The 69,375-nt window shown below is 45.1% G+C and overlaps 1 protein-coding gene across 3 annotated transcripts; it reads right to left on the bottom strand.

Moving 5' to 3' along the window:
* Positions 1-13,948: 13,948 nt before the first annotated feature.
* GALNT15 (polypeptide N-acetylgalactosaminyltransferase 15) lies at positions 13,949-65,849 on the bottom strand. Of its 3 annotated transcripts, XM_012805179.1 has the most exons (11): positions 64,802-65,817; positions 45,248-45,414; positions 41,313-41,517; positions 34,215-34,382; positions 31,664-31,781; positions 30,146-30,340; positions 25,219-25,350; positions 24,704-24,808; positions 22,208-22,351; positions 20,531-20,536; positions 13,949-14,124 (listed from the first exon to the last, which is right to left on the bottom strand). In XM_012805179.1, exons 1-11 carry the CDS (start codon positions 65,344-65,346, stop codon positions 14,095-14,097), a joined length of 1,815 nt encoding a protein of 604 aa, XP_012660633.1. In that variant the 5' UTR covers positions 65,347-65,817; the 3' UTR covers positions 13,949-14,094. The 3 variants fall into 3 exon arrangements, with proteins under 3 accessions (XP_012660633.1, XP_023368545.1, XP_003781770.1); XM_023512777.1 differs by lacking the exon at positions 20,531-20,536 and having other exon boundaries at positions 14,095-14,119; positions 22,197-22,351; positions 64,802-65,346; XM_003781722.2 differs by lacking the exons at positions 13,949-14,124; positions 20,531-20,536 and adding an exon at positions 17,830-18,154 and having other exon boundaries at positions 64,802-65,849.
* Positions 65,850-69,375: the final 3,526 nt, after the last annotated feature.

Below are 69,375 nucleotides of genomic sequence, written 5' to 3'. Positions count from 1 at the left end.
AGGCACCCGCCACAACGCCCAGCTATTTTTTGGTTGTAGTTGTCATTGTTGTTTGGCAGGCCCAGGCTGGATTCAAACCTGCCAGCTCCTGTGTATGTGGCTGGCGCCCTAGCCGCTGAGCTACAGATGCTGAGCTATTCAATACATATTTATTGATTTAAACTTCTGTGCCTTGGCTGATGAGGACTTTGTCCTCAAGCATCCTACAATATAATGTAGCAGAGTATCTTACACACACACACACACACACACACTACTTACAGAATTTGCTGGAATATAAGACACATCTTCCATCCTTCAGTTCAAATCATCCAACGTTTACTCCAGTTCAAATACATTTTTGTATGAAAAGCCACATTCTGAAGAGATAAAATATGGTAGAGTATGTGGCAGCAACAAAAATAACAACAAAACTGTGAACATACCCATTTCACGCTGCTCTTCATGCTTTTAGAAAAATTATAAACCATGGGCCACACAACTTGTTATATACAATCTCAGTTTTTTCTTTTAATTTTTATTTATAACATTTTACTCCTATAGCCATTCATTTCCATTATTCATTGAGGGAAATACTTCTTTTTTTAGCTGTATAATATGATGCTTTTCCCTCCAGGGTTAGAAGAGTATTACTATATAATGCAGACCCTATTATTCCCCTCTATTTCTACTATAGAGTTATGTATGGACTGGATGTTTCCCTCATAAATCCAATTGAAAATCTCTTTCAAAACACCTATGATGTTTGTCCCAGAGGAGGGCACAGGGATACCATCTCAGGACGGCCCTGGGGTTGTAAGTCAGTGTGCCCTGAGGGGAAGGAGTGGGAAGCAGAAGTGATTAGAGGTGGCTTGGGGAGGCATTGCATGCAGTACTAAGGAGATCAGGTTTTTGGTCCACACTAAATGGGGAGCCACAGGATCCTTCTCAGCTGAGGAATGACTTGACGGCATAATATCACTGGCCATGATCTCTGGAAAGAGCAGGATTCCTCTAATGCTAGAGTCTAGATAACTTTATCCTCAGTCCTACCCCAAACTTGCTTCCCCTTCTCACCTTCTCTCTTCCCCCTTTTCTCCCTCTTCTATTCATTCATTCAGTGAACGCATATCTATTAACTTTATACCATATTGCAGGCACTACCTGAGGCACTTGGGTTAATCCCTGAAAAAATATTGACAATGCTTCTTCCTTTCTAGAAGACTCACAGAGACTCTTTGTCCTTATAATGTTTGCTTGTGTATTGCTTTCTTTCACATGGGCCTACTGAGCTGTTTGGGGCCACATCTCTCTCCACTTGGAAGGAGCTGGTGGTGTGGCTTGTCCCCTGAGGCCACACTGCTTCTCTGCCTTTCCCATGGTTTGGCTGTCCAGCCCTTCCGTCAATTCCATGAGGTGCTTCAGTATTCTACAAATCTCCCCTCAGTAGGACCAAACTGGTTCAATATGAGTTTCTGTCATGTGCTTCCAGAATAGTCCCACTGGAAAGGCCAACCCATCTGAGAAAACTGGAAGGAACTTTTTGAATACATTAGGGTGCAGGACAGGGCAGGAGAAAAAACCAACACAAGGACACGTTATCACGGCTGCTGCTTGATTCTGGTGACCCTCCTAAAACATACAAAATGATTCCTAGAATTTTCCACCCAAAAGACAGAGGCTGGGACATCTATCTACTGGTTTCTGTCCCCTTGGTGACTGAGGGTTTCCCTGGGAGTGTAAACTGTCCTAGCAAACCAGGGTGCTTGTTCCCTGGCTGTCTGAACCACCCTGCTTTAGAGAAGACCCAGGGGCAGAATGTAGAAGACCCTTAGCCCAGGGCTAAGAGACTCCCAGCCAGCACAGAACCTTTTAACCATTGTGGCTGGATGGCAGTGGAGGTCCAAGGGGTGCTGCAGGCACCATAGGCATCTCTGCAGTACCTTACTGAAATCTGCAGGTATATTGTAAATTATATGGCCCAGTTTGGGTGATACGCTCCAGCCCCAAATGAGGTGGTATCTGCCTCATATCCAGAATATTAATCTCTGCTCGGGTCTAGTCTTATGCATGGACCTGGGGAGAAAAAGTTGAGCATCCAAAGTTCTGATGAAACTCTTATTCAAGTTTGCACAGTCTAAGGACCAACATGAGGCTGATTTGGGGCTTAAGGAGTCTGTACCTCCTTTGGAACCTGTGTCTTTCTCTACTGTGTGCCTCAACTGTGCTGACTTCCTTTGACTTGCTCAGCAGCATTAGGATGCCTGGCCTGGCCTGGGCAAAGCTACTGGCATTGGTCGATGGAGGTTTGTGTACAAATTCCACTATGGAAATTGCTGTACAGGCTCTGAGTCCAATTTACAGTTCTGTGGGCCTGTCGCCAGCAGCAGAGTCGACAGCACAGGAATGCCTGTCACTCTCCTCCCTGACAAGCAGGCTCCTTTTGGTTTAAGGGCTTTGTGGCTAGGACTGTTACCTGAGCTGTCACAATCATGCTTTGTCACCCCCAAATGAATGACAGGAAGTGGATCAGCAAGCCCTGTCAGTTTCCTTGTTGCTGGCATCACTCCAAGTTTCAGCTGTGAGCATCTTGATGTGAGTCACGGAAGAGGGAGAGAGAAGCTACTCGGGTGTCTCAGCCAGACTGCGACAGCTCCTTGGAGACAGAAGAGCCCCATCGTCCAGTGCCATCTCCTCTCCCATGCTCCTTGAGTTGATTGTTTCTGAGAGCTATGCAGCTGGGCTAACGTGAGTGCGGGCCACCCAGGTGAGGCCACAGGGGCTGTGTTGTGTGAGAAAGCAAAAGGCACCAGCGGAGGCCTGGCACTCACACTAAGGTGGCAGAGCCCTCTCCCTAACGAACACACAATTTCACAGAATGCTGACTGTGATGGTGTGAGACCACAAAACCACACTGTCGTCATGTCTGAGCAGAGACAAAAACAAGAGCACTGGGCAAGCTACAATGTGACTAAACGACCCCCCCTTTCTGATGAACAGGAGTGGCGTTCACACTCCGTCACAGCTCCAGCCCTGCTCTGTTCTTCCCACAACCTCTCAACCTCTTAGATAAAAATGATTAAGATGGCTCAGCAGCCATACCTCAATGGTTAGGGCGCTGGCCACATACACCGAGGCTGGCAGGTTTGAACTCGGCTCGGGCCTGCTAAACAACAATGATGACAACTGCAATAAAAAATAGTCAGGCATTGTGGTGGGTGCCTACAGTCCCAGCTACTTGGGAGGCTGAGGCAAGAAGATCGCTTAAGCCCAAGAGTTTGAGGTTGCTGTGAGCTGTGACACTACAGCACTCTGCCGAGGGTGACATAATGAGACTCTGTCTCAAATAAATAAATAAATAAATAATTATTAAGACACTCTATCACAAAATTGTCCCACTTTCTGAGCTCTCGGTCCAGAGCTAGATCCCACTTCCTAACCCTTCTCCAACCAAGCCTGAACACTAAGCTGCTGAGAAGCCCCTTTTGACACCCTCTGTATGGTGTGTGTTCTCCCTTGTTGCAACAAGTGTCAACAAACACAACTTTGATCTCCCATAGGTGTGTCCCTGGTGGTGTTGGCTGGTGGGCATAGACCCAAGGGCAGCTAGCCAGCTCTGATCCACGGACAGGGAGGACGAGCTCCCCAGGTGTCCACACCAGCTGCAGGCGATTTGGGCTCTGACGGCAAGGGAGCCTTGTTGGCTGTCTCCTATTGCAGATGTTTTTGGTGCCAGGGTTGCATCCTTGGGCTTCTGTGGGTTTCATCCTCAGAGGCTCAGACTCCTCTTGCACAATGTACAAATCAGCCCCACTGCTCCAGCCTCAGATGAGGTGGTCTCTCCCCCTCCACACCTCTGCTTTGGGTTTCCCTAAAGCCTGGAGCTACTCTGCTCTTGCAAGTAAAGCCTGCAAGGTGTATTACGGGAAGTTAGTGGCCCCAGGCATGACCTTCAACCAATATGGGATGAAGGCTGGTGGAAAAATGTCCCAACATGCTTTCTTTCAGGTGGACGGTTCGGGAACATGTTCTGAGGGCGTCTCAGACTAGAAAGAATCAAACCCATTGCTCACAACACCCTTCCCTTGGCTTTTCCTCCCTCCCCACTCACTCCTGCTTCCTGAGCTCACCTCCCAAATAAATCATCTGCATTCAGCGCCTTGTTCAGGCTCTGCACTTAGATTATCCTAAACAAAGACATCTCCCAGAAATCCCCATCCCCATCTCCTTCCTACAGAATTTCTTAACCATAATGTTGGCTGGGATCGTTTCCGCCTCCAGCTCCAATCGATATTTCCCAAGCTGCTAGTCACAGATTGGTTCAGGGGCAGGCATATTTGCCAAGTCTGTTCAAGTGTACTTCAGAGCTTTTGTTGGGAATTCTGGGACACAGACTCAGTCCTTGAGCAATGGCATAAAGATGGCTATCCATTTTTGCTGTTCTTCCCTGTAATGGATGAGATCTGTTTCCCTTCAGCTGGGCTGGCCTGTGACTGTGTTGAGCAGTGGAGTATGGCAGAAAAGACACTAAACTGGCCCTGCCTTTAAGAGGACGGGAGGTTGGGTGGTACCTGTGGCTCAAAGGAATAGGGCGCTGGCCCTGTATACTGGAGGTGGCAGGTTCAAACCCAGCCCCAGCCAAAAATTGCAAAAAAAAAGAGGACTGGAGCCTTCCACATTGGTTTCTGTGTACACTGAGCCTGCCACCATTGAAGAATGCTGTTGCAGAGGCCACAGAGAGAAGTCCAGAGGTTATGTGGAGAGACCCCCTCTCATGTTAGAAGCTCTAAAACCCTCTTGACTAGCCCAGCCATGAGTTAACATCACCAAGTGACACCAGTTGAAACCCATGGAGCAGAGGAATTGTGCAGTTGAGCCATGCCTAAACTCCTAGCCTGAAAAATCATGAACTATAATAAAATAGTGGCTATTTTAAGCCACTGAGATTAGGGGCAATTTGCTATGCAGCAATAGATAACTGGAACAGTGTAGTGAGAGGATGTGAGGTATGGACTGTTACAGCCACACAGGTGGAGTCTAAAGCCATCAGAAAGTGATCAGGACAAAGTCCTTTTCAATTTGACCTCTAATAAGAGCTCTCAGGTCTAAATTTAGGTCTGAACTTAAGTTTTTTAATTTTTCTTTTCTACTTTAAATCTAATTGACTTTAGGAACAAAAGAAAGATGTTATCCCTTCAGTTGAAGTTTTTCTTTTTTTTTTTTTTTTTTTTGCAGTTTTTGGGCACGGCTGGGTTTGAACCTGCCACCTCTGGCATATGGGGCTGGCGCCCTACTCCTTTGAGCCACAGGCACTGCCCACTTAAGTTGAAGTTTAATAACAATTGTGTATCACGTACCTACCAAGAGTCAGATGCTGTGCTAGGATTCCAGGCAAAAAGATAAGCAAAATTTGTTTAAAGTCTAGTGAAAGAAATATCTGTGTGATAATTTTAACACAAAGTGGCTCATATCAAGACAGAGCTATGTATTCTGTGTTCCAGGAAGGGGCAATTAACTCAGCCTGGGAGTTTGAGGAAGACCCTCTGGAGAGATGATGTACAAACTGAGTCTTGTGTGAGATATAAGAACAAGCAGGTCAAAGGAAGGAAGGGAACCCTGGGCAAAGGGAACAGCATGGCAAAAGCAGAGACAAGAAAAAGAGTGTTGATTTGGGAACTACAAATAGTTTGGTATTCAGAGATGGTGCAGTCAGTGACAGGAGATAAGTCCCAGGGTTGAGGCGAGTTTAGAGAGGAGCTTATGAGACGGCTGTGTTGGGGAGCCAAGGGATCACTCTCAGAGTGATAGGGGTTGTGGGAGAGATGTCAACAGGCGAGGGCTTTAGAGAGATCACTTGGGCTCTAGTGTACATTAAGGGTCCTGGAGTGGGTGAATCTGAGATTCAAAGGAGGAATCAAAGCTGGAGAGATACCTGGAAATTATCAGAAGATAGATGGATTCTTACTTCACAAAAAAAATATTGTAAGGATCACTGTGTGCTGGTCTCATCCCCTGGCCAAACTGGGAAAAGATTGTTATTTACAAACCCAGGTCTATTTTGTGTCCCACTTGGCAACTGCATCAAAAGACTCATTCATTTTCTTTCTTAGAATTGTTTTTGAAATATCTCTGTCTTCCCAGAAACCAGAGAATACGTGTTCAGCTCTGTCTGAGTCCATGCTGACATAAAATGTGGTGAAGATAATATTTTGCAATTTTCTGATTCATGAGTGATTCATCACATTGTCCAAACCAGTGGTTCAGAAAACACATGGGACAAGGACCTAAAAATGTCCTTGGTACATAATAGATATTCAATAAATATTTATTGTTATTAAATCTGGGAAGTTGTCCTAAGAGCTAGAAACCACTCTGGAGAGTATTATAATCTGAGTTGTTGATGGTAAATTTATCCTCCAGAAATGTAACTTGGTGCTTTGCAGACCACTTAAAGCACAGCCATTGAAATCTGTTGAGGCACAAAACAGTTTTCACTTTGCCAACCCACCCCTCCTGGGCATTGGCCAGATGCACCTTTTGTGACTACTGAATGGAAGAAGAGGAGGATTAGAACTAAAGGCTCAGAGGATTCCGTCTTAAGCACCTGCCTTATGGGAAAGACTTGAGAAAATCCAGAGGCCCCTTGACACTATCATGTAATGGCTTTTCCCACTCGTGGGAAGCAGATGGGCTTAGCAGGCTGTCACTCTTGTTTTAAGCAAGATTCTCATACCACTTCTTATATCATATGCTTCCAAAGAAAAGCACCATAAATCCATGGGAAGCCTGCCCCTTGCCCCTCACTTTTACAAGCCATGCTTACTTGGTTTTTATGTTCCTTTTGGAAAGCAAGTAGAAATCTGACTCTCAGAGACAGGGATAAAATGAAAAGAGTTCTATCGGTTGTGATGCCTGGCCACAATTTTTCCTGGAAGATATGTAGTAAAAGTGAGCAGAAGATTATGCTTCTCAGAATAATGTCTGACAGACTATGGTGGCAGGAGCTGAGATCCAGATGACAGGCACTGTCCCATGCCCCAAACTGAGTATACTGAGCCGGTTCTGAGGCACTGAAGCTTCCTACCATGGGAAGATGGCGGGAGCTGAGTAGATAATGTCTAGGAATTGTGAGCACAGGATTTTATAGGTCTCTGTCTTAGTGTCCTACAATTTTCATTTCGTAATGATGAAAAAAGAAGCATAGCCCGATCTTCCCTTAAAGAAGAGGTACTGCCCAAATGCCACCACTGTTACCGGCCATCCATCAGCCAACCTCCCAGCTTCGTGGCTTGTGGGACCCCTGTCAGGTTCTAGATGGGAATGTACATACATATAGCCCTTCCTTCCTTATTTATTTATTAATTTATTTACTTACTTTGAGATAAGGTCTCTATCGCCCAGGTTAGAGTGCAGCGGCATCATCATAGCTCACTAGAACCTCAAATTCCTGGGCTCACATTGTCCTCTAGCCTCAGCCTTCCAAGTAGTTGAGACTACAGTGTCTGCCATCATGTCCCACTATTTTTTTTATTTTTTGTAGATACCAGATCTCAGTCTTGCTCAGGCTAGTCTCAAACTCCTAGCCTAAAGCAATCTTCCTCATCCCAGAGTGCTAAGATTACAAGCCACCACATCCAGCTGTGCCCAGCCCTTTCATCCTTCCCCAGGGTACTTTCGTAATCACCTTCCCAGCCTCTCTTGCTTCTAGAGTGACCATGTGACACGGTTCTTGCCATAAGACAGAAAGTAAAGTTTGCTGGGGGGCTGGGGGGCTGGGGGTAAGATGTTGTGTTCTCAATAGAGAGAGGAAGATGTTCGCAGAGAGCTTGGCTTCTGTTGCCCCTCTCCTTCCTATTTGAGATACTGGAACCAGGACATAAACTGTTTGGCATTGTGGTGGCCATCTTGTGCCCATGAATAGACAGATACCAAGATCAAAAGCCAACAGGGTTGGTGAATGGAAGGTTAAAAAGAGCTGGATCACAGATGTCTGTGAACTATCGCACCCAATACGGAATCACCTGCCTTTGGACTGAGCATATGAGATGACTAAAGATTTATATTTCATAACCCCTTGGAATTGGTTATTCTTTCCTTGGACCGAATTCATCCAAACTGATGAATTTGGCACTTAATTTTATCAGATCCTAAAACAACTTGTTTTGGATAGTAACTGTTGGAGTTTATTTGGACAGTAACTGTTTTCCTTTATTTTCTTTATTCACAAATACTGGGAGGCAATCAAATGTAGGGGTTAAAAGTGAAGGCCTTGGAATCAAATCAACTTGGGTTGGCTATCTAGCTCCCTTACTTTCCAGTTGTGTGATCTTGGGTAAATTGTCTGTGGAAGCCTCACTGTTCAATGATAGAATGAGATAATACAAACTGGGGATAACAGTGGCACCATCTTCATTGGCTTATTGTGATTATAGAAGAAATAATGTGGGTAAAGGGCTTAACGTAGACTTAGTACTTAGGGTTGTTATTATTACTGTTATTTCTGATGATGGGTATATACATTTGGTCACAGACATTGCTGGCTATTGCCAAATTGGTGTCCACATTTCTTTCTACTTAGTTTCCCCAGAACTCTTGAAATGTAATTCTTCCTAAATATCTGCTTTTTCTCTTCCATGGTGGAATCCGAGAAGTCAAGCATCTAGCCCCATGGTTAGTGCTAGGGGAAATAAGGAAGTATGGGATGTTGCTGTTTCCTAGATGAAGCCTATTTCTTAGTCTGGAAGATAAGTATAGGACCAGAGCCATCTTAACATGCATCATGCTTCCATCGGGATCCCACCATAAGGCTAGAGACACCTGGGTAGGCTAGGAGAGGAGATGGCAGGCAGATAGATTGGAGGAGTTTCCTGAAGACCAGACTAGTTGGGAGGGCCTTCACCTAAACCAATCTGCAAGGGGATGTTATTTTCAGGGGCACAGAGCTGTAACCTCAAGGAGACAGTGGTGGCGCCTCCATCAGGCAAACCGCCTAGAGCTGTGTACAAGAGTCTCCTATTGAGAGTAGTCAAGGATTTCCTGAAAGAGTAAACTGGTTATTTCCTTCCCCAGTTTATAGCAACAATAGGGATTTCTTGACCTTCCTTTAAGCATTTGACCAAGATGGGATAAAAACAGATTTCAGATCTCCCTGAGATAAAAGTTAATAGGCCACAACTATGGCTTCCCTTGAGAACTTGAGTCTATGGAGTTGCCTGTCCCTTATGCATGGTGCAGGCTTATTGGACAGTAACCACCAGCGTCAGCAGCAATGGGAGCAGAGTGATAGAACACAAAGTAGAAATGGTGCAGGAAAGTGTGGAATTGTCCTTGAATGTGAGAGGGAGAGATGCCTCAGGACATTTGTTTCATCTGGAGATGTCCATGAATGTGCTGATGCAGACACTTGAAAGGGCAAGATCAGCTGGGCTTCCCCAAATATGGAGGTAATGGGAGGAGGCACCCTGCTTGGCTGTCAAACCTGTTTTATGAGCCTGTGTCACTTTTGGAGTATAAGGAGTGAGGTTTGTGGGGCTGGTATAGCTCTGTCCCCAAGCCCTGCTACTGGAAGTCCCTTTCCTTGGCTTGACTCCTATTGTTTGTGTTTTGAAGTCTGGCTAAATTGGATGCTGAGACCAGACTTTGTATAAATATCCAGAGGCTATTGCTTGCCCCATGCATGAGCTTATATCTGATTGTCCTTACATCCCAAATGCTAGAGATTTTGATGAGGGGGATGTGCGTACCCTTCCATTTGTGAGCATCTTCACCACAGTAAGATAAATAGTAGAGTGTTCAGTTTTCCCTGTTAGTGCAATTTAATCACTTTGGCTTGGCTAAAATGTCACGAGTTACTCTTTGCTTCTGAGCAGCCCCCCTCCATGTTGAGGTTCTCAGGGCAGCTTGTGATCTTGTGAAGAAAGCTTGTTCTGCTCAACCCTGTTAACAGTAAAGGCCTCTGGCATCTGTGCCAAAAAAAGAAGGCCAACGGTGATGGTGTCAACATTTCATTATTTTGATTTCTAGAAGTGATTTATTTGTTTGCTTATTCCTCCTTCTTTCTAAAAAGAACTGGATTCTGCCTACAATGAAAACATGTGCTATATGCTGTTTCCCTTCTGTTTTCTTTGCTTTTTATTGTTTATAACAGAGAAATACTTTATTTTTATATTTTCCGAGTTCATTCACTATTTTTTTGGTAATAGTCTCTATTTATTTTTTGAGAATTTATCTCCTTCTACAGCTGAATCAGATACTACAGTCTAGGTTGGAGGTGGCAAACTATGGCTGTCTGGCTAGCCACCTGTTTTTGTAATTAAAGTTTTATTGGAACACAGCCAAGCTCATTTGTTGATTACTGGCCATAGCTCTTTTCATGCCATAATGACAGAGTTTTATAATTGTGACAGAAAGCTTTGTGTCCTTAAAATAAAAAAAAAAATTTTTTTTTTTTTTTTGAGACAGAGCCTCAAGCTGTCTCCCTGGGTAGAGTGCCATGGCATCATGCTCACAGCAACCTCCAACTCCTGGGCTCAAGCGAGTCTCCTGCCTCAGCCTCCCAAGTAGCTGGGACTACAGGCGTCCGCCACAACGCCTGGCCATTTTTTGGTTGCAGCCATCATTGTTGTTTGGTGAGCCCGGGCTGGGGACTCGAACCCACCACCTTAGGTGTATGTGGCTGGCGCCTTAGCCGCTTGAGCCACAGGCGCCGAGCCAAAATCAAAAATATTTACAGAAAAAGTTTGCAGATCCCACTCTAGTTCATATCTAACATAATTTTGAAATTTTACCTTAACTAAAGTGAATTTACCCTGATTGACACTATTTAGGGATGTGTATCAAGAATCTGTAATGATTCTTCTGCACTCCACTGTCATTCTGGACTTTGAGTTCCTGCTTCCACTAAATGCCTAGTCTCAGTGGTGTCTATCCAGCCTGCAAAGGTGTGGATAGACCAGTGTGTCTATCCAGTCCCTCTCTGTCCCATACAAGCTCAACCTATTCCTTGATTCAGTATGAAAGTCTTAGCTAAAATTTTGGGATAATGGAAATAAGGCAAAAAATCTCCACAAAACTTTATGCTGAGGACTAGATGCCTAATTCTGAAAATTCCTCTGGCAACAGCATCCTGCCCTCTTGGGAGGTACCTTCTTGGTCATCTTGATCTTTACATCTTTGTCATATTGTTTAACCTCATCTCTTCCTTATCACTCACCTCATGTCTGAATTTCCCTCCTTTTATCATGGAGAGCAATCATGCACTTCACTCCTAACGTACATCCTCTAACGCTGGCTGTACAAGCTATTGGGACATAACTGAAATACGACTGAGAACGTTTTTTGTGATGTAGAAGGAACCTTGCTTTCCCAGGCTTTAGGTTTTTCCAAGAAGGTACATCTGGTAGTGGGACACTCAAGGCATCTCTCCACTCCTCTTTACTTTTCCCTAGGGGGGAAGGAGATCTAATATTATTAGTAAGCTTGGATTAATGACTGAATATGTTGCCCCTTCCTCAGTCTCTTTTTCTTGGACACAGCTTCCTGGTAGCCCATACACTGGTCTTGCAGTTTGGTAGGATAAGTTCAACTCAAGGTAATAGAGATATCCGGTGCATGGAGTGGGCATATTAATAAATAAAAACTGAGATTTGATGAGCAAAATAACTTTTGTAGCTGGAAGCTTTCGGTGGGCTAGGCAATGTGTTCTGGGGTAGTGGAACACTCCCAACTGGGAGACACTGAGACAAGGATTTGAGTGGAAGTGGTTTACCTGGAAGATAAGCCCAGGAAGCACCAGTAGGAGAGTAGGGAAGGGGATGTAGCCAAGCCAACTTCTACTGTGGGTGACTAGAGCTTAACCCTGCAGTTAACTCTGGGAAATGGTGCAGAACATGCACCTCAGAGTTATCCTACAGGGAGAAGTGAGGGTGCTGAGTATTAATTTACATACAAACTCTTGTCAGTCATCAGCTGACCACTGCTCCTGGTGACTTCCAAGGCATTTCTGGCCAGCCCTACATCATAAAGCAGCTTCCTTTGGCTTTGGGAAAAACCCTCAGGCAAAGAAATGCAGATACTGACAGTTAGAAGCTCTTCAGAAGCAAGCTGAAGCTGTCAGACCAGACGGATGTGAGTAGGGCTAATATACTCTATGTCACTATTGTAGTTCCTGGAGTTGGAGGGTAAATTCAGTATCTCTTTCTTAGTTAAGTGTGCTTTAACTTTGCTGCAGGATTTAAGGATTGAGAGAACCAAATTTGGGGCTTTGGTAGGATTTGTTTTCTAATCATCTAATTTCTCATTTTGTCCTGACCCATCTCTGCTCCCTCTATGCAAATCCACTCTATGGGGCAATCTGCCTACCAGCACCTCAGCCACCACTTCAAGACATGAGCCCATTACCACCATCAGCAGCAGCACCTGCTATAGTCCTATTATCCCAAATCCATATTAATGACACTTCTGTGCCTTCATCCTATAGATTCCCTCAGGAAAGGAGCTGTAGCTGAGAAGAGCTAAAAAGCTGAGCTTTTAATTTATTTGTTCAGTGGTGCGTTCACTCCCTTGATAGTGGTCAATTGAAACTGGTGCTAGAAAGACAAAGAGGCCCAGAGAGAGGAAAAGTGAGAGTGAAATTAAAGTCACTGTAAGAACCTAGTGCTGGAAAAGTAGCTTTGATCGAAGATGAGAAATAGAGAGGGGGTGGGTGCAAGATAGGGAACTTGAGGATGGCACAACACAGCCACGGAAGAGCAGCAGAAACAAGAAAGACAAAGAATAATATGCTTTATTAAAGAATATGCCCCTGGTCAAAAGAGCAGGACTAGTAGGCAGAATGAGAAAGAGGAAGAATACTGAGGCAAGAGAGGAAAATGAATGAACCTTAGTTATGATTACCTTGAGCAATGCATTGTCCCACAAAATATAGGATCTAATCATCCTATCAAGTGGATTCAAAAAGAAATCTGTGAGAAGCAAAAGAGAAGGAGTCGTCCAGTGAGGACTCTCAGGTGCAAGTAACAGCAAAACTACTGGAATCGTTTAAATATTTGCTGCTGAGACAGTGGTTTACAGACCAGCAGCATGAGCATTACCTAGGAGCTTATAGCAGTGCAGAATCTCCGGCCTGACACAGACCTACCAAATCAAAATACAATTTTTAACACAGTCTCCGGGGGATTTGGGAGCACGGTAAAATTTGAAGAACACCAGACTGAACAGAAACAGTATGGGATGTTTCATGGACTCTGAGCATGGGAATCTAGCAAGGCCTAGGGAACAAACTGGAACCAACAACTTAAAGACTGTGAAGAAATTCTCTCTTTCCTCTGCTCCTGTTTGTACATGCACATCTGCTTCCCGCCCCTACCCCCACCTCCAGTTCTCTCTCCAGATTGGATTTATCTGCCTCCCAGAGCCATGTACAGAAAACAAGGCTTCTGAGAGCTCATAATTTTTCATATTATCTAAGTCATTTGTAGAGAAACTTATTTCATAGTCTCAGTAACAAAATTCCTGGGGAATGTGCGGAGTAATTTTGGGTCAGGTGTTCTCTCTGGAACCAATCTGCTTGGAGAAGTGCTGGAATCCTGCAGCAGTTTTCAACCTGTGGGTCGTGACCTATTTGGGGGTCAAACAACCCTTTCACAGGGGTCGCCTAAATACATCCTGCATATCAGATATTTACATTACGATTCCTAACAGTAGCAAAATTACAGTTTGAAGTTGCAACAAAAATAATTTTATGGTTGGGGGTCACCACAACATGAAGAATTGTATTAAAGGGTCACGGCATTAGGAAGGTTGAGAACCACTGTGCTATAGGAACGAGGTAGCTCCCACTGCACCCTGTTGTGCTGGCTGGGTAATCCGATTAGCTGCCACCTCCCACACCATCTGAACAGGGGCAGCATTGGTGCATCTGGGCAGATTAAGACTTTTAAGACAGTGGCTCAGGCTCCCCCATATCTTATTAAATAAGACATTAAGCAAAGCCACCCTTAACCTGTGCCTAAAGGAGAATGGTCAGCAGTGTCTTTGTGAGGCCCTCTGAATGGAGACAAGGATGTCCTATCCTCTGGTCACACTTCACTGAAAAGTTAAAAGCATTTTATAAGCTTAAGCTGCAGCAGCAGAGTTGGCCCTGCCCTGGGCCAGGTCAAGGGGTGGGGGTCGGGGCAGGGTGGAATTGGTCATAGGTTCTGGAATGTCAGTTGACTATGAGTTGGTTGAACAGTTGGGGAGCTGTTGGGATACTTTAATTTGCAAATATGAGTCCAGTCTGTTTGGGCTGAGTTTGCAAACCATCCCACTAGGGGTGAAGTGACCACGATGAGTCTGATGATTCTGTTTTTAAGTCAAATAGGCAGAATGTTTATATGTTGTGGTAACTTAGTGCATTGGTTCCATGTAGAGCCTTTGGAGATGAGAAAATATAAACACCTCACACTCTTGGAAAGGACTACACTCCAGCAAAGATCCTCATAATATTAAAATAATGTTTAGGACATACTTCCAAATCCAAAGAGCATATTTCATGGAAGAAGGACTTGAAACTGGAAAGAACATTGGCAATTGGTAATTAATAATAATTAATGTAGAAATAGAAGAGGGCTCTAGAATACTAGAAATATCACCTTTTTGTTATTGTGTTTGTCATATCACTGGAAACGTGCCCAAATTGAGGTGTTTGAATAATCAGGGGAGGATTTGTAGGTGTTTGAGGCTTTGGCCAAAAGTGGTTACAAACAAGTTACATTTCAAAAGAGCTTTTAAAGAGGAGCAAAAATAGTGTACATAATAACTAGAGCTGAGCCTGGAAAGATGGCTCACATCAACGTTTTTCACCATGTTTGCACAACTTTACAAGTCATGCACACAATTTATCCTTATTCTTTAAAAGTTTTTCTAAAAATACAACTTTTTTGCATTTTGTTTGTCCAGATTTGGTGACTGGAGATTACTTGGTGTCTAACTGACTTTTTTGGTGGTCTTTCAGTAGAAAATAGAATCCCCTTAAGATAAGCACAATAACATTACCTCTAGCATGTTAACTTATGGTGCAATGATGACGTCAGCATCATGGACTTGGAGGACTTTTCAATGCCTATGAGGGTTGGAATTCTCAGTTTGCCAGTGGAATCTACAGCATTGAGACCAAAGAGGAAACAGATCAGGGTCCTCCAGGGAGGACATCTGCTGGTATTGTTGTGAAATAGCATAAAGAGTGTGTGGCTTTAGACCCTTGACTAAACACTTCTCTCCATTCTCCCCAATGGAATACTTAATAATGATGGTGAACTTGGTGGGGCTGATGACAAAATTCAAGCTTAAAAAACAAATGATCATAAAATTCAAGTGGACAAGTGCAATCGATTGAACTCTTGGGAATCAGATGTCCTGATCGTTAAGATTCTCTTCTTTTAAACTGACCCTTATTGATAAAATAAATGCTGAATCCATAGAAAAGAGAGGAATTTGCACACTTGATTACACTATAAGGAAAAGGTTCTTTTAGAACTAAATGGAGGCATCTGTTTTGTTTAAATAAAGGGTCTGTAAGTACCAGCCAGGGACTGAGTTGACAGCCATTTCTGTAATAAAGTAATAAATCATGGGGCTGGTTAAGGAAGCAAGAAACACCACATTCTTGCTTTGTTCAACCAATTAAGCAATAAGCCATCTGGGTCCTTTTGTTAATTACCACCAAATATAACTTACACAATTGAATTTAGCCTTTTATTTAATTATATTAATTTATCTCAGCAACTCTGAACACCCACGATGCCAATAATAAAGTTCATTAAAAAAAAATAGAGGTCTTGTTTAATTTTTTTCTTTAACCATTAATACACTTCACAAGGTTGCCATCAGGGAATTTTTTTTTTTTTTTTTTTGCAGTCTTTGGCCAGGGCTGGGTTTGAACCCACCACCTCCAGCACATGGGGCTGGCGCCCTATTCCTTTGAGCCACAGGGACTGCCCCATCAGGGAATTTTTAGCTCCATCTTAGCCTTGGGATATAGGGAAATTTGTTTTAAATATAAAGAGGTAGGAAGCAAGAAGGCGGTGGGTAAAATCTCTTCTCTACATGGGATGATGACTCTAGATCAGCCTAACAGAATTGTTTGCGATGATGGAATGTTCTATCTTTGTGCTTTCCAGTACAGCAAGACCCCAGCCACATGTCACTATTGAGCACTTGAAATGTGGCCCTGAGGAAGTGAGTTTTAAATTTTAATGAATTTACGTTAAAATGACCACATTCAGTTAGTGGCTACCATATTAGCACAGGTCTAGCGTGTATTCTGAGGAAGCAGAAATGCAGTGGGTGCTTGACTTAGCAGGCAGAGAATAAATACATAATAATATTAGGAATTATTTGGAAAAATCACATTCCTACCTAGTTTTTCTTATTTTTTTTTTTATTTGAAACATGCTATGTTCTGATACAGCCCAAAAGAGATCAGCATCTATTTTTTTTTTTTTTTTGAGACAGGGTCTTGCTCTGTTACTTGGGTTACAGTGCAATGGTATCATCATAGCTCATTATAACCTCCAACTCCTGGGCTCAAGGGATCCTCCTCCTTAGCCTCCCAAGTAGCTGGGACTACAGGTACCCCATCACCACACCCAGTTAATTTTTCTATTTTTGCAGAGATGAGATCTCACCCTTGCTCAGTCTGGTCTCAAACTCCTGACCTCAAGTGATCCTGCCTCAGATTCCCAACGTGTTAGGATTACAGGTGTGAGCCACTGTGCCTTGCCAAGATCAGCATCTTTAAAAGGAAGTTTCTAAACTGACTGTGTGAGATGACTCTATCTGGGAGAGAAATGGGTATAAATGATGTTTTTATAATAGCAGAACCAACACCACTCAGCAAGTGTCCTGGCTGATTTAGGTAGGCCAGGTCACATTATGGAGAACCTTCGCTATGCTCTATTTGAGGCATAGTCTTCCCACACTTAAGCACATTCAACCCATGAACATATTTGGGGATCCCAGATAGTTACTTCAGCCTCATAGATGGTGCCATCATTCCTCAAGGATATTAATATCCGACTCCGTTTCCCAGCATTTTCCTCCCAGGGGAAGTTTAGCAACCTTTGCAAAGGTTGCTACTTTGGATCCAGTCAGTGCAAACCCTGTAACAGGGTATCAGGAGAGTTTCTCAACTGTGAACCCCTTTGTTAATGGGCATCCTTGGTCTTTGGTGATCCTTCCAACACCAACAACTAAAGAGAAAACTATTCCAAGGGAGTCTGGTTATGGTCAAAGAAGGGTTAGGGCGGGGTGAATGGAGGTAGATTCTCATTATGAAATTCTCCACAATGGAAGAAATTCTCATTAACATGAAAATGTCTTATCCAGTCTACTGACTCGTTTTAACTGTTAGGTTGAACTATAGAATTGGGCCAAAACTTTCTTCCATCTTCTCTGCAACCCTCTCCACCTTTTCTCTGTAGCTTCCTTTCCTTCTTCTGAGCTATGGTTCAATCAATGAACATGAAATTTGTGCTAAGAAAATGAATCCAAAATTTTTGGAATGTCAGCCCATCATACCGTCTTCACTCTTTCATTTTCATGGTTGGCCACACAGATGATCTAAGTTGAGCTAATTTGACAACAAAGAAATTGATCCATCGTATTTATGCATGACATCCTGTAGGTGCTAACAAAGAATGTCCAGGCCTCTTCCCCTAGTCAGAGAGAAAAGCAATTGTTAAGTGCTTAGTGGAAAAAAGTGAAGAATCTTCTGTGTTATGTAATAATTGTCTCCCAGTGATAAAGACAATGATACAATTAATCACGTTTTTCTTTTTCTTAAAAAAAAAAAAACCCAACAGTCATCTATCAGTGAAACAAGGTGTGAGAAGGAAAAACTTTCTATATTCTTTCATAGAGCGTTCTTCTCTCCTATTACCAGGAGCACAAACACAAAAAGTATGTTTCACGAAATATGCATGCTCTTTTAATTCCCTTGGGGTGGAACTGTGATGGTCAAAATTCTCTTTTCCTTCAACACTGGAATTCATCGTTCATCCGCACTGTTGACTTGGTCAAATTGCCATAGCTGGCTGGCTTTTCCATCACACTGACGCAAGTACAAATGTTTATTGTTTTCTTGTACCACAGCTTCCATGCATTTCCCAGAAAGAACGTGGACAATCATTCCATTCTGAAAAGAGAGGTAAATGAAGAAAATAAAACCAGTTTCCCACAATCATCCAGCAAAAAGGATATTTTTAAGATTTGTGCGAATCATTAAGAGAATAACAGAGGTTGTGTAACCTAGCCTGGAAATGAACTGTAATATTTTTATTAATAAGAAATATAATTTAGCCCTAAAACTTGGATATCACACAAAGCCTTGGGGGTCATTAATCCAATTATCTGTATTGTGGTTATGTAATTGTTCCATTTCCTAGAAAGTTAGTACAGTTCTAGAGAATAAAGCATGTTCAGTCTTTATGCTGTGCTTGTGACATTTGTTGTTATCATTGTACTCTTGAATTTCTGCCTTCAAAAGGATTTAATCCCTTCTATCTTCTGTTAATTCTGCAATTTAGTACTGCTGCCACTAGGTGGTAGGAGAAAGCAAGACTTAGTTCTAGGTGCTGTACTGAGAGCTCAAGCCAGCTGTATTTAGAAGACTATGGCTGCTCCCTGGTCAAAATTGAATCTAACCATCCCCTTTTAAGACAATTTTGATTTCTTTATGAAAAATTAAACACCTTAACCACCACTGCTGAAAATCCCTAGTTACTGATTTAGAGATATAACATAATAATACCCTTATAAAGTACACAAATTGGTGATTTTTAGTGTATTCACAAAGTTGTACAACCTTCACTAATTATCTAATTTTAGAGTATTTTCATCACTGTAAAAAGAAAGACACTACCCCTTACCCGTCACTCCCCTTTGCTCCCTTCTCCCAGCTAGGAATCACTAATATGTGTTTTGTATTTATGAATTTGCCTATTCTGGAAATTTTAGATAAATGGAATTATATCATATGTAGCCTTTTGTAATCATCTTCTTTCACTTGAATAAGATTTTCAAGGTTCATCTGTATTTAGCATAAATTAGTAGTTCATTCCTTTTTCTTTCTTTTTCTATTGTGGCAAAAACACATAACAACTTACCACAGTAGCCATTTTAAAGTCTAAAGTTTAGAAGTGTTAAGTATATTCACATTGCTGTTAAACGTTATCTCCATAACATTTACATCTTGTAAAACTGACACTCTATACCCTTTAAACAAAAATTTTACTTTTCTTCCCCCCACCCCACCCCCAGTAGCCACCACTCTACTTTTTGTTTCTATTCATGTGGCTACTTTAGATACTTCATGTAAGTGGAGCCACACAGCTCTTGTCTTTTGGTAACTAGCTTAGTCCCCCTAGCATGATGTCCTCAAGGTTTACCCATGTTGTAGCATGTGACAGGATTTCCTTCCTTCCTAAGACTGAACGATATTCTGCTGCATGTTAACACCCACACTTTGTTATCTAGTCCATCCATGAGTGGACAACTGCAGACTATGCAGCGGTGAACAGTCCCTCATTCTCTTTCTGCCTGAATGATAGTACCCCTTTAAACTCTTATTTCTTAATGCCTGAAATATAGTAGGTGTTTCTAATTATTCATCTTTTACTTACTAGTTTTAAATGTTGTTTCTAAAATGCATCTTATTTATAAGACTTACTTAGATTGATACTTTATGATCATTCATAAAAGACCTTAACTTGGGCTCGACGCCTGTAGCTCAGCGGCTAGGGTGCCAGCCACCAGAGCTGGCAGGTTCAAATCCAGCCCGAGCCTGCCAAACATCAATGACAACTACAACCAAAAAATAGCCGGGAATTGTGATGGGCACCTGTAGTCCTAGCTACTTGGGAGGCTGAGGCAAGAGAATCGCTTTAGCCCAAGAGTTTGAGGTTGCTGTGAGCTGTGATGCCATGGCACTCTACCAAGGGCAACATAATGAGACTCTGTCTCAAACAAACACACAAACAAGAATTAAAAACCCTTAACTTGATTTCTAAGATTTCTTTGAATATGTGTGGGCCCCCCAGGTTCCTGGGTTCACTTGTCACCCAAACCCCAAGAACTTTGTCTTCAAATGCTTATTGTGTGTTCAGTTTAAGTTTTCCACTGTGATTTTCTTCTTTCTGAGTCTGATTTTTTGTTTGGGGGGGTTCTTTTTTTTGAGACAGAGTTTTACTTTGTTGCCCAGGCTAGAATGCAGTGGCATCATTATTGCTCACTGCAACTTCTGACTCCTGGCTCAAGAGATACTCTTTTTTTTTTAAATTTCTTATAGCATAACTGTGTACATTAATGCAATCATGGGGTACAGTGTGCTGTTTTCATGTACATTTTGAAATACTCTCATCAAACTGGTCAAGATAACCTTCATGTCATTTTCTTAGTTATTGAGTTAAAACGTTCATACTCTGCTTTTAGAAAGATTCACTTGTACCCTTGTAAGATAAATCATAGAGGTGACCCCACCAATCTCCCCCCTTCCCCCATCTACCCCCCTCACCTCACCCTCCCACCCCCTTCCCATAATCTAAAGCTATAATTAGGTTATGACATTCCTGTAAAAGCTATGAATTAGTTTCGAAATAGGGCTGTGTACATTGGATACTTTTTCTTCCATTCTTGAGATACTTTGCTAAGAAGAGCATTTTCCAATTCCATCTATATAAACATGAAGGAGGTAAAGTCTCCGTCCTTCTTTAGGGCTGTATAGTATTCCATGGTGTACATGTGCCACAATTTGTTGATCCATTCATGGGTTGATGGGCATTTGGGTTTCTTCCATGACCTAGCAATTATGAATTGGGCTGCAATAAACATTCGGATACACATATCTTTGTTGTAATTCGATTTTTGGTCTTCTGGATATATACCTAATAAAGGAATTGCAGGATCAAATGGCAGGTCTAAGAGATACTCTTACCTCAGACTCTCAAGTAGCTGGGCCTACAATAGGTGCCTGCTACTGTGCCCAGCTCATATTTCTATTTTTTGTAGAGATAGGGTCTTACTATGTTGCTCAGGCTGGCCTCAAGCTCCTAGCTTCAAGCAATCCTCTGCCTTGGCCTTCTAAAGTGCTAGGATTACAGGTGTGAGGCATCTTGCCCGCCCTCAGAGCCTGCTTTAAGAGTACCAATGCACAGGGTTCTGCTTTGTTATTTTACCCTCTTTATGCCCAAGGAGAAGTTAAAGAAAATAAATTTTTAAAAAGTATTTATTTGTTTATAGATTAGTACCCTAACTCATTTCCAAAAGGATTTGAGCTGGAGGAAAAGCTATGCATGGACACATTTTGGATACTATCTCCTTCCAATCCCCAATCCTGTATCTGGAATCTGCCTACTCTCCCTAAGTACTTACATTCCTCATATTTCCTCCCTGACCACTGGAAAGGAGCTAGAGATTCTCTCTCCTTTGAATAATTTACTAAAATGATGAAAATCTCACAGTCTAATTTGAATTAAATGGGAGAAAGTTATGTGTGTGTATATATATATGTATGTATGTATGTATATACATCTAGATATTTTGGGGGGATGGAGGGACTTTGCATTGCTCCTAAAACCAGACCACTGAACCACTGTGACATGGCTCACCATTGTACTTGTGACCTGAGGTAATACACTTCAAAAACAGGCTGATCCCTCTCTTGCCATGATCAAGGTCAGAGCTACACAGAGCTGTGGCAAGTTAGTATATGTCAGGATGCTGGTGGCTCAACTTTTTTTTTTTTGAGGCAGAGCCTCACTATGCCACCCTTGGTAGAGTACTGTGGTGTCACAGCTCATAGTAACTTTAAACTCTTGGGCTTAAGTGATTCTCTTGCCTCAGCCTCCCAAGTAGCTGGGTCTACAGGTGCCCGCCACAACACCTGGCTATTTTTTTCCTGCAGTTGTCATTGCTGTTTAGCTAGCCCAGGCTGGGTTCGAACTTGCCAGCCTCTGTGTATGTGGCTGGCGCTGGGTAACCACTGAGCTATGAGCGCTGCCTGGTGGTCCAACTTTGCTTCTGGGTTGCCTTTACCTTCCTCCAGGCCTTTGTGCCACACCTTACTTTTAACAGCAGAGGCATAGCCAGCATGGTAACACCTGGCTTCTTGGCAGAGCCAAGGGTGCAGTGCCAACCAGAAATTCCTTCTAGTCATCATCACTGCCAAGCTCTTCTAGAACAGATTACTGACCTCTTGGAAGTCCCAATGCTGCTGGTGGATGATAGAAGCTTCCTCAGTACAGTTCTGAAGAATCACCTGCTCTTGCCTGACATCAAAGCACAGGTGCTGTTGGCTGCCAAAGTAGATCTCCTTCCTGCTGGTATGGTTCAGGTGCTGGGACAGGAGGAATGGTTGTTAGCACTGCTAGAAAGAGATCGTCTCTGAAACTGGAGGTGAGACAAGAGGACTTCTCGGTAGACCTGTGGTCTATTGAGGGGAAATCTTCAGATTCTGTTGGTTCAGCAGAATCTGGTGGTCAAGCCCACAAACATGCTGCTAGACTAGCCCTGACCTCTGAAGTCCCCACATTCTGGCTACTCGCACATTCATGTGTATACATTTTGGCATGTTTCTCTGCTATCCTACATGCTGTACCTTAAAGAATGCTGAGTGTTTTGTGAGTGTACTATTAAGGTACACTCTGAGGCCCAAGTTCATCTCTTTCTGGAGAGATCTGACCTGCCCCTGAAACTAATTGTCCTGCTGTTGTTGTATCTGCTGACTCTTGCCCAGGATTATTATTTCCACCAGTGTTTTGTAGTACTGGGGTATGTATACCATTGCAGAGGAGCTTGAACTGTGAGAAGCCCATGCAGACTAACAGGAAGGCATGTCCTGACAAAGCCATTTTCCATTTATTCATATCAGACGAAGCCTGAACTAACTTTGATGTTAATTTTGTGGCTTGGAAACAGGATCCATTTCATGGACATGCAGCCTGTACAGTCACATGAAGCCTCATACTTAGAAGGACTGAATGTTCTTGATTTAATATACTCGATTTAATGTTCTGTCACTATCAATAATTATCAAATTAGAGACCCCCCATTCTTGTTTTGCACTGGGCCCTGCTACTTAGGTTGTCTGTCTTGTTTGAGGATCACTAACCTCACAATTAGTATGAATTTTAGCCCTAAACCCCATATTAGATACAAGTTTGTGGTTGAAAATTCTCAGGGGAAAGTACTTTTTCCCTACTCATAGCTCTCATAGTGACAGGCCAGCTTTCTTGATATTTCCCTGTAAATATCAAGGGATATTTACAAATATCAAACTTTTCAAGGACAAGTTACCCTTAGAAGGTCAAAGCTGGCTTCATATGGGATTCTCATTTCCAGTTTCTCATCTCTCAAGGGTGGAAGGTGGGCTCTTGTCAAATATCCCTGTATGGAGCCAACACTCATAGCTTCCTGAAGTTGACAGTAATCTTCCCCTCACACCTGGGCAGGCAGCTTAGCCCATGCCCTGGGCCTCTGTTTTCAGCTGCCTCTTGATTTTTGGCCCCTGGAGGTTTCCACTTCTTTTCTATAGACTTGGTTACTTATGCATGAAAAAGACTATTTCATTTTTTTTTACCTGGCATATCACATCTAAGTATTTATGAAGAAGGAGTTTTACCTTATCTAGTTTGCAATATCGCTGGACTCCAGCCTAAAGTCCTTGCTAATTTCTCAAAACAAAAACAACCCGCAAAAGATGTAATATTTTGTTTCGCATGAAGGAAGATGCATTATCCTCAATTGTAGATGAGGGAAACCCTATTTGGTGAGGTTAAGAAGCCTGCTGAGATCACACAGCTTAACAGTGGGGGAACTTAGATTGGAACCCAGCTCTTTCTGACTGCCAAGCTCAGATAATTTGCATCTTCCCCATGTGTCTTCCGGGCCCAGAGCCTGCACTGCAAAGCACAGCCTGGGTCAGACTTCTTTTCAGGGCTGGACCCAGGCTCCGAGGGATGTCGTTCTTGTGCTGCCAGGATCTCTGGTCCTCACCCTCCTCATCTGTTGAGTATCTCTAGGAAATTGTACCTTGTTGTTCATTTTTAGCAGGGGCTTTTGGGACAGGATAAAATAAAGACCACTGTCACAGCCTGAAAGGAGGAATATTTAGGGACAGGGTAAACTTTCTAGGCAATCATCCAAGTTGTAAAAAGAAATGGACCCCACCAACCCTCAGCTATTATCTATCAATGGAGGCTTTCTACCACTGTGGGCAGTTATTCCCATGGTGAGAATTTTGAATAGAAGAAGAAATATACCAAGATGGAAGGAGACTTCCTAATTCAAAGGGGCCTGCATGGATGTTGCAGCTAGATTCTTACCCTAATCTGATTACCTTCAACTTCTCTTCAGGCACTCGAAACCTGTCTGACCCTGGAGACATCATAGTTTGCAACCTCAGTTTTCTTACCTGTCAAATGGAAGAGTTGGCTAAACAGTCTCTCCATTTCCCTCTAACTAAGATGCTCTTATTCTCTGATGATGGTCCATATCTGAGCTTATAGCTAGGGTGGGGTTGGCAGAGCTGTGATGGGCCATCAGAGTGGGGGATGTGGGCAGTAAAGGGGCATGGGACACACGGAGATACACGTACCTCAAAGGGAAGTACAGAGCATCCCAGGAAAATGTTACTCCCTTGCAAGTCTTCCTCAGGCTGTTATGTATCCTAAGAAGTCTGACCACCCACCTGTTCTTGCCGGCTGTCACTGCAAGGAGCCAGTGTCATGGGACATCCCAGGATATCTCCTTCTGCCTGGCAGTCTGCACAGAAGCCAAGTCCAGTGTTGTGGAGCTGAAAGTAGAAATCCACACAGAAGTGAACCCAAACCTCTGTTGTAAAGATGCGTTAGTCAGGCATTGTTTCTCTCCTTTACACTCTGGAGTGCAGCCCAAGGTGCACTGTTCAGGCCACAATAACTGGTGGGGTCAAGCTGAAACTACTGATCCTAAGGGACTACACATTCTGCCTCCTGAAGAAGACAGGCCACATCAGTCATGGTGAGGAGCTCTGGGATGGGTTGTGGAGCAACCCAACCACCTTCCGCTGGCTGACATGGATGCAGGAGATGACTTAAGGCCTTTGAGGCCCCACTGAAGTTATGACTAATGAGCCAGGGTCATGGAACATCTGAATCTATTTCTTATCTTGAGAAACTTCCCTTTTCCCTCCTTCCTCCCCATCTTCCCTGGGTCATGCCTTGCCTTTCCAGAGAACCTTGGCCTGTGCTCAGATGGATATAGCTCAGGGAAGATGTTGGCCAGAAACCAGTGGAACGTCCGACAACCCAGTCTCCTTTGCAACTGCAAGCGTTCCGTGCAGTCTGGCTTCTCAGCCTGGGGGAGGAGAGAGACACCAGTAAGATGGTGAAAGCTTATTTAGATAGAATTCAGGTGGTGGGGGAAATCAAGAGTGGCTGGGAAGAAGTTGAAGGATCCTAATGAAAGAAGGGTTCCCTAGGGCTGTAGATGGTGGTGGGGTGTGTTGTCAGAAGAAAATTTGGAAGGACAGACTAGGATGGGTCTTCCCTAGAGAGAGTTGTAGAACCCGCAAGATTGTAAGTGTTATCACCCCTTTCTCCCAGTCCTTCAAGTCTTCAGTCTACAAAGACTATGATGTCTGTGCTTTGATGACTTTTCTATGGAGATTAGCAAAATGGTGGGTCTTTGCACCTAGGTTGTGTGCTGTGGAACCATGATGGGCCTCAGGGACCCAGAGGCAACTGAAATAAAGTCAGTTGGGAAATTGTGGGCTGGGGCTTGGGGCACGGCCCCTCTAGGAGCCATTAATGAAACATTCTTTTGGATTACACTTTCCCTTCTCCTTGAGATCCTCCTTTATAATAGAATTGTCCTAGGATGAATATCAAAGTATATCCTTAAAACTAGTATAAATAAATGGTTTTGGTTGTATCGATGATATAAAGAAACTTACCCAGATGTTTAATACTAATATTGGATATTTTTAGGAAGAGAGGTTCTAAGGTGGGGTCGGAATGATTAAAGACAATAAAAGAGATAGCCCTTTCTTTCCTGGTGTGTGTGGGGGGAGAGAGACAGTAATGTCAAAGTTCCAACTTGAAGACCTCTGAGTGAGCAACAGGACACGGTCCAACAGGCTATGTGAAGTGAGTTTGGTTTAATTCTGCTTTTCCCCTCTTAGTCTCCTCACAGAAGTGTTGGGAAGAGTGTACCTTACTGAAATCTTCTCTGTACACTTCATGAAGGTTATTTATTCCATGAGTACGTGCTTCAGGAATTCCCAAAAAGCTTATTAAACCTGCAGATTTCTAGGCCATGCCCCAGAGACTATAATTCAATTGGTTGAGTTGGAGACCCTGAAATCTGCATTTTAACCATTTCTCCTGGTGAGTCTTATATAAAATTTTTAACGGTCTCTTGGCATTCTTAGAATTTATTCAAGACCTCCCCAGTCTGTCCCTACAGTTGGAATTTTCTACCAAAGTGAAATATGCCTTCATCCCAGTTTCATCACTTTCACTTTTCTTGGTGATGAGATAAATTGGTAAATCTACCCAATCCTTGTTTGATCTCAAATGAGGGGGATGGTGGCAATGGATTTTCCCTTCTGTACAACTATGCTTGAGAGAAGCGAAAACAAGGGAATTTCAACTTCCCCAACAGTGAAACTCTGGCCTTGTCTTTTGGGTACCCAGGATTTCTATATCTCAAAATCCATGTGAAGATTTGGGGGTGGTGGGGAGGAGTATGGAGGGATAGGAATATTTAGATCAAAATTATATTTTATCTGTTTAAATTTTATTTGTTTTTTGGGGGGGCGGTGTTGTTTGTTTATTAGGCCCAGGCGAGGCTCAAACTCACCACCCCTGGTGTGCGGGGCTAGTGTACTAACCACTGAGCTACCGCAGCCAGCTTGTTCAAATTTTAAAGTACATGTGTGCCACCAAACACCTTCAGGAAGGCAGAGATGTCATGAAATCTTGAAATCAAAATAAGTAATAGGCTATTTCCAAAATATATATTAATGGAAATGTTCAAAAGAGAACAAAAAAGGGATTCTCCTGCTAAAGGTCTTTTTAATGACCACTAGGGGTGCCATTCTCTTCGCAAAAGTCATCAGATGAAAAAGAGGGATATTTGAGGATCAGAAAATGGACAGCCAAATGGATAAAAGAGGATACAGATATCTTGCCCATAGACTTTATGAAAGTAAGCATTGCATTTATTTGGTAGTTCATATTCTCCAAAGCACTTTTTCACATTTTCTTTTATCCTCATAACAGTCCTTGAATTCTCAGAAGCTACTTTTTCAGAGTCAATAGTTTATCAAAGTCAAAGCTTGATCTCAAGTTTAATGATCTTTTTACCATCCATCTATTACATCAATGAATATTAATGGAGCACGTACTATGAGCAAGGGTTTTGACTATGCATTGGAAAATTCAAAGGAAAGCAGAAAAATACTGTTTCTGCCTTCGTCAAGCTTGTAAGTCTAAGAAATATTTATTGAGTACCTTCTCTGTACTGAACACATCCCTGTCTTCCCCCAAATTGAGACAACCATACAGGAAAGCATCATCATCTGGAAAAGTGTGGGGGTCTACATTAGAAGATTAGTATTTCCAGATGTTAGGGAGCTAAGAGGAAGAAAATAAACTATAAGGTTGAACTTCTGGCTCTCACCTAACTTTTCTTTAGCAACTCATTCTCTCATGGGGCCTCAGTTGTGTATTTCATAGAATGAAGGGCTTGGGTGAACACAAGCCCTAGGAAATCCTGCAATCACCAAACTGCAGAAGAAAATTGGATTTTTTTTTTTTTTTTTTTTTTTTTTTTTTTTTGAGACGGAGCCTCAAGCTATCCCCCTGGGTAGAGTGCCATGGCATCACAGCTCACAGCAACCTCCAACTCCTGGGCTCAAACGAGTCTCCTGCCTCAGCCTCCCAAGTAGCTGGGACCACAGGCACCCGCCACAATGCCTGGCTATTTTTTTTTTGGTTGCAGCCCTTATTGTTGTTTGGCGGGCCGGGCTGGATTGGAACCGGCCACCCTAGGTGTATGTGGCTGACACCTTAGCCACTTGAGCCACAGGCGCCGAGCCGAAAATTGGATTTTCTTAAAAGTAGACCAGTCAGACTCTAAAAAAGTGGCATCATGCCGGTTCCCAATTTCTATAATTGCCTGGAGCCAAGTGTATATTCACAGGCACTTCTAATTACACCAACAATTGTGGGGAGAAGATTGAAGTTCTGTGAATTATTTGCATGCTTTGGTATTAGACTAACCACAGCAAGCATACCATATTCTAGTTAGCCTGCCTGGCAGAAGGTTAGTCTGGTGTATAAGCAATTATGCTATAGTTAACATTTCTATAATAGTTTTGTATACATGCAGTCTGTACCAACATTAAAGCAAATGTCCTCTGAAAGCAAAGAGCAAATAAATACTGAATCAAATAAAGCAAATAAACACTGAATAAGTACTGAATCAAAGAGAGAAAAGGAGATGCTTTGCCCAAAAGATAGCCAAGAGATTAAAGACTAGAGAAGCTCTGTAGAACTCTGTAGAATAAAACTTACTCCCCATTGCCAATGGGATAAGTCTAAACTCTCTAGCCTGACCCTCAAGGGCTTCAGAATCTTCTCCAAGCCACTCCTCCATAAGAGCTGAGCTGAGCAGGAATTGACCAATTGATAATGCTCTGTTTGTTGACTTTTACTTATATGTTTAAAATTTTTATTTTTCTGTGTTTTTTTTTGGCTCTTCATATTTATTTTTTGAGGGTAGAAATACAAGTACTGAAGGGAAGAGTCATATCTTGATGTGCTTGCATTGCCAGAAATAATGATTTAATAAGCTTAAAACCAACATTCAATTGTTTATTATAAGTTAGAAATTGAATTAAGAACATAATAGCAGATGACGGGCAAAGGGAACAGAGACAGGATGGAAGTGTATCAGAGAAAAGCAGGTACACATTCAGACTATAGGACCTATGCTGAGAAATTCAAAGTCTATTCCAAGAGCTACAGCTTGAAGTCTGGCCCTTTAAGACAAGTAGACTGTCTTGCTGGAACTTAATCCCTCCCCCAACAAGACTGAGTCCCAAGGTCTTTGGGTACTGAGAAGCCAGACTTCCGAAGGTGGGACCACTCTCTCAGAGGGAGTTAGCTCAGTCGGTTGGGAAGATCTATGAGAGAAGGTATAAGGCACTGAAATCAGCACAAATGCTTTGATATCATGGGAAAGAAAAAGTGTCTCAGGAAGGTGAAGGGAAAGAGCCCCTTCCCTCCCATTTCTCAGTATGGCATGGCATCCGACTTCCCACAAGGTTTCCCAGGGGCATAATTGCTCAACTTGGGGTTTCTATGCAGGATGTAATTGGGGTTGGCCTTGATGTCCTGCACCTGGATTGTGTTCCTGTCCCAGACTTCAAAAGTAATGTAGGGTGATAAAATTAAGAAGTGAATCAATACAATTAAGGTAGTTGTTAAAGAAATAGTTTGGTTAGAAAAAGCAAGCCCAACAAGAACCATGACATAAGCGTTAAGCCTCTCCACCCTTACCCCCTTTAATGTCTGTAATAAAAATGGAGCTAGCCCAGAGCGAGGGGCTATTCCATGATCCTTACTCTTGCTTGGATGTGATCAGTCCCCTGACCAGCTCTTTAAAAAACTTTCTCTTTGTGTCTTGACTATTCATTTTTCCCTCATCATCTTGTCTACACCAGCCATTGGGAAGGGACTCACAGTATAGTTTTAGGGCTGGTACCCAACAATTTTTATACTTAATATTACTTCATGTCTTAATTTCAGAGCCTTGAGCACGTAGCTCAGCACGAAAGGGCCCTTGGAGACCTATTCACTGCTTATCAGTGCCAGTCTCTCCTCTGGCCCTGTGGTAAAGGATCACATCCCATTCATGTCATCCCATAGATATCAGGGAGTTTGAGGTCAAGGCCAGCTGTGATGTCCTATGGAGTGGCTGGGAGAGACAAAGGATAGCCCCACTGAGTGGCACAAGAGGAGCCACTTGAGTGGGACAACTCTAGGGAAGCTCAAGCCAAAATCTTTCATTTTCACCTCCAGACAGAGGAGAGGGCTCTCCCTGGCCAGCTGCGCATAGAGCCCCCACCTGTCTCTCCCCTTACCTTGCTCAAAGAGAAGGCTTCTGGGCTGTGCCTGTAGAAAGTTTCTTTGAATGACCCCAGCCAGGTCTCAGCAATGCGAACTTTGTTCCTCAGGGCAGCCTCTTGGTCAAGGGGGTCGGAGGCATCCTGATTTCGGTAGATGTGTCCCACCCGAGAGCAGGGGAGGATTTCCACAGAGCCTCCACAGAGCCAGGCCTGCCAGGAAGGGAGATGATAAACATGTCTGCCTTCCACTTCCATGAACAGTGGAAAATAAAGGACTCTACCTTTGAAGGACTGGAAAAATACACAGGAAATCATGATAAGATGGCCACGATAATAGTCCTCAGGGTGGTGTAGAGTTTCCAGTTCTGGGATTTGTGGACAGGGGAGTGAAAGGTGTGAAATAGGGGGCAGTTGTCCCAGGATGAACCTGAGGGATGAGGGGCCAAACCCATGGAACTGCCTGAACATGCTGCCCTTGGCCCACATGCACAGATCAGGCACCTAGAGACATGGCCTTGAGACCCAGAGCACCTACTCCCCAAAAGGTGCTTCCTTTGGTGAAGATGCCCTGAGTGGCCAGGGAGCTTGGAAAATCTTCTGAGGTCCTGTTACAAAAGCCCCAGTTTGTGGTGGAGATAAAAGCAAGCTTCTCTGAAACCTAGTCTTTCCTACTTCAAGAAGGTTCCCTCTACTCCCCAGTGACACCCCCTCCTACTCCCAAGTGCCTAAAGTTTATCTGGCAGGAAGCCTTTCCTTCCATACTTGGGGCTGATGGGCAAAGTGAAAGTGGTCCTAAGATAGCACTATCTGAGCTGAAGCACACAAAGGTCGGGGCTCCCACACTGTGTGGCCCAGCAAACTCTTAGGGCTAGGTGAGCTAGGGTACATTTTTGAGAGAAACACAGAGATATCTGTTAGACTTTACACAAACCACTTGTGTGCGCTCAAGGTAATTCATGCTTTCCACTTTAAATGGCTGCACTTTTGATGATGAATGTCTTTAGCAGATAAGTTTCTGGAGGTTGATTTGATGACAAGGCAAGTATTATGCTAAAATCAATGCAAACCAGGAAATGAGAGTGGTGGTGTCCAGTTGGATTCTGAGATTTGAGAAGCAATGCAGAGCCCAACAGGTGCTAAGTTGTTAGGACAAATACTAAGTTGTTTGGACTAAACTACTCAATACACAGAAGTGCTTGGTATTTGTTTTGGCCTATGGGTGCTGTGAAAAATTTAAGGAGACACTAAGGTTGCTCTGAAAGGGGACTATTCAAGAACCTCTGGAGTGCCTGCTTTGAGTTGTAAATGGTTGACATCATGCCTTTTCCTGATGGCAGGTTAAGGAAATTAAGCCTGGTGTGACAGATGGGAGAGGGGAAAAAAAGCGTTGTTTAGTATGCCATATGGGGGTGACTCTATAACTCGCCTGCAGCTTTATCCCATTTTAGGGACATTTCTAGTGGCCACATCCAAGACATGACCACACACACCACACCAGAGACCACCAGTGTCCTCCCTTGGTCTAGTGCATACCTTGAAAGACAGTTCGAGGTTTTCTCCACCCTGCAGTGACATAAGAGAGTCATACGCTCCAGTGTTTTGGAAGTAATGTCTGTCCATGGCCACCACCTCTCCTGGCACCACAGGGCTCCTGCACAGAGAAGATGGTTAAGAGACTGAAGACAGCAGGCAAGGGGGGATGGGACTTCCCAGGGGAGAGACTCTGGGTTCAGATAGATGGCAACCGTTTCAATTGCAAGACTGGAGTGAAGTGATAATGTCAGAAATCCCAGTGTTTTATGAAAAGAAAGCTATGGTTACCTGGGCTTTTTGTAACCCATCCTCCAGTACCCCTCCTATGAGGGACCTGGAACCATATATGAGACTCCCCTACCCTCTGGTTTGAGTCCCCCTGGACAGGTGTTTTAACCAAAATAAGATACCCGAGGGAGGAAGCATGAGGGCTGGACAAAGGGACATGGTCAGGCTATTTCCTCTTCTCTTTCCCCTCACCCTCTTCTGTTTCCTTAAGGACAACCCACCCTCTCCCAATTCTGAGATAAATCTGCCAGGGACTCTGTAAGTGGATAGGTCTCTACCTGCCCTGGGGAAAAGACACAGAAAGCTAGAAACCCTGAACAAGGAAATTAAGATGACAATAATATCTCTCAGAAGGGGATAAACAAGAAGAGAATGTTTTTGTTCAAAAAAAAATTTTAATGCAGCGAAACTCTGGGCGTCTCAAGATATAAATAACCCAGAGTTCAGATTTTTTTAATTACCAAGGAAATAGTATTGCACTAACAAAACTGTTGGCCTTTAGGTTATTAAAAATACTACACTGTACCAAAATACTAAAAACAGGTTATTGTAATGATTACTTGATACAATTTCTTCCAACCCTGCCATTCATTATTTATCCTGGGTGAGATATGTTAACCTTTCTGAACTCAGTTTTCTAACCTCTAAGTGGGGCTTTAAAGGGATTAAAAAAAAATACATATACAATATCGAAAGTGCATAGCACTCTCATGCCACATTTTTTGTTTGTTTGTTTGTTTGTTTTTGGCTGGGGCTGGGTTTGAACCCGTCACCTCTGGCATATAGGGCTGGTGCCTTACTCCTTTGAGCCACAAGCACCGCTGTTTTTTCTTTTTTTTTTTTTTGAGACATTCTCACTCTTTTGCCCTGGCTAGAATGTAGGAGCATCATCGTAGCTCACCGCAACCTCAAACTCATGGGCTCCAGTGATCCTCCTGCCTCACCCTCTTGAGTACCTGGGACTACAGACATCTACTACCACATCTAGCGAATTTAAAAAAAAATTTTTTTTCACAACATGATCTCACTATGTTGCCCAGGTTGGCATGCCACATTTTAAATGCTTACTAAATTTTGATATTATAGGTTCACTATTTCTTCTCTGACAGCTGTGGGGCCAGTATGTGTTTTGATGCAGAATCTTTTGGATTTTAAAAAGGGGCACACATCAGAGACGACATATGAGCCCTCAGAGGGTCTGGGCCAGCCCTCTTTAGCCAAACATACTAATATTTCTTCATTGAAACACTTGAACAACCACAATAAGGCCTATGATAAACAAGGACAATGCAGGTACCCAGGTCAGTTCAGGGCAGCCTAATGAATTAATAAAAAATGCTTGGTTCAACTAACTTCAAGAAGGGGAGGGGAGAGGGGTTTTGGTAAGTCCCCACCTACCAGGTACAATGTAGGGGTGTACGGCACACTTCCTGGTTGATGGACTCAATTACAACTCAGAATTTATCTTACCAGTGCAAACAATATATTACACCCTCATATTAATCCAAAATAAATTGAAAAAAAAAAAGCTTGTTTTCCAGAGCTCTTTGGAGTTTGCGGTTGTAAGTAATGTATCTAAAATATAGCCTAGCATAGTGATGAAACCAGTGGTGTCAGGGGCCTGGCTGTCCCGGTTTTAATTCTGGATTTACCTCTCATTAGCTTTATGATGTTGGGTGACTTTAAAAGTCTGTATGTTCCCTAGAAATCATGGCAGCAGACAACCAGCCCCACTGTGCTCTTCAGGAATTCATGTCCCACTGAATCCGTGAGCTTAATAAAACAGTTGTTGTTTTGTTTTACACCACTGAGTTTGAGGGAGGTGGTTTGTTAAGCAGAATATATCTAGTACATCTACTTCAATAGAAACCAAATATGGGAGAAGCAACCCATAAAATTGAATATATTTGAGATCTGTGATAGCATTTAGATGGTGGAATTCTTTCTTCTTGCTGAGAAGACCTGAGGCCATATACTTTACATACTAGGTCCCAGTTCAGTTCCTTTTACGTTCCCATCTGGGGCATCCACTGACGTGACCTGAATGAGCCTCACTGGACTCCATTAAGACAACATAGCAGAGCTAGCACACACCTGAGAGCCTGACTGCTTCTCATAATCTTCAAACAATGCTATTAAGTAAATACTATTATTCTCACACAGAACAAGTAACTTGCTTGGGAACTGTGGAGCCAGGATTAGACCTCAGGCAGTGTGGCTGCAGCATCTGTCCTAAGGAGGCAAAGGCAAGCAGGGGCCTCACCTGATGGGGCTGACAGGGGACAGGAGGGCCTTCCTTTCATGCTCCGGCAGAGGCTCCCGGTAGAAATCCAGCTTCCAGTTCAATACCCCCCGCTGCAGGTCCTTGGAGGGATAATACTGGAAAGTCTTCCAGTCAATCACATCTATGACTGGAGACACCACCCGGCTCCTGGAAATAATGAGGGAATCAAACAAGGGATACAAACCTTTCACTTGCTGGGGCCTGGAAACTTAGTCTGTGTGTATCTTGTCCAGTGTGGCAGCCAACAGCTACCTGTGCCTCTGGGCCTCCTGGCATGTGGTTTGTCCAAATTAGGATTTGGGGTAAGTGGAAAATACACACTGGATTTAGAATACTTAGTGGATAAAAAGGAGGTAAAAATCTCAATAACTTTATACATGTTGAAATGATAATAGTATTTTGGATATATTGGGTTTATTTAAATATATTACTAACATTAATTTCATATGTTTTTATTTTGTAATGTGACTATTAAAAATTTTTAAATTATACATGGGGCTCATATTTTATTTTATTTTATTTATTTAATTTTTTGTAATTTTTTTTGAGACTACGTCCCCTTCAATAGAGTGCCATGGCGTTTTTTTTTTTTTTTAGACTATATATAGCTCTTGGTAGAGTGGTGGCGTCACAACTCACAGCAACCTCAAACTCTTGGGCTTAAGTGATTCTCTTACCTCAGCCTCCCAAGTAGCTGGGACTACAGGTGCCCGCCACAACACCTGACTGTTTTTTTTGTTGCAGTTGTCATTGTTGTTTACCTGGTCTGTGTCGGGTTCGAACCACCAGCCTTGGTGCATGTGGCAGGTACAGTAACCACTGTGCTATGGGCGCTGAACCTCGTGTTTTATTTTTATTTTATAGTGCTATTCTAGAAAATATGTTTTCCATGAAGAATTGGGGCCCATTTTATTAAAACTCTTGTCTGTCGCTTTTTTTCTTTTCAAACCTCTTTTAAATTAGCCATACCTTTAGTCCCAGCTACTTGGGAAGCTGAGGAAGGAGAATTGCTTAAGGCCAAGAATTTGAGGTCACAGTGAGCTATGATTGCACCACTGCACCCCCTGATGACAAAGCAAGACTCTTTGTATAATAATAATAATAATAAATACCTCTTTTGACAGCACTGAGAGACAGAGGGTCAGGGTTCTAGGCTCAGTTCTCCCACTAATAATTGAGACTGTCTGAGCTTGAGATAGCTAATATGCCTCTCTGGGCTTCAGTTTCCTCATTTGTAAAAAGAAAGGTTGAACTACTTCCCATAAAAGTCTTTCTCAGCTGCAATGGTCTAGGACTGTGATTCTGAACTTTTTTAGGGGCCTTTGATCACTTTAGAGAATCAAGAGAAAACTATGTAACCCTTCTGGAAAAATTGACATCTGCCTGTATAGAAATATTTGTGCACAATGTCAGAGGGTTCATGGAGGGTCTAGTTCTTGATCCTCCCTGTATTATAAAACTTGATTGGCTTCAGGAATCAGGACTGCCAAGTCCTGGAAGTGTTTCTGGTGTTACATACTCATATGTGAGCACAGAGTGTCTGTAAGCCAACCAAAGTCCTAACTCCAGGTTTACCTGCCCATTTCCTGCTATTGTGGGTGATTGTATTTCATCCCAATTCCTTTGCACAGCCTGGAGAGATTACCACAGAGAGAGTGAGGTGGGAAGTTGATACAGGTTGGAAACTACACCTTTTAACTAAATAGGTGATCACTTAGGTGTACCAGGAGCTGCTATCTACCTAGCCAGTCTCTCAATCACATTTTTTGTTGGCCCTTCATGATAGTTACTTCTCAGATCTGTGCAATAGAATGAATCACTCCTGAACATAGAGTTGGCTGGAAGGTACTGCGGTTAGAGAATGGAGAGTCCTGGGAGGAGAGACACTAGCCACCTGTGCTTACACTCCCATGGAGTTCCATCCCTGCTCCATCCCTCCTGGAGATAGCCAGGGTTGGAGCAAGCATAGGCCATGCTGTAGAGAAGGCCAGGATATTCCTGGGATTCAATTATCTGCTTTATTTTATTTTATTTTTGAGACAGAGCCTCAAGCTGTCCCCCTGGGTAGAGTGTCGTGGCATTACAGCTCACAGCAACCTCCAACTCCTGGGCTCAAGCGAGTCTCCTGCCTCCGCCTCCCAAGTAGCTGGGACCACAGGTGCCCACCACAACGCCCGGCTATTTTTTGGTTGCAGCCGTCATTGTTGTTTGGCGGGTCCGGGCTGGGGATTCGAACCCGCCACCTTAGGTGTACGTGGCTGGCGCCTTAGCCGGTTGACCTATAGGCGCTGAGCCCAATTATCTGCTTTAATCTGAGGCCCTAAGTGGCTGCCTTTGGTGTGAGTAGTGGCCTCTGTATTTAGAGCAAGGATCGTGTATGCTTTTCCTGCCTTTTTTGCACTGTTCCTGCTACAAGACAAGAGACACTTAATCCATCTGGGTCTCTGCTATTTGGTGGTGCCCTGCATTGACATAAGAAAACTGAGGAGTAAGACTAGGGAGGAAAGCAGGGGACTCAGATCCCCTCCCAAGTCTCCACTCCCATGGAATGAATCAGGCAGGTGGGAGGGATTTGCCTACTGGCAAAGCATTTTGTGGAATTTTGGAATCAAAAGCCAGGGAAGCCGTGTGACCAAATGTGAAGAATCACGTGAAGTCTGCACCAACTGCAGCAATCACAACAGGACAGGAAAGGAAGTAGCATTCAAGGAGCCACTCAATCAATTCACCCTAGACCTCTGTCTTGTGTACTTCTGAACAAAGGGGTGCAATGCTTGCTATTAGAAATGAGGACGCTAAAATTCATGGGATTTCTCTTTTCACTTTGTCTTTCTGGGGTTATATGTAAAACTCACTTCTAATTACTGTATTACCCCTGATTCCCAGTACCCTCTTTTCCTTTCTCTTCTATTTACCTGTGTACATGAGTGATTCATCATAATCCTCTGTGAGAACGTCTTGGATACAGATGAAAAATAAAATGTCTACAAATGAAGTGCGAGATATTTTCTGTTTTGATGTTTATTCCCATGGACCCTAGTGGCTGCCTAGGCAAGGCTAAGCAAGGCTAAGCAAGGCTAAATTAGTGAGTAACTGCAGCCCAGGGACTCTGAAAGAGTGATTATTTAAAACAATAAAGTCCACTGTCTTCTATTTAGCTTTGTGTTTTTGTACCTACTGATGTGTCTGTGTTCCCAGAATTCACTTAAAGCAAAATAGCAAAGCTATCCCATTTGACTTGGAAGGGGCTGTAAGAGTCTGCTTCCTCCATCAATTTCTCACTTGTGAACTGAGCTTTAAGTCTCAGGCAGGAACATGGTCGATCTTCTGTTAAGCCTTTCTAAGTTCCAAGAGATCAAATGTTTGGGTTTCAAAGACAAACGGAGTGAAGCTGCCAACAAAGACTGCTTAACTGAAATAGGCAAAATCAACTAAAATACCACTGTCCAGCTATTTAAATGCCAACTGTAGTTTCAATTTTCCCAGCCAAACCTCTTACCACAATAAAGAAGAATCCCTAGTTTATCACATCCCTCTTTAGTTTTTCCTGGAATATTCTTCCAGGTTGGCAATGTGTAAGATATTTTGAAAATTCATGGATATCCTCAGTGTTTGAGGAAAATCTCTTACACAGAGAAGCAGAAGGCTCTGAATTCTCTCTTCCCAGAGCTCCTGCTGCTCAGGTGTGATCCCAGGACCAGTGCTGGCTCTTCGAGGGACAGATCTGAGGATCTGTCATGCCAAGGCATATGGAGTAGGATGGTGGCTAGATAGTTTCCTTGGGTATCAGACCCAAAGAAGGCTGCTCCCTCTGAGGAGCTGGGAGGCATCCTGACCACACTCCGCTGCTGCTTCACACACACACACACACACACACACACATACACACACACACCCCTATTCTCATACACTTACACAGGATTCCTTAGGCTGCCATCCATCATCCATCAGAGGAGTGGGAGGCACCCTAGTCCCTGCCCCACCTCACTACTACACAGTCCTGACCTTACGGACTTGGTGTCTGTTGCGTAGGTGCCAGACCAAACTTTAAATGGGAGAGAGCTTGGCCAGCTTCTTGAGACAGTTTGTCTTTCAGCCCCCAGGATTTCCCTTTCGCCTCAAGAACCTTGATTTTTCTAGGGGTATGACTTTCTACTCCTTGGGTTGAGTGCTGGAGCTGGCAGCCCGCACAAGGCTGCTAGGAGCTGGATACCACAACTACTTCTGATTTTCATTGTTGTTGCTTTATGTAGAAACTGACGCCAATCAACACCTCCCCAGGCTTCTGTAAAATCAGTTTCTCATAGAGACCTCATAGAGGGATGGGCACAGCTCAACCCTACAGAACACATCTAATATGATAGATACTATAAATTTGCATATTTATTTTGACAATTTTCTGGCAGACGGCATTAAAATGTCATATTCTAAAAATATCAGTAAGTTATGACAAATTTTTTCTGGAGTGGGAAGTATGAGGAAGGGATATCTATCAATTCAAACAACATTGGTGCATGGTTAGAGGTGGACCTGCTAGGCAGGGCCATGGGCAAGGCCAGGCTGGGTAAGGGAATAAGGGCTGCCAACCAGGCTCTGAATTCTTTGACCAGCGCATGTAGGGAGTTGTAGATGTGGCTTGCCACACTGTTCACTCACCACTCCCACTCCATCTTTTTTCTTTTTTTTAGGTTACACTAAATTTATCTGTTTATTTATTTAAATTAAGTCATTTGTACATAGATCCATCTTTTTAATGAAAGATCTTAAAGGACCTTTTCCTGCTTTATGGGCACTGAGTTCTCATCTGGTGACAAGATTCTCCTGACAGGAGTCTCAGAGGCAGTGGGTTTCCCTTTTCTATATTAACAGCAGCACCTGATGGCTTCTACAGCTTTGCTTCACACAAGGAACATGGCCTTGGGCAGCCCAGGAGAAACACTTGGGCAAGGTTCCTGCAGGAGTGAAGTACACCTTGAAAGGTGACATGTTCCCAGGTGATGGCTCACAGAGCACAGCCCTGGGGATGGGCAGAGATGAGGACGCAGATACCACAGAGGCGCTTTTCTTTCGCATTCCTGCCTGCCAAGGCCTACAAGCTGGACACTGGGCCCAGAGAAAATGAGTGGACAGGAAGCCATGAACAGGATGTAGGGATGACACAAAGATGGTAACGTCACACAGAAGAGGGGGGACATGAAGGGGAAGCCAGGCTGGGAGCACACCAGGATCAGAGGCTGTGTGTGTTTGTGTGAGAGAGAGAGACAGAGAGACAGACAGAGATAGGGGAGAATGGAAAAAGGTTTGGTATAGAGGAGAGGGGGAAAGCATAGGACATTCAGACCTCTACTTAATCACAGAAGGCTTCCCAAGGGGTCTGTTTTGTTTATAGCTGAGGTACGGCCATCTCAGCCTGGATCAGTGAAGTGGTCCCAGTGTGAGAAGTTAGACCCCAGGGACTCACAGTGGAAGTGTGTAACTTTGTAACATAAGTCTCACAATCAGCTGTGCAAGGGGAGGATGAATGTTTCTCCCTGATGAGTTTCTCTCTAATTCTTAAAAAGAAATGATGCCTGATAAAAACAGCCCTGGACCCAGAGTCAGAAAACCTGACTCAGCTACTAATCCCTGCGTGCCCTCACACATCATTTCACCTCCCTGAGACTAATTTTCTTCTATTAAAGTAGAAGCAAAAATACCTGCCTGAGCTACTTCACAGGCGGTGGGGTGGGGGAGAAGAGACATAGGCATAATAACATTCATTACTGGGCTTCTAAATGTCTGCATACCAGCAGCATGGAAAACAGCCCAGCTGAAAGCAGCTGTGTGACCCCAAGGGGGTCTCTGTGCCCTCCCTGGAACTTGGGGTTTTCAACAGTGAAGTAATGGTACAGAACAAGATGATCCCTCTGAGAGCCACCCATCTGTGGTCCCGTGGTGGGAATTAGATGGGCAGTGGGTGAGATCAGCTTCAGAGTCTGCCTCCGTGATACACAGTCACATGGATTTTGAGATGTGCCTTGTGTGGAACCAAATCAAAGATGGTGGCTGTGTGGGGTTTGTGAATTTTCTCATCCTAGTTCTGATGCTGCATGTCTGCCTGTCTCCTTTGCTTACGAGACGGGAGCCAGGAGTGGGCAGTAATCTGACCATGGAACTGGGTAAAATTATCCATCTGTGTTTTCACTAGAGTTCTGATTGTTCTTTGTTAAAATGGAATCCCTGAACTATTAACAATTTACTGTGTGTTGTTTGAAACCTCCTCCATTTGGCAGGATGCTGACTCCTGTCCCTCCAGGATCCATGCCTCTGTAGTCCAGGAAGTGTCACATATATGTGGTCATCTCTAACTTCAAACACGACAGCAAGCCTTTACGTGGGCAGGAGTGCAAGAACAGAGGTCCTAAGGCTTGGTTCTAGCATCAGCCCCGCCTGAGCACCATGAGGCAATCATTTATTGAGGTTCTGTGTGACAGGGCTTGAGCCCCAAGGGTGGTCCAGGAGGGCTAATGACCAGATTTTGTCCACTCTCCGACCCCCGCCATGGGATAATCAGATTGAGGATGATGGTTGAACAGGTGTACTGAGGAACTGTTTGAGTTGAGGAAGGAAGTGGAAAGAGTGACAGAAAGATGGGAGAAGGGCAACAGAAATAAACGGTTGAAAAATACTGTAAGACATTTATCTGTGAGGTGTGTAATGCAACTGGCTCCAACGTCACACCTCCAAGGACTGACCTTAGCTAGAAAATAAGAGGCCCCTGTACAAACCAGAGAAACAAAGAATGCTCGTTCTCAATGAAACTTAGTGATCACAGAATCTAAGGCTTTCTTTTCATGGATGAGTATGGGTGGCTGCTCTCTAGACCTGAGTTTCTTTAATCTATAAAGCAGGGTAGATGGAGAGGTTAGCAGGCTTCTAACCCCTCTTCCAACTCTAACTCCCTGTGCTTTTTCCAAGGCTCAAACATCTAGACTCAGGCACTGTTTCAAGTGCTAGGTACATGTTCTCTGAGTGATTGAGGTTGGAGACTATTTCTCCCAGTCCCGTTTCTCCCTGTGCAGCCCCTGGGAGGGTTACCTGTCACCAGCTATTCTGCTGAGGAGGGGCTCCAGCCAGCCTGGGTGGCACTCACAGTGGGCGTCCATGAAGACCAGCACGTCTCCCGTGGCCCTGGTGGCCCCCAGCATCCGTGCTCCGATGGCACCCAGCCTCTTGTTGCTCCTGAGCAGTTTCACACCCTCCAGCTTGGCCACATATTCGCTGAGAGCAGACTTGAGTTGTCCTGGAACCGACAGGGTTGTGGTCAGTGGTGTGACAGGTGCCATAGCCAATGAGATCACGATGACCATCATTATGACCATTGCCAGCAATTCTCTCTTAGAAGCTGTGATTAGTGCAAGAGTTCGGGATTAAATGTTATTGCAGTGCGGTTGCAGCTAAGGTGTGAGGGTGGGCCATGATTCTCTCCAGGAGAAATTAGGAGGGATGATGGCATATAACCAGGAGAGGAGACAACGTGCTAACACTTTCTAAACACAGCCGAGAGGTTGTAGCAGGGAGTGTTGGTGCCCTACCCAGATCCCCTGAGATCCTTTGAACTGGTTTGGTTTGGTTTGCATGTCCAGCTGCTGTGGGTGCTAACTGCGGTCTGCGCCCTTCCTGGGAGACTTACCTTGGGGTGTTAGAACTGCCTCTCCTGAAGGTGCCAGGCTGTCATATAGGATGCTGCCCCTGGCCCCAGGTGTCTGGGGACAATGACTGACTACTACAGACTGTGCAGTGCAATTTACACCCTAGACCTCCCTACTAGAACAGGCTGTGGCTGGACTTCACCTGGAACCACATCTCTGTCAACTCTTCCTGCTGTCCCTGCTGCTTCCCTCACTCCCCTGCACATCCCCCGCTGCAAGAACAATCTGAAAAAGATTAAATGCACACAAATCTCCTTCTCAGACTGTGCTTTTGGAGTGCCCAAACTGAGGCAGCAGCTATGGTAGTCAAAGGCAGAAGGGCCCATCAACCTTGGCAGCTGGCAGGTGCTTGCTGGTGCTGGCTGAAGGGGCCTCATTGCAGAGGGAGGGATGAGTCTACAACATAATGGACTGAAAGAGAAAGTAGAAGGTAAAAAATTGAGACCAAGAGTTCAGACAGCCCTGTGGAAAGGACGGCTCCATAGGCAAAGGGAGATAAAGAGGCCTAAGGGAAGGTGATAGAAAGGATGAGAGAGGCTTATTAAGTTTTGTGTTTAAGATAAGAAAAACTTCACTTTGTATGTGTTAAAGTGTGCACGCATGTGGAACAAACTAATGGAGATGGAAGGAATAATGTGCTCACGTAGAAGGAGTGGCCTCCATGCAGTCTCAGAAGTGCAGAACCTCTGGCCCACTGGACTAAGATGTTCCCAAGGGCAGGGATCGTACCTCTTGCTTCTCTTCTGCTCTGACCCCGAGTACAGGGAGGCGCTCAGTGCAAGTGAACAAAACCGAGCCAAACAGCAAGCGTTCCCCCAGGTCCCCAGCACAGCATAGTCTTAAGTATGGACAGAAATAGCCTGGCTGCTTTCGTGGCTGGACCTCTAGGGAGGCCAGGGAAGACTCAGGCAGACTTGCTCCAGAGCCCCCACCAGGCCCCGTGCTCCTTCTCTGGGAAGCTGTCTTCTGAAAAGCACAGATTTTCGTCAGGGGAAAAAAATGTTCCGAGCAGTGGACATAAGTCACTTGGCTATTGCAATTCTCAGTGATAAAACGCTGTGAAGATTTGTTACTTTATTTTTGTTAAATATTTTTCTGATAAGATTGTTAATTCTGGTCCATTCCCTAGGGAGGGACCTCTATTAGTTGAGCTATTAAAACTTCTGAATTTAATAACTAAGAAAATGACATGAAGGCTATGTTAACCTGTTTGATGGAAGTGTTTCGGATTGTGTGTGAAAACCCCACACTGTACCCCAGAAGTGCATTAATGTACATAGTTACCATTCAATAAAAAAGAAAAAAAAAACTTCTGAATTTGTTTGTCTAAGCAGCGCCCCCCAGTGACCTCATTGATCAGACACTGCTAGTCATCCTCCCCAACTCATCCTCCCCTTCCACCTTACTGACAGAACTTTGATTTTGTTTCAGTGAAAGCGTCTCTCTACCAAGACTTCCTTGCTGCTGGCAGCAACTCTGATAGAAATCAATTGGATTTTGGAAAAACTATTGTTTTACTGACTTTTTTTTTTTTCTTAGCAGGACAAACTTGGCTGGCCTCTCCCTGTCTGTTCTCCCTTTTCCTGCCTGGAATGTGTATGTGAAGTAGAGAAGCCCTGATGTGATCATGAGATCAAAACCACACACTATGTATGTCTAAATGGAAAGCAGAAGAAGCTGTGTCCCTGATGGCACTGTGGAGTTGTCATACCTATCCTGCCCTGCCAACCTACAGGCTTCATGTGCTGTCAAAAAAAAAAAGTCCTACTGTCTGTTAAACCACTGTAGCAGGTTTCTCTTCCAAGCAGCCAAGCATAATTCCTCATGGATATTCCCAACAAACACCACTTCACAAGGCTCTGCTTGGGCTGATCACTACACTCTGTTTAGCTATGATCCCTGTTAGTGTTATTTAGGATAAAATTCTAGTGAGAGAGGTCCATAAGGGATTAAGGAAGAACTTCCAGACTTCAATGGTGGTGTGACATTCTCAGAGAGTTTTTGAAGCAGATAAGAAGGCTATATGCCTGGGTGGTACAGTGCCCAGAAGGAGCTGGTGTGATCCTTGACTCATTCCTGCCAGAAAATAATGACTTCCATTTATAAAGGGGCTTCTCGTGGGCTGGGCATCACATATATTTTCTGGTGTAATCATTCAGTGCTGGTCTCACTACCCCAGATATATGACCTCAAGCACATCTAGCTGGTTCTACTGCACCATACTACATTGTCATGACCATCTGCTACATGGACTTCAGGGTGGCTCCAGGCAACCCACAGCATCTTTTTGTGTCTCTGCTTTCCTCATATGTGAAAAGTGGTTGTCAAGCCCTGCCTTCCAGGGTGGCTGTGAGGATTAAACAAAAACTATGCACAGTGACCCCTGCTTGGGATCTGGGCCTTGGCAGGCACACAGAGGAGTGACATGGGGACAAATGAGCCAGTGCTGCCCATGTATGTGGGAAAGGCCCTGGACTCCAGTGTCAGCGGGAAACATAGGGCCACTGGATGTAAGGGGCAGAGGGAGAGTTGGCAAGGCACAGCACCTGGACTGCTGGGCATGGGACCCAGGTCCCCTGGTGGGACTGGCCAGAGCTGAGGATGTTGAAGGCAGCCCACCTCCTCACTTCCCACACTCCCAGGGGACTCTGATATGACACACTTCCTCAGCTGGTGGGGATGGACCACAGGTGAGTTCTTGGGAGGACTGTTCCCTGCTGAGGGTTTGGAGAATCTCCGGGCACTTTTATCACCCAGCTAGCTCAGTCCTGCACCTGCTCCTCAGTCCTGCTTGATCAATACCCAACCCACTGCACCTCAGGAAGCTGCACATTCCCAGAGCCTCTGGCTAGTCTGGCTTACTCCATGGCCACACTGGGCAAGTTCCTGTAGGAGGACCTCAGAAAGAACTCACAGAGACCCTGGCCACCTTAGCCACTCTCTGTTATCCCCCTTAGGAAAATGCAAGTGCGCAGCTTCCCTCACAGCATTTTGATCTTCCCACAGGGCAGAAGAGGTCTCTGTAGGTCATTTGGTTAAACCAGAAATGTAGACCTTAAGCTCAAGCCAGCAGCTAGAGCAGCAGTTCTCAAAGTGTGGTCCATGGACAGCACCATCAGCATCACCTGGGAGCTTGTTATAAATGCAAATTAGGGGGCTCAGCTCAAGATACAGAAACCCTGGAGGTGGACCCAGCAATCGGGGTTTTAACAAGCTTGCCAGATGATTCTGATGTACCCTAAAGATTGAGAACCACTGACCTAGAAGTCAGGTGGGGGCAGGGGCTTCTCTGTCTCCACCTCCAGGAGCCTGGAGGACTACCTTGCTGGCTAAGGTCGTCCACCAGGATGATCTCCTTCAGGAAGGCCCTGGGCGCTGTGTCGAGGATGCTGTGCACGGTCCTCAGGAGGGTGGACCAGGCCTCATCATGGAAACAGAGGATGACACTGGCCATGGGCAGACTGTCCCCAGGGTGCTGCTGCAGACACCTGCAGGGAAGAGAACCAGGGAGCCATGGGGAAGAGAAGGCTGAAAGAAACACTCTGTATCTCCCAACCCCACCTCCTGGCCTGACTGGGGCTGCTCCCACCATATGGGCCTCCCCTCAGTGCAGTAGCATTCTTCAGGGTCTCTTGAAACCTCCACATAAAGAGACCCATTACACCCACAGTAGTGCTGCCTTATATCTCCCAAGAGTTTTTATCTACTATGTCTAGTCTATGCCCCACTTATTGTGGTTGAGAGGTGTTGCCATTATTCTCAGCAGACAACTGTCCCCATCTGTGAAATGGGAATGTGAGACAATACTGCCAGGCCCAGGTCACAGAGCTGTGGCCAGGCTTAGACTGTGTGGTGCACATAGCTCAGTGTACTATGAACACTAATTGTCATCCATTGAAAGACAGGGACTTTTTTATTTTATTTATTTATTTATTTTTGAGTTAGAGTCTCACTCTCTCACCCTGGCTAGAGTGCAGTATGTCATAGCTCACAGCAACTTCAACTTCCTGAGTTCAAGCAATCCTCCTGCCTCAGCCTCTCTAGTACTTGGGACTACAGGCGCCCATCATCACACTTGGCAGATTTTTCTATTTTTAGTAGAGATGGGGTCTTGTTGTTTCTCAGGCTAGTCTCGAACTCCTGAGCTCAAGCAATCCTCCCACTTCAGCCTCCCAGAGTGCTAGGGTTGCGAGCATGAGCTACCACGCTCGGCCTATTTTATTTTGATATTTCTACAACCTAGTACAGCACCTGGCACACAATAAGAATTTGCTCTTATTATTATTATTTAAAAAGGAGGAAGGAGTGAACATTTGTGAGGCCAACAACATTCCAGACACTGGGTGAAGCCCTTTACACCTATTATATTACATACATTCATCAGATAACCTGTGGAGCAGGTTATCTATTCCTATTTTACAGATGAGTAAACTGAGGTTAGAGGTCACATTACTGGTGAGTGGCAGAGCTGGATATTATCCCTTCAAAGCTCTCATGCCTTTTCCACTTTGTTGGTTTGCAGCTGAATACACGGGTGTGCATGGAGTTGCCTCTGCTAAGAGGCTGTTTGTGCTCCCTCCCTCCTCTCCAGCTGAATAGGATGCTTGGTATTTGCCCTGTTTTGGTCTGTGAGAATCTGAGTGGATCTCTGATGGAATGAATTACAGTAACCTGATATGTGGAACAGTGTATGGTTCACTCTTGGTCGCAAAAGGCACTTTCCTAAAATGTGTTTCCAAAGCTGGATTTTTTAGTTTGCAGCTGCTGCTAAAACTATGTCCCATCTCAAAGGGACATTTGAATAGGGCTTATCTCAAGGACCTCAAACTTCCAACACCTAAAGGCATCTGTGAAGATGGAACTGCATGCATGGTGACATCTAGAAAGGCTGGCCCTGCCTCCAGGAAATGCCATCTGATGCAGTGTCAACTCATCCTGCTACTTCACTGAACATCCCTCTGTTGGGTACCCATTCTAACCAAGGCTGAAAACTCTCTGTGCACAAGCAATCTGTGAGTGACTCTCAGGTCAAAATCCTGTGGAGAGGGGGAGAATAGATTCTAGACGATTTTAAAAACCACATAAACATCTCACAAACTAGCTTATGTTAGCTAGTTATGTTAGTTTTTGTATTTACGGTCACCATCAAAGTACTCTCCTTGGCCATCTAGTGACCACAGTGATGTTTAGCAATAAGATATATAGCACTTTTTCTAGGATGAAGTCACGAACTTAATTGTCAAGCCTTCATATGAGGACAGCTCTGATGGTTATTCTAGAAAAGGAGTTCCAAAATTGCTGGTGTCAGTACATCGCTTCCCCAGGGGAGTACTTGGAAGCGGAGCATAGTGATATTCAGCAATGAGGTATGTGGCACTTTTTCTAGGATCAGTTCATGAACTTGATCATCGGCCCTCGAACACACTATATTTTTTTCATGAAGGATTTGAAACCACTCACAAGGAATATACAAAACGCAAATACTTAAAATGATGATAAAATAAAAATAAGGAGGAAGAGTCAGGAGCTGGGGGCATGTAAGTTATGTAGAAAGTCAACATTTGGGGGAAGAACAGAAATATTCATGTAAGCTGTAAGGGCCTCGGTATTTCTAGGATGAATTTTAAATTTGAGTCTGAGATTCCTAGTACCCGAAGTAAAATGGTAAGTTTATTCTGCAAGAGAATTATCACCATCAGAGAAATTACATACCAGATGTTTTAGGGGAAGCAACACTCTTTTCCTCGTAATTTTTTTCTATTTATTACTTTTTTATCTTGAAATAGCTTAACACTAACAAGAAGTGGCAAAAATAGTACAAAGACTCCCTATATGCCCTTTACCCAGTTTCCTCCAGTGATAATCTTACATAACCATCCACTGTAGGAGATGCCAACATCTGAGCAAGATGATCTGCAGCTGAGGCGTGGACCTCGGGCCATTCCTCCACCGGAGTTCCTTGTCGGAGGAGCCCGTGCCCTCAGCACATAGTCATTGTTATTTACTCCCCTCACCTGTATCATTCCCTTTCAATAAAAGGCTGGTGTGGAGGTTGCTCGGGGCTACCCGGAAAGTAAGGGCTAGCCCGCCTTCCACAAGCTTGTACTTCTAATCCGCCTCTCGCCTGGTTCCTTCCTGCGCTAACCGAGACCAGGGCCACAGGAGCCCGACAGGTCGCGACAATCCACAATAAACAAAACCAGGAATTTGATTGTTCAAATACTATTAACTCAATACTATTGTTCAATACTATTAACTCAAATACAGATCAGTTTTTACATCTAACACTAATTTTTTTTTTTTTTGAGACAGAGCCTCAAGCTGTCGCCCTGGGTAGAGTGCTGTGGCATCACAGCTCACAGTAATCTCCAACTCCTGGGCTCAAGTGAGTCTCCTGCCTCAGCCTCCCAAGTAGCTGGGATCACAGGTGCCTGCCACAACACCTGGCTATTTGTTTTTTTTTTGGTTGCAGCCATCATTGTTGTTTGGTGGGCCCAGGCTGGATTTGAACCCACTACCTTAGGTGTATGTGGCTGGCACCTTAGCCACTTGAGCCACAGGCACCGAGCCATCTAACACTAATTTTAAGAAGAAATTCCTATGGGCTTTAAAAGCAGTCTCTTAATGGATGACAGTGTCCTTAGAAACATCCTTAAGACAAATAAAATAATGAACTTTATATGAAATTTTACAGCCTAAGGTCAGGGCTGTTCAGATAACACGTCCAAAGTGGAACAAGGTTCCCTGCAAGGTTTTAGGAAGGTAACTGTGAGTCCCCACTATATACTACTGTCTTTGCTGAGGTCTTTTGTCCCCTCTGCTTGCGCTGGCGTGGTGGAGCTTTCCTCTTCCAATCCATCTGGCTTTGAGAATCACTGCTCTGCCCTCGGAGTTGCTAGATTGTTCACAAATGGGTTAAAAATTTCATTTGTGCCCTCTCCATTCTCACTGTGTCATGGGTATGGGTAGATCTGGGGTCCCTAGACTAGGCCTGGTGGCTGTGAAAACAAAGTTTATGTCAGTGAATTCAGTGGTACAACCCCCCCCTCCCCCCGAACTGTTACTTGGGCATAGTGCTAGGAGGCTGGCTGTTTGCCAACTAAGATAGCAATGGAGTTTGGAGACAGAGAGGCCTGTGGGGGCAGTTTAAGAGGGAACTGAGGTCTGTCATGTCTGCTCTGAGGGCAGCCTGCAGCCATCCCTGTGGCCTGCAGGTGGCTCCTTTCTTGGTTCCAATCGTAGAATATGAGCATTGGTACAACACAAGTGTGTGGTGTGTGCATGTGTGTGTATGTGTGTGTGTGTATCCTTATAGTAGGGTGGTCAAAAGAACTTAGACTTTGAAATCAGATATATTTAGATTTCAATCCTTAACTGCTGCTTCCTAAGTTACCTTGGGTAATACATTTAATAATTACAAGCATCATTTTCCTCATTTGAAAGATAAGGATAACAGTATTTACCCTTTGGGCCTGTTGTGAGAACCAAAGAATAGTATTAAGCTATTTTAAAATAGATACCGTCACTGAGCACAGTGACTCACACCTGTAATCCTAGCACTCTGGGAGGCCAAGGCGGATGGATTGCCTGAGCTTACGAGTTGGAGACCAGCCTGAGCAAGAGTGAGAAAAAAATAGAAAAACTGAGGCAAGAGGATCGCTTGAGCCCAAGTTGGAGGTTGCTGTGAGCTATGATGACACCATGGCACTTGACCCAGGGCGACGGCTTGAGACTCTGTCTCAAAAAAATAAAATAAAAGGTAATAAAATAGTCACTGTGGAAAAATGACAGGCTACGATTAGTATGAATATTATACTCGTTCTGATCATCTTTGTAAACTACAGCTATATTTAAACAACTGTCTTACGGTAGAGCATGAGACACCTACTGAACTACTTTCCAGTTTGGTTTTCTAACTGCCCCATGTCAAAGCCAGCAGTGGCCACTCAGAGCTTTTGTGAAGGATAAGTCTAAAGATGTTCTCAGCTCAGAACGTGGCACATAGCAGGGACTGCGCCAGCGAAGGAGATCCTTATTTAAACTCTAGTCCTCCCCCCACAGGGAACAGGGCACAGGAATACAGCACCCCTCCTGGGGGAAGGAAACAACTACAGCTGTAAGGACTCTACCTTACAGACGCAAACAATGTTACCTACCTATACTTACCCTCATATTAATCTGAAATTAAAAAGATAAAATAGCAACAAAATAAAGAAAATTTTAAATTTAAAAAAGCAAAAATATAAATAAATAAACTCTAGCTCTTTAAGACCACACTCCTCGCAGGTGCCTGGAAGTCAGTAGGAGCTTCCCGTGCTGGTAAGTAGCTGGTGAGCAGGGCCCATGGCCCCTCTCCCTCTGGCCTCACACAACACTCTCTGTGGGGTGCGGTCATGCGCAGTGACTCAGGTCATAACCGCTGGACCACTTTCTGGCTGTGTAAGTGACCCTGGGCAAGTCACTGAGCTTCTGGGTGCCTCGGCTTCCTCAGAAAGGCAGCCAGTGACCCAGTCTGGAGGGCCGCTGTGGAGACCAAATGTTTGCATAGCATTGAGCACAGCGGCTGGCCCGGAGGGAGCATGGGGTTTGCTTTATGATTAACAGATGTCCCGTTACTACAGGATCTTCCTCTGAGGCTCTTTCAGCCTTGACATTCTGTGATTTTGATTCTTTGGGGCACCCTTCCTATAGAAGGGGGCAGGAGGAAGTGGGAATCCCGGAGAGCAGGCATTTGAAAGAGAATCTCCAAGATCCTCTGGCTCTGGGAATTTCTGGGTTTTATGAACAGGTACAACAATATTTTCTTTCACAAAAGAGCAAGAAGCTCGGCATGGAGTGGCAGTGGGGTACACTTAGGTTTCTTGGGGGTTAAAGGCCAGTGGGCTCCTGAACGCTCTTGCAGGCTGGGGGTTACCTCTCTTCTCACCCGGTTCCTCTCCATGGGGACAAGCTCACGCAGCCTCCAAGACATGAACACACAGTTGCGGGCACCTCTCCAGGCAACTGCAGAACTGCCAGGAGACAGGAGCTGAAAATAACTGCGGAAGTAATCTGGCATTTCAGGCGAGGGCCAGCATGGGCCCTGAGCGAACCCAGCCTGAGATTTGTGAGAAGACCCAGCACCCTCAATATGGCACTGAAGTGCAGAATTAAGGATTGTGAAGAGAAGTTTCGCAAAGCCTTGTGCCTCTGGGCCTGTTCATTGCTTTTAAGAGGAGCCGGGGGTCGATTGTTTTGTTTCTGGTGGGCAGTGACTGGAGGAGGGACCTGTGGATGGTGCAGGCTGTGTAGCTCCAGACGCAGTGGAAGAGAGACACCAACCATGTGTACAGGTGTGTGGGGGTGCATGGCAGTCATCCAGGGATGGACTTTGTCAGCCCACGGACAGCAGAGTCCTGTTCATGGCAAATGGGACAGGCCCTCTCTCTATTCCTGTAGGTCTAGGCGCCAGCACAGAGTAGAGAAGGACAATGTGACATGGGGGTTCCCTGAGAACAACCAAATTGCAACTCCACTCACCTTCATAAGCTTGCTCAAAATGTGTTAGGTTAGCCAGTGTTAGCCTTGGGTTCAAATTCTGGATCTGTTCTGGTGACTTGGGCAAGTGGCATACCTCTCTCTGAGAACCATTCTTCCTTTCAACAATTTCCAGATCCACAAACCCAGTTCTTTCTTCAGGAATTAATTCTCATTTCTCACAATGCTTTTGAATCCATTAAGACCTTTCTGAGCATGAAACTTGTTTAACCTCAATTTCATTATCTGTAAAATGGGCATGTTGAAAGGATTGAATGAGTTAATACATATGAAATACTTAGCCTGTGTGCCTCACTTATACTAAGAATTTAAAGATGTCAGTTATTAGTATTTTGTGCATGCCTCCAATATGCTTAGATACCTCTCTAGGCCTCAATTTCTTTATCTATAAGATGAATATAACAAGTAGAGTTACTTTACAGAGATATGTAAAGATTATACATGTATACAGAGAGAGATATGTTGGGTGCTTTGTCTACAGCAAGCTTTCAATAACTGGAAGTGTTTCTATCACTTGGGTGAGAATGTGCTGGCTAGTTCTGGAGTGTCTAAACATGGCTGGACGTCCTCCAGCACAACAGAGGAACTGGTCAGATGTCTTGGGAATAAAGATCCCTGGTGTTTGTAGGATTTTCCATGCATTATCTCATTTAATCTACATCCCCACTGTTGGGGCCATTGTGTTGCCCACCTCCAGTGGGTGCCATGCTCAGAAAACACCACCCACTGCTGCCCTTCGGAGTTGTGCAACATGGCAGCACTATTCCACATGAGATCACAAGCAAAGGAGGCCAGTTGAATGACTGGAGCTTAGACAGATCCCCTGCTGGACCTAATCTGCCCAGAACCCTGCCCTAACAGTGAAATGGTCTCCATCATTCAGGCAGCCATTGGAAGCAAAGGCCTCCAATCTCCTTCCTCACCAGGGGGCTTTCATGGCTTCCCTTTTGTTTTGTTAAAATGCAGGATGACTTCCTTTCAGGAGAGTAAATCCTGGAATAGTGAACATCCATGAACCCTATAGCTGATGTGAATGCATGTTTGGGAATGGTAAGAAACAGTCCAGATGCTGGGACCCTAGTTATCTAATTTTGGGGTTTCTGGGCCCCTGATATCACCATGAAGCAGAGGAGGGAGGTGGAGAATGGGAAAAGAAGGGAGATGGTGCTCAGGACCTGCTTTACTGACTACCTGTTCTTCCTGTCCCATTCCCACCTACCTTACACAGCTTTGGGGGGTGAGAGATGGGGGGGGGTGGGCCACAACTAGTGAGAGTTTGAGCAGCAGTTAGAGAAGCCACTGGATGCCTGTGAAACCCTCTGAGCTCAAGCCAGAGAGGCTCTTTGCAAAGGACCCTAACGTGTGTCCAGGCTGACCCTTCTTTAGAGCTCCAATCCCTCTTTTCAGGTGTGAGGGAGTACAAACACAAATGTCAGCCAGAGAGATAGTGACCCTGGCCCTGGGGGGCTGTGGGGAGCCAGAGACCACATGGTCCACCTGAAAGGAGCAGCTCATGTTACTAGGAGGAAATTCAGCCTTCCTGGTTTTCCTGGAGCTCTTCCTGCCAGCTCTTCCTGGTTTTCAGGAAAAGCCAGAAATCTCAATTGCTTATGTGAAATCTCTTGAATTTCTCAGTCACTAATCCAACATTAAAAAAAAAAAATACTGTGTGGCCAAACATGTCTGTGATAGGACATGACCTAAGGCTGCCATTTTGTGACATTTGAGTTCCATAACTTCTCCTTTCCACCACTGAACACGACTCCTCTTCCTTCACCTGTAGGTGACATTTTGTCCTCTGTGTATCTTTTCTTTTGAGACCCCCTTGCAAATGGAGCTGGTGCTGTGTGCCCAACCTGAACCAAGACAGTGATTGGGGTGGGGGCGGGTGAGACTAGGTATAAAAGGAGATGTGTCACATGTCCTGGAAGAAGACCCTCCAACACACTCAGGCCTCTGAGTCCCCCCTGAGAGAAGGGAGATAAGGGACCTTGGACAGGTCCTTCACTTCTCTCCTCTGGATCCCAGCCCCCACATAATGGGGGCTCACTATGTAAGGCCTAAATACCTTTCCGCATTTGGCCCTATGATCTGTTCTCACCATCAGAGAGCAGAGGAATTGGGTGGCACCTGTGATGTTGCCATTTTATTAATATTCATCACAACCATCACTTAAAGATTGTTCCTGTGGACCAGGTGCTGTGCTAAATGCTTTATGTGCATTATCACATTTAATCCTCCCAACTGCCCTTTGAGACAGATATTTTCATATGTGTAAAGATGGCCACACTGATTCTGTCCACCCTTGCACGGATGTTCCTTTGCAATACAACTCTTCCACTTTTTGCATCAAGAGGGGGAAGTTAATTCTACACCCCAGGAACCTGGCTAGCCTTGTGGCATCCTTAGGCCAATTGAATGAACCAGAAGTGACGTTTTAGAATTCCCAAGATTAGGTGTCTTAGCTATTGTAAGATGCCATGTCATGAAGCCAGTGTAGTCTAATGGAGGTTTAGAGCCTACCTGAAGAAAATCTAAGGTTCCCCAGATGAGGACCAACACCCACCACCAGGCATGAGAGTGAGGCCATCTTAGATTATTCCATCCCAGCCATCCTCCAGAGGGCTGCAGCCACAGGAGAGCCTGGGGAGATCAGCAGAACCACCTAGATGAGTTCCCAAATAACAGAATCATGAACATATAAATGGTTATAGTTTTAAGTCACTAATTTTTTAGTAACTATTTTATTAAGATAGAATTCACATACCATAATATCTAGTCTTCGGTCCCTCATCAGCACTGTGGGTAGCGTGTCAGTTTCATCATCCCACCTACCCTTACAAATCAGTGGCCTCATGTATACTCACAAAGTCATGTGACCTTCACCACTACCTAATTGAGAACATTCTCAACACCCCCAAAAGAAACCTACTACCCACGTACATTGCAACCATCCCAGGCCACCACTTTGTGTCTCTATAGATTTGCCTACACTGGACACTACATATGAATGGAATGATATAATAGGTGGCCTTGGGGGACTGGTTTTTTTCTACTTAGCATAATGTTTTCAAGGTTCATCATTAGCATGGGTTAGTACTTTTTTTATTGCCAAATAATATTCCATTGTTTGACTATACCATATTTTGTTTATCCATTCATCATTTGATGAACATTCGGGTTGTTTCCATGTTGACTTTTATTATGACTGATGCTGTTATACTATGAATATTCATATGTAAGTTTTTCTGTAAACTTATGGTTTCGATGGTCTTGAGATATAGTTATGACTAGCATTGCTGGGTCATATAATAGCTCCATGTTCAACATTTTGAAAAACTGCCAAACTGTTTTCCAAAGCTGGGCACCATTTTATAATCCCACCGGCAACATATGAGGGTTCCAATTTCTCTACATCCTTGGCAGCATTTACGTTGTCTTTTTATTTTAGTCATCCTGGGATGGGGGGTGAAGTGACATATCACTGTGGTTTTGATTTGCATTTCTCTACTGACTAATGATTTGAGCATCTTTTCATGTGCTATTGGCCACTGATTTTCTTCCTTTAGAGAAATGTCTATTCACATCCTTTGCCCATTTTTAAATTGTATCTTTTTATTGTTGGGTTGTAAGAGTTCTTTACGGATTCTGCATACAGATCTCCTCTGATATAGGATTTATAAATTTTTTTTTCCATTCCTGGATAGTCTTTTTCACTTTTTTGATGGTATCCTTTAAAGCACAAAAGTTTTTAATTTTTTAAGCCACTAAATTTTGAGGTACTATGTTATATAGCACTAGATAGTAGATACACGTTCCCATTTTAAAGATGAGAAAACTAGAGCTCATAGAGCTTATATGACTTCCTTTAAGTAATACAACAAATATATGATGGTATACTGCTATATATATTTATATATCTCACCACTGCTAGCTATATCTAGGTAGATAAAGCTATCAATATCTTTCCATCTTGAACTACAGTGCTTACAGTGCTAGCAGAATATTCAGTCATAAAGTGACAATGATGGAGGTTATTTGAAAAATATGCAATCCATTGGTTTCTTCACACATTCTGATTCAAGGTCCTCAGAAGGCAATTTTCTTGGCCCCCACTCTTAGAAATGTGCCTACATGGAGTCACTCTTTGCATCATGCTCTCAGCAGGGATCACCTACAAAATAAACCCTGTCTCAGGATCTGCTTTGAGAGAAACCCAAAGATAGTCCCTGATATCTTGGAAATTATATATTATACTATTGAACAGATAGCCAAATCATTATTCAACAGCTATAGTGGATACCTAAAGGAGATATTCAGGAGGTGGGAATGTAAAATTAAAGCCAAGACCTGAAGGATGGGGAGGACATCAACAGAGAGGGTGCGAGTAGGGAATGACATTCCTGGCAGGTGTTATAACTTCTGCTGAGGCCCAGAGGTGGGAAGGTGCTGGCATGTACCATAAAGTAAAGGAAAGGCATTCTAAAATAGCTTTCTCTTTGTCTTGACTAAAAATTACAATAATTTCAATTTTTCTATTTTATGAAGAAGTTCAAAGCTACTAAAAATACATTGAGGGACTAGGAATATAGGTAAAGAAACAAGTGAGCAAAAAGTAGGTGATCCAAGCAAGGGGCATGAACGGATCATGTCACCTCTCTGTGCCCCATATTCTTTGTGTTGGGTAGGATGAACGCATGCCTGGTCCCCATGCCACAGCATTGCTGAGTGAGTCAGTGGGGCAGTGTGTGGCAAAGGCTCTTGGACATTGTAGAGCAATACCCAAAAGTGTCCAGGGACTTGTGCAGAAAATCCAAGAAGAAATGCATGTTTTTAGTCATTCAATAATAGGGCTACTTTTTTCATGCTTCAGCCAGAGATCTGGTGAATATTTTACATGCTTGTGTCACACAAATGTCCAAAAGCCCACCCCTGATTGCCTTTGTCCATCCTTGGAGTGGCAGCAGAGGAGAGGAAAGACCAAGGGCTTTGGAACCAAATCAACCAGTTTGACTCCTGACTCTGCTATTTACATCCCCTCTTAAGCCAATGTGGGGATGCTGATACCATTGTCCAGCCTAGGGGGATGGCTTGGATTGAAAGGGACAATCCTGGCTAAGAGAGCTGTTTCACATGCTAGCTTTACATCTTTATACTTCAAGATCAGGAGTCAGGTCTTGTGTTTACACACGGACACACACCCTCTTTCCATGCTGCCCCAGGATCCCTTGTGAGCTTGGAAAATGCATTTGGATGATGATTCTGAAGAGAATGAGTCACAGCATTCACCAGATGGCCTGGCTGTAATACTAATACTCCTCCCACCCTCCCCTTGCCTGGCCAGAGTAGAAAGGTTTCTGCAGGGTTTGCTAAAGCTGTTTGGGTTTTACTGACTCCCACTCCTATGAAATCAGCAGAGGTTCCCCACTGAGGTGGGTTTCCAGACCTCAGCCCTGATCCCATTGATGGAATAGCCTGGGGGCTTATCTGTATCCACCAGTTCACCCAGAGCTTTTGGGGACTAGGGCTGGGTCTTGCTCACCTTCTCACTTTTGACAGTTGCTACATGAATATTTGTTTAATGAATGAAGACATGGTTCATGTTCTTGAGGAATGCATAGGTTGGCTGTCATTATTAATAGAATAATACCATACAGCCAAGATCCTACATTATGAGAAAATCCCAGTGTGCAGCCTGGCTTATCTGTCATTGGTGGGATTCATTTTGGAAATACCAGCTTCCAGGCCAGGCCTGGGATACTAGGACTGGGACAAGCCTGGAGGTGAGCCCTTGGAGGAGTGAATAAAGGAGATTATGAACACGAGAGAAGGGAGGAAAAGGCTGAAGTCTGCAGTTGAGGCTGATGCTGTCAGCCCGTCATTCTCCATCAGTGGACATAGGTCACAAAAAGTACATGCAGTGATGGGGGTTCTCTAAAGTCCCACAGCCCCCTTGTGAGGGAGACCAAAGTATCTTTGGCTTTCTCTGATCCTGGCTCTTTAGCCCTGGACCAAAGATGGGCACTGAATGGAAGTCATCAGTGGGAACACTGGCCAGAGACCTAAGATTCTCCTGGAACAACAGTTCCACCTGACAGGGACAGCTTCCTCTGATGGTAACCAAAGGAACTTTCCAGATCGTCTATCTCAAGGAGTTTGATCTTTAGACCTACAAAGAGGATCAACAGTGGATAGCAGCTCATAGGCAGAACAGGGAGTGAGACAAAGATGAGGCAGCAGAAGCCAGGGGGCAGACCAGGGGGCACCTCTCAGAAGGCAGTATCACTCAAATCACCCAGGATCACGTTAAATGCAGACTCTGATCCAGTAGGTCGCAGGCAGGGCCTGAGATTCTGCATTTCTTACGAGCTCCCAGGTAATACCGATGCTGTTGGTCCCTGTACCACTGCTTGAGTAGAGGGCAGTGGTTGTTAGTGGCAAGGCCATAGGAGGTAAGTTGACATGAGGGCAGAATACTCAAGCAGGTGCTGAGATAGCTGCTGCTGAAGGGTGTCAGGAAGGGCACGTCCCCAAAGGAATATGGATCGGAGGCTCCCTCCTGCCTACTTGCTCCAGTCCTGTTTAGACAGTTCCCTGTTCCCTCCTTACTTTCAGGGTAAACTTGCAGTCACCCCATCACCTTAAGATTTAGAGGCATTATGTGATTCTATATTATAAGCAGCTGAGAGATGAGGAGGGCAGAAAGTATCAAATAGGCTGAATATGGGACAACTGGGAATCAAGACTGGGAGAAATGAATCAGGGAACAGCTGCTATGTTAACACATTGTTGACCAGCAATTTTACCCCAAATCATCCATGTTACCAGGTAACTCGTGACCGGTCAGCAATGTGTTAAGGAACTTCAGCTTCTCTGTTCATTTTTACCTAAAACAGCCTAAATCAGAGCGCATTTAAATCACTTAGTGAGTCCCAGCAAATTGTACTTAATTGATCTGAGTGGGAGCCTGGGTATGATGATTCATAAGACTCCCTATTTGATTCTGATCAACTGGCCTCTGATGAACTGAACCACCAGCCTCATCAGTGTTTCTCAAGCATTCACATGAATGCAAATCACCTGTGATCTTGTTAAACTTGAGCGTTCATCCAGCAGGTCTAAGAGGGGCCTAGGAGTCTGTATTTCTGATGCTTCCGGGCTTAGGGCCACACTTTGAGTGCCATTGGGGGTAAGAGATACCAAGTTTTCCCCCTGGGAATTATAAAAGACCAGACACAGATTGACCACCTCTGATCTAATCCCTAAGGCCAGCTGGGTTTATCCTGAAGTGCAGGGAAGCCCCTACCACACTGCCTACTGTGAATGCATTTTACTCAAGGCTTATGTACTCAGCCCTGTCCACACTGCAACCCCACTGAGGGATGACGGATCCAGATGGAGATCCAGGAGAGGTATACTGGACTCAAGAGCTGGAAGCTTGAAGCTTGTGGGTTCCCACTGTGGCTTGGCCAGCTGGGCCCCATAAACATCATATAGACCATTTGGGGTTGTTTTTCTTCTTTTGGTGAGAAGACCTGAGCTGAGTTATAGCCACAAGTCTCAACCCCAGTCTGTTCCTGTTCTTGTTCTTCCCTCACCACTCCTCAAGGGCATGTCTTCCCTTTCAAAATATATTGATCCCTTTCATCTTTCGCAGGCCAGGCTATCAGAGCCAAGGAGGGTACAGGAGTCATCCTGGGGTGACTCACTGGCTGGCAGGACAGAGGCTTCACAGGGAACTGAATGGACCCTGTGTGGATTGCAACACCACCTTCTGCTTGACAACAAAGCTCCTGCCAAAGTGATTCTCCTGCCCCTGTCCCTGCCCCTGCCGCAGCTCCACGCCCAGCATGGCCTCTCAGGCATGAGAGAGGGAAGGCACCCCTTCCCAGCTCTCTCTACTGGCTGTGAAGAGCCCTTGACCATCTGGGGCCTGCAGCCCTGTTCTCAGCCCGGCTGCACGTTTGAACCACCTGGGGAATTGTAAACTGTTGATACCCAGGCCTCACTCCAGCCCAGCTATTAATAAGTAAGAATCCCTGGAAGTGGGGCCTGAGCATGAGTAGCTTTTAAAACTTTCCAGATCATTCCAATGTGCTGCCAAGTTTGTGATGATTTGGTGGCCCCCAAGGCCAGGAAATAACTTCTCAGTGAGAAAAAAAAAAAAAAAAAACAGTGATGTCATGTGCACAGCTCTGTGTTTTCAACATGTTGCCAGCTCACTCCTGGCTCATTTACTCAAGAATACGTAGGATAAGGACACCTTCTGTTTGGACTTTAATACTGGGGGAAAAATAATCTCACATTTTATCTCATTTTCTCTACAACCTATGCAAAGATGTAATTATCGCTTCAATTTACAGTTGACAAAACTGAGGCTCAGAGAGGTTGAGTGACTTGTACAAGGTCACACAGCAAGAGGTGGTGCCAGGATTCCACCCCAGGTCCACTGTTTTATGGGCACATGATTTAGGGATAGTTGTGGATATATAAACCAGGGACACACAGGCTGAACCACAAATGAAAGTTATAAGTTAACGCAGGCTGGGAGTGCAGAGCCAGCACCACTGAGCTGACTTTTATGTTTAAGTACAAATACAAACCCTGGGATCATGAGGAAGACCTCTCTTTTCTATTGTCTGATTTCAGTGTTACTTCCTCAGTGGAAACTTCCTGAACTCCACTACCTCTCCACTCAATTTCTATACCAGTAGTTCCCCAAACTATCTAGCAACCACTTATAAAAATTCAGATTACTAGGCTCCAACTCAGAACTACACACAGCTTCGAGTGATGGGATCTGAACATCAAGGTTTTTAAGGAGCCCATGCAAGAATGAGATGTGCACATCCCCTTGGGAACTGGTGGTATAGCTCCTTGCTGTTCAAAAGCACAGCCTGTGGACCTAAAGTATTGGTTCCAACATGTGATAAAAATGCAGTACTTTGGGCTGTGTCCCTGAGCTACTGAATTAGACTCTGCATTTTTGACAAGACGCCCAAGTGATTTGCACGAGCCCTCAAGTCTGAGGAGCACCGCTCTGGCCAACCTGTTTGGCAGAGTGTGCTGTAGAGTGGCAGTTCTCAAAGTGTCCCCACTCAGCGGCAGCAGCAGCACCCAGGAGCTTGTGGAGATGAAACTTACTGAGTCAGAAACTAGAGTGGCAGACCTAGGAATCTGCATTTTAACCAGTCCTCTAGGTGCTCTGGGGCACATGCAGGCTGGAGGGCCACTGCCCCAGACATTGGGATTATAAAGCACTTATTCACCAGGAGCTCCTTTGATTCTGGGAATGCATTGCCCCCACCCTGGATGCCGAGATGATCAAAGGAGAGCAGGGGCCGCAGGAGCTGTGAAAGCAGTGGGTGCTACAGAAGGCTAAATGGGCAGGGCTGTCCCCACCCCCTGTCCCCTTCTTTCACAGCAGCTTTGAAGAGCTGAGTTAATCCTTTTCAGTTCATGGCTGCATTGTGGCCCCTTCTCATTATTTCATCTGTATTTTCATTCACTTTTATCCTCACACCTGCCCCCAGACCCTCCCCTGCCCACAGCACAACCACGTCATTGAGTTTGATCTTCCTGCAAAGGATGGATCTGTTAGTGTGTGTGGATTTGCATTTCACTAATGATACAGTGCTGTAAGCCTCTCTCTGTGTCACGCTGTTCGCTTGCTCGGCAGGGCATTTCTCAGGTCTCCCGCCATTGCTGAATGTATGCTGAGTCTGTTGCTTCTAGCTTGGGCTGAACATGTCACAGGGTGCACCCAGCTCTTCCTGCCCTCTGAGGAGACACCTCAGTGGCTTTAAATGCCTCATCTTTCCCACCAAGGATGAAGTGACAAGCATCTTCCCATATGTCTCACCAGGGACTTTTGTGGGTTCTCCCCATTTTAAGATGGAAAGACTTGAAATACTTCCAGCCACAGTGACTTCCCTGACCCCTGGTCTGGAAAGTGGCAGATGCAGAAAGGACAAAGTGTGGGTAAGAGCATGACTTTGGTATTAGACATGCCTGGTCAGATAACCTGGGGCCAGTCCCTCCACCTTTCTGTGGCTCAGTTTCCTCATCCATAAGATGAAACCAGCTTCACAGATCAGTTTTAAAGATTAAGCAGATGAAGAGCACTTAGCTGAGTCTCCAGCACATGGTAAGTGCTCCCAAAATTTTCACTACACTTGTGCCTCATTTTCCAGAGACTGTTCATTGGCCTTTTTCCAATTGATTGTTTTCTTTTTTGGTCTTGTATGATTGGTAATATCCCTACATACCCCCTATTAAAACTGACCTCCAGTGCAGTGCCTGTGGCTCAAAGGAGTAGGGCACTGGTCCCATATGCTGGTGGTGGCGGGTTCAAACCCAGCCCTGGCCAAAACTACAAAAAAACAAAACAAAAAATCTGACCTCCAGCAGTGACCCTAGAGGCACTCGGGAAAGGCTCATGGCAGGGGAAACCAGGAACAGGCACGAGTCAGGGAACGGGGGGTTTGGAAACAGGATTGCAGCCAGCGAGATTTGTCTGGGTTAGGAGTCAAGCATGAACTTGCAGGAAGCTCTAAGGCAGGAGGCCGAGTGACTCTTTGGCCCAGTAGGAAAGCATCAGTACAAGCCCTGCACTCAGCAGGTGCTTAACCGTATATGGCTATTTCTCTTACGTATAGTATTTTGCCTCAGTTTTACAGGGCTGGGAGTAGAAGAATTCTGTCATCCTGGAGGGAGGTGCGGGTTGTGGCCTTATTTTGCATCTTTGCAGCGACTTTCTTGGGAATCCAATAGAGCAGTCCAGGATGGGAGAGATGTGCTCCAACTGCAGGCGGCAGAGGAAGCCTGGAGCCCGGCGTGGGCGGCACAGGCGGCACTCACCAGCTCTGGCCAGCAGAGGGCGCTGCACACCTCCACACAGAGCTGGGGGCTGCGCAGCGAGAACCCCGGCAAGCGGCCGGCGATGTGTGTCCAACCCCCGCTATTGAGGGTTTTCCCCAACTAACCAAAATCAGTGCTAAAATCAGGAAGTTTTAGCAAACTGAAACAAACTGGTTGCTCTGGCTGGAAGAAGCAACCACAGAAATGGTGCACACGTGTATAAACACACCCAGATGCACGTGCCCATCAAACACCAACCACACAAAGTGTACCCAGGCTTGCACCACACACCTCACACATGCACACCACACACTCATGCACATCATGCTACACGCATAGCACACATGACATGCTTGCACACACGACACATTTATAACACACATGCAACACACAACAAAATGCATAATGCACAAAGTACCACATAAACATGCAAAATAAACACTACATCATAACACAGGTTTGCACACAGGCACAGCACACCTGCATATCACAGCACACACACAACATACACAGTACACACATGTACTATACCCATGCACACCACACACAGCACTCACACAGATTTACAGCACGTACACCATATTTGTCCACATTTGTGTCACACACACATGCACAGCACATCCATGCACTTTATGCCACATGAATAACACACAACACACTTGCACGTGTATCCACATGCCACTCCCACAATGCATTTATAACACACGCAATACTCTTACACAATACACCCAGAAGCACCTCACAAATACGCAACAGTCACAGCACAGTGTGCTTGCATACATTTCCCATACAAACATGCAAAATAGATGCACATGTATGTACAGTACACATATGCAGCACATACACACAAGGCATGTGCACGCGATCCCAAACACAGTGCACCATGCGTATCATACGTGCATATTAACATACACACAACACAGAATGCTTACCTGTGTATATCATACCATGTACACAACATATACACACACCAGGCACACAGGAACCACATAATGCACTACACACATGTGATATGCACAACATCCGTTTAATACACACAAAACCTGATGCACACAAAAACACAGTATGACTACCACACACTTGCACAAACACAAATACACCTTGTAAGGGGTCACAGCATTGCAGGGGAAGCAGGAATTCAACAAATAAACATATCAATGATTATTTGGCTTTGATTTTAAGAAGTGATATGAGTTAAAACTTCAGAGTACAGAGAGAGCACAAAACTGAACTGGGGTGGCAGTTTCCTTAAAAGAGCTTTTTAAGCCAATGCCTGAAGTCAGAACAGCAGGGTTGGGGACAGGGCGGGGTGTGCAGGGTACACAGGGCACACAATTTAAGGGTACATTAGCTTCCAGGTGCTGATCCTGCACTGGCAACACCCTGGGCAGAGTGGCTGAGCAGGGCCGGCTGCTGCTCTACACAGGGGCTCTCACCTTGAGGCTTAGAAGAATGTGTGTGCTTTCCAGGAAACTCCTAGGACTCTGGGAAGAGCAATGGCTCATAGGGAAGGGACCTAGATCACTACCTCGCAGGAGGCTGGTAACCAGGCCCTCTTCCTCTGGCCTACCATGGTGATGGGAGGGGAGGACAGCGGTGTAGGGGATTCAGCTAGCATCTCCCTGGGCACAGTCCCGCGTGTCATGCCACTTCCCACCTCACCTCCTGGGGCTGGGACCACCCTGGCTAGGTAGATGGCAGCCAGCACAGTATTCTAACCCATGGGCACTGAAACTGTTCCTTAGACTAGTGGACCAAGAAGAAGGTCATTTAGTGATGGTTCAGGCAGACTGGAGCTTGCATGCCTGAATTCAAATCCCTGCTTTGGCACCAGCTAGCAATGTGACTGTGGGCAAGCCCCTGGCCTTATTTCCATACCTATAAAGTAGGCATGAGGATAATACTAGCACCCATCCTGCAGGGTTGTAAGGACTTTTCCGTGACTTTATGAGTTAATATGGGAAAGGCTCTTAGATTAAAGCCAGACACATGGCAAGTGCCCCATAAATGTTAACCACAATCGCTATTTTGATCCAAAATAAAAGAAACGGTAACAAAATCCTAATATCAAAATGTATTGGAGTCAGAACGGAAGAACTGGAAGGTGCCTGGAGAACATCTGCTCCCCCTTCCCTTCTGTGTTATACAGGTAGAGCTGTCGGACCCCTGATCTGGAGACAGCAGGACTAGAATCCAGGACAAGAGGATGAACCAGTAAGAGTCCTCACTTTTTGCTTCTAGGCAGCAGTTCTCACCTGAAGGGCTTGTTAAATACAGATCACTGGACCCCACCCAGTGCTTCTGACTCAGCTGCTCTGGGATGGGGCCTGAGAATCTGCATCTCTAATAAGTGCCTGGAGGATGGATGCTGTGGCCCAGGGACTGCACCGTGGGACACACTGCCCTAAGGAGGCAACCTGCAGACTTTGCTGCTAGCACACCCGGATATTAGGGAAGGAAAGCAAGGGCCGTACTCACAGTGGGTGCCGCACCTCGGGCAGCGCTCTCTGGAGAGGGATGCGGGCACTGAGTGCCTCATGGAGGCTGCGCGGGTCCAGGCTGAGGGGCGTTGGTTCTTCTTCTTCTGATACCTCCCAGTCCTCCTCCTCAGCCCCCCAGTCCCTCTCCGGGGCTTCCTCATCCCGCCTCCTGCTCGGCTGCTTAATGAGCCTGTAGCTGCCCCCTCGCCTGCCCTGGCTCTGGTTCCTTCTGGTCCTGGGTACGGCCACGGCCACCAGCAGCTGGTCCTCTCGCAGTGAGATGAGGGGTGGCAGCCCCTCTAGGGGGGCATACTCTTCACCCTCATCCTCAGCCTCCAGTACCCACTCCTGGGATTCCCCGAAGTCCAGGCGGTACCCAGCTTCAGGGCTGCGCTTGCCGGCCTGGGCCGTGACAGGCTGGGGCAGGGTGAGCGGGGGAGGGTGCAGCATGGCCACCAGCATCAGCACGCAGCCCAGCATCAGGAACAGCAGGAGGAACTGAGGTCTGCACGGTCCATGCCTGTGTCTCTTCCTTAGGAGCATGTTGCTGCAACTTGCCAAACGCAACAGGTCATGTTCAAGTTTGCTCTCTCCTGCTCCAGGTTCCTCAGGCTTGCAGCGGAACCTGAGTTGCTTGTTCCACCTGGAAGATTTTTGTCAGTCACTTAACCTGCTCCATTTTTTCCCCCGTCTGGCATTTGCCAACAGTAAGTGTGAGACCTGATTCCACTTACAAGCTGAAGCCACAGACTCAAGTCCCACCCCAAGTTTTCTCTGAGTGGAGTTTTTAGTTGTCTTCTGAAAGCCCATTCACAGGGACTTGGAACTGAATTGTTTGCCCCCTTTTTATCCTGGTTCTCTCCTTGGGAAAAAATAATGATTCCATTCTGCTCAGGTGTTTAGTCCCATGTGTTTCTTCCCCCCTTTGCATAAATAGTCAGGTTGCTATGAGATGTCTGGGGTGAGCTGGTGCGTTCTCAGTCAAGCAGGGCTGACAGCCGTCTTTCTTTGGACGCTTCCAGGCAGGTCAGATCAACAGATGTAAAGCCGGCAGGCAGTGCCTGGTTTCCCTTCACACATCGCTCTGCTCAGCCAGAGCCCTCTGCCAGACACAGCCCGAGCCAAGCGTGCGCCTCACTCTTGGTCCTAATGCCCTCACTGTTCCTGGGTTTTGCACAACTTCTTGGCATCACTGCTAGAACCAAATCAAAACAGGAACATTCCCAGGAGTGCAGATTTGAATCTCATTCATCGGAAGTTTTCCACCACCCGACAGAGCAGGAAAGAGTATTTATTCCCTCCTGATTCAGAAAGGCTGTGTGTGTGACGTAGATGCAAGGAGCTGGCTGTTTGCTTGCTTCTGCTGGCTCCCACAGGTGATCTGCCAAGCTAGATTGGACTCTCCTGCCCTTCCCTGGGACCACTGTCCCTGTCCTTCTGAAAAGGAGGGAGCTGGAGGAGATGCTCTTGTGAACCCCTCCTGTTCCCACAAACTGGTTGAACGAATGCCTGCACCAGCTCCTGAGGGGTGGCTGGGAGGGGAGCAGCATGCTCCTTCAGTCCTAAACTTCCTTCTCAGCTAACACATATTTAGTGAGCACCTACTAAGTGCCAGACTGTTCTGAGAACTAGGAATAACACAGGTAAAAACATGTGCCTCATGGAGCTTACGTTTTACTGGGAGAGAGAATCAGATAATTAAAATATCCAGTGGGTCAGGTGGCAACGGGGGCTAAGGAGAAGAGCACAGCTGGGGGATGGGACCGAGGGCTGGGGCTTGGAAGCTGCCATTGAGTGGTGGGGCAGATTTCATGGAATGGTTAGCATTTGCAAAAGGAGAAGGGCTGAGTAGATATCTGTGGTCCAGTGTTTTGGAAGAGAGGATAACAAATGCAAAGTTTCTGAGGCAAGAGTGTCCCTGGCATGTCTGAGGAACTGCAACAGCCCGGTGCAGCTGGGACAGAGCAGGGAGGGTGTAGCATGAGGGGTAAAGGGTGAGAGGGTTGGGAGGAACATGTGGGACATCCTTAGGGACATTCAAGACAGTCCTTGAAGGAGAGAGACAAGCTGACTTGGGTTTTAACAGGTTTGCTGGCTGGGGTTAGCCAGTGGGGGACAGAGAGACCAACTGAGAGGTTCTTAGCTTGAATTAAAGTGGCGTCCGTGGAGATGGTACGAGAGGTCAGGGTCTGGAGATATTTTATGGAAGCATCTGCCAGAATTGCTGATGAATTGACATCTGATGTGAGAGAGAGCAAAGTCAAGGCTAAGTTCAAGTTTTAGGGCCGAGCAGTTGGAAGACTAGTGCTGCCATCAACCAAGCTGAGAACAGTAAGGGTGCTGTGAAGGCAAGTGAATATCAGTGGCTCGGTTTTGGACATGTGAGGTTTCAGAGGTCCTATAGACAGCCAGCAGCAGAGGAAGTGTAGGCAGTGGATATGTGATAGCTGGAGGTCCGGGGAGTGGTCTGGCCTGCAGGAATGAAGTTGGACGCTGTTCTAGCTTAAGCTGTAAGACCTGAGTTCTTGGAGGGAGGGAGGTAGGAAGAGAAGGGACTCTGGCACCCGCTGAGTTCTTGGGCTGCTGCCTCAAACAGGTTGATGGAGGATAACTGACTATCACCACAAGCTGGGGAGCTGGGTTTCTTCTGATGGCTGTAAAGTGACAGGGCTGTCCTGTAACCAGGTGTGGAGTAGGAAAAACTGCTGCAGGAGAATTCCTGCAATAAACTAACTTGCACATTGTTTTTGTCTCATGTCAGAATGTGAGCTTAAAAAATTCATGAAAAACATGTTCTGACTCAGTTGCCTCTTCCAGGGTGTGTGTGTAGACACATGATACTCACGTGCACACACATGCATGCAGGTGTATTTTCCCTAAAATTGTTCATAAAACCAGAGTTGAACTAGTGGGTTAAGGTGGCTGTTCTCTTGACAGCCCTCACAGTGCCCTGGTGGACAGTGCTCAGGAGTCTCTAGATGGGACCACCTCTTCCAAATCTCAAATCAGAGTGTACTGGTGAGGGGAGACATTGTGTGATTTCTAAATTCAAGAGGCAGACATACTGGGAGATGCAGTTCAGAATTTCTGGGACATTTTGACATTAGTGAGGATGATGGGCTAGGAGGCTTCAAATCCAAGAGAAAACAAGTGCTCACAGCCCCCATCTTCAGGGGCAGAGCCTTCACCCCCTCACACCTCTCCAGCAGCTCACCAGGACCATCCCACCTCAGGGCCTTCACCCAGGACAACTTGCTGTTTGATCACTCTGTCCCCAGAAATTCATCCCCATGGCTCTTGTCTTCTCTAGTCTCTTTCCTTGCTCTCGTTGAGAATCTCCATGGCTCTTCTCGGTACCTGACAAGTTAAAATACTTAGGTCTTTATTGTCTGTTTCTCCATCCCACTCTCACAAAATGTATCCTCCAAGGGCACGAATTTTATCTGTTCGTTCAATGGGGTTTCCCCAGAGACTGAATCTGTGTCTGGCATAGAGTAGTTACTCTCTATTTGCTGAATGAATATAGAGCCGATTATATGGCTATTTTGATTTGAATCAAACAAAGTCTGGGTGTCCTTTGAGATGCTGGGATTTGAATCACCCCTACAAGGATTCTACACAGCTCATAATCACAGGATGTCATTTTACTGCCTTAAAGCAGGTAAAATTCCCAAGTTCTCTAAAATGGACAGAGTTACCTCAAAAAATGGCAACTCTTGGACTGGTTTACACCTGCTGGAGTGGCTCAGGGCTAGAAGAGACCATCTTGGCACGCCCACCACAGAGCGGCTCAGCCACACTGTCCTTGCTTTAAGCCCTGTCAGGCCGCTGGGGAAATTTAGTCTAACGGATCATTGAGGGACCCACCAAAAATTCATCACACTGTGTGAAAGGGGACGTTCCAATCATGGACAACTTCCTGACGACACAGGACCCAGAGTCCCACAGACTCTCAGGCATGTCTGAGCCACTGGACTGGAGGGAGCAGGTGGCTGTCCTCGCCCCAGGGCCAGCTCCTAGCCTGCACACTGCTCTGCCCACCCAGCCCCACTCACTGGGGTGCCGCTTTGCTGCTCACACATCTTCTTGGCCTGATCCTTCCCACATCACTACCCGTCAGCAAGGCACGGTCACTTTACAATCCTGTCTCACAGCTTGTGTCCTCGCATAGCTGGAACTTTTTCTCTCTGTCTGCCTCTCAGAAATAAACCTAAGAAGCCATGGATTCCATAAATGCAGCACGAAATTCCTTGGCATCTCCACCTTGCTCCTTTCAACCTCGGAAATGAGACACTCCTGAGGGACATCTTCTCTGTTACCCACAGCCCCAAGCCTCAGGTGCTGCACTGTTTGGGTGCCATCCTGTGGCTCTGCCCACCGCGCCTGCATTGTCATATGGCACCTGAGACTCAGACCCTGCTCTCTCCTTCTCCCTCTCTCACCTTTGTTCCTGTTACAGGTTGAATAGAGTCCTCCAAAAAGATGCTGAAGTCCTGCCTTCTGGTACCTGTGAGTGGGACAGAAAATAGGGTCTTTGCAACGATTAAGGTAAGAGCAGGTCATAAGGGGTGG

This window comes from Otolemur garnettii, unplaced genomic scaffold (genome assembly GCF_000181295.1).
Source record: "Otolemur garnettii isolate 467f Iridium unplaced genomic scaffold, OtoGar3 scaffold00002, whole genome shotgun sequence".
In the NCBI taxonomy this organism is placed as follows: domain Eukaryota; kingdom Metazoa; phylum Chordata; class Mammalia; order Primates; family Galagidae; genus Otolemur; species Otolemur garnettii.
The sequence above is the reverse complement of the archived record's forward strand: the minus strand, read 5'-3'. Positions and strand labels throughout refer to the sequence as shown.

Coding starts and splice junctions, on each gene's coding strand:
- GALNT15 (XM_003781722.2), bottom strand. CDS start 65,346: ATGCTCCTAAGGAAGAGACACAGGCATGGACCGTGCAGACCTCAGTTC. Junction 45,415..64,801: donor CCCGAGGTGCGGCACCCACT/GTGAGTACGGCC, acceptor TCTTCCCTGCAG/GTGTCTGCAGCAGCACCCTG. Junction 24,809..25,218: donor GGCCAAGGTTCTCTGGAAAG/GCAAGGCATGAC, acceptor TTCTACTTTCAG/CTCCACAACACTGGACTTGG.